Source organism: Vicia villosa, unplaced genomic scaffold, assembly GCF_029867415.1.
Source record: "Vicia villosa cultivar HV-30 ecotype Madison, WI unplaced genomic scaffold, Vvil1.0 ctg.001354F_1_1, whole genome shotgun sequence".
NCBI classification, from domain to species: Eukaryota; Viridiplantae; Streptophyta; class Magnoliopsida; order Fabales; family Fabaceae; genus Vicia; species Vicia villosa.
In genome coordinates, this window is record NW_026705588.1 from 381,214 (window position 1) to 453,302 (window position 72,089).

The following is a 72,089-nucleotide window of genomic DNA, read 5'->3' on the forward strand; positions in this document are numbered from 1 at the left end:
AGGGTATGACAATAGGTTTCACCCAATTGCAAGTCAGGGTGATATTAATGGAAATCATCTCCTCCTTTATTCTAGGGTTAAAAATCGTTTCTTGTACTATAGTATAGTTGAACACTGCTTTCTTCGATATAAATAAAAATATATAAGAGACACACCCTTTTTGTGACGAAAAAATGAAAAATTGTTGGTCCTTGAATTTGAAGTCTATCACTACAGGTGTTTCTCAACACAGTTATTAGGAAGTACAGTGACAAAAAAGTGTTTTAATAAATAACAAAAAAAGGCACATAAAAAAAGAATTATTACTACGGCGGAATAAATACCTGAAGAAATAAGATCTTATCTAACGTATTTTTTGTAGTGCCGATAAAATTAATACATGCCAGTTTTCTCATCACTAATTAAATAAAAAAATTGCTTGACACATTTTTCACCAACAACATTAAAAAATATTAAATAAATAGTTTTGACTCATACAATAAAAATACACAAATAATATTTATTTTTAGTAAAACAACATACGACACAAATATTTATAATTGAAGAATAAAGAAACAAGAAACAAACATTTTCCATGGATAAATATATTAAAAATTAAAAAAAAAATCTTTGTCACTAATTTATAAAAAAACAAGAGATAATTACAAAGGGTAATTTTGACTATAAAATATTTATTTTAACGGCCGCATTTGTATTTCAAACTTACTTAAAAAAATACCAATTATACTTTTAATCAAATATATTATTCATCTCCTTATGTTTACATTTAACTTAATAACAATAGTTTCAACAAATTCTTGCCTCAACCTAAATGATGATATCATAGAACAAGATCCACAATCCATTATGATAAACTTTTATTGATAGGATAACAAGGCATACATGAGAATGATGTTATATGAACAAAACATAAGCAATATTTAATAATTCAAGCACGTTTAAAGGAAGCGAGGTCCCATGGCGACCCAAATGCCGATTCCCATATAACAGCTTCATAATCGTGAGAAAATAACCTATTTTTGGCGGAAAGAGTGAGTCGGAAGGTGGTTCCATCGTTGAAAGATTGGTATTCACCTTTGATAAGTTTCTCAAACTCTAGTAATGCTCCTTCTTTATTGTCAAACTCAGTGACAGCAAAACGGGCCATTTTGAGATAATGTATATTAGTGATGTCCTTTATGGGGGCAAAACTTGGTATAGCTTGATTCATGGTGGCTGAAGCCAACAAAATAAGAAGGGGGAGAACAAGGGATTGAAATCTCATGATGTTTGTTTGATACCTTTTCAAGCACGAGAAGCCAAGATGATGTGAGTTAGACTTGGTGGAGTGACTAGTTAGTTATATATATTTTAAATAATTACAAGTTAGGTCAAGTTTGGTAATATACTTTTTCACTCATGGAAATTAATCAAAATTTTCATTACATTTTATTTTCTTGAAATATATTATATTTTTGTTTACAAATTAAGTAAAATTTATATAATTATCTATTCCCTCGGTCCTATTTACAGATTCATTTAATAATTAATGTATATGATCTAATAAGATACATTAAATATTAATGAATATAAAAAATAAATTATCTCTTATAAATAAAACCAGAGATAGAGAATAATATATAATATATAATTTGATGTTTCTAATATTTAATAAACTAGCAATTAATTTTATAGAAAAATGTGGTAAAAAATTACATTTCATTCTAGAAAAAATTTAGTCAAAAATATAATATATAATGTCATATAAAAAATTGTCATATTATTCTTTATATATATATATATATATATATATATATATATATATATATATATATATATATATATATATATATATATATATATATATATATATATATATATATATATATATATATATATATATATATATATATATATATATATATATATATATATATATATATATATATATATATATATATATATATATATTATTCTTTATATATATATATATATATATATATATATATATATATATATATATATATATAAGCTAATATAACAATTAGCATCAAATCTATTATAATATATTAAAACAGAAACGTGAATTCTCATTCTGACATTTCTTTTTCATTTGTGTGGCACATAAAACTCATACACTTTTCTCACTCCCTAAAACTCAACTTCCATTCACAAACTTAAAAACCCTAGAACTTTAATGGAATCCATAACTCAGAAATCCTTAAATTTGATTCAAACAAAAAATTGATTGAAACCCAAATTATAAAATCGATTGATTTGTTCCCAAAAATCAATTGAAACCCTAACCCATATTCTTTCACCAACAATACATTCGGTTTCCAAATTTCGTTACAATCTCTATATTGGTATCAGTGCTCAAAGGATCTTGGCATTTTGACAGGTAACATCACATTCATTTAGGGTTGATAGTATAGTAAATGATACATATCTTGAGAGTATTCCTTTTTTCAAATGTTGGACCTTAAGCCATTCTGATATAGGTATTCACGAATATTTTCTCATGGTGTGTGGGTGTGAGTTGCTGATTTTTATGTCGGCCTAGTCAGTATGGCTTTATTAGGGTTGGTGGCGATAGGGTTAAATTTGTCTATATTGTCCATGAAGTGAGAAAGTAAACAAAAAGGGATATGAAAGTTCCTTCTTTTGGGGTATGGATCCAAAAACAACAAATTGTGCCTTATGATGAACAAATAATGCATATTTGTTTAATGTTTGAATAGTTGTAAGTGTAGTATGTCATTAAGCAATGAAATGCTATAGTTTGGGAACTTCGTTTCATAATTTTTTTTAATGTCCCATCATCCACATGAGACGTTTAGACCAAGTTAATCACTTTCTTTATTTAGTTGTTTAAGAAAATAATTTGTCATTTATTTATCATGAATTTGTGCAAGGGCTCCAAGATTTGGGTTCCTAACAGGGACTTTTCCTGGCTACCTGCTGAAGTACTCGAATCTTCCGAAAAGCAAGTCCGCGTTGAAACGATTCCGGTAACAAGGTGATTATTATGTTTGTGCCTTTTCTACGATGCTTGCGTTTGCGACTGACTTATACTAATTCATTTGAATGATGGTTTTATAATGGTCGTTGTAGCAGGTTGCTGCTCTGGAGAAATTATTTCCTAGGGATGCAAATGAAGATGAACATGGTGGATTCGAAGATATGATGAGGTTGGCTTATTTGAATGAACCGGGGTTGTAGTATAATATTTGGAGAAGATGCATGCTTAATGATATATATGTAAGTGTTTAGTGTTGGAATTTTTAGTATCTAGATATTAAGGCTCTACTTGAGCTTATTCTTCCACTTTTACAATCTTAGTTTATTGGTGAAATGCACGTGAGTCTATAATTTTGTTCTTGCACTTTGTGAATATGGGAAATGCTAATTGGTGTTTGGTCATGATTTAGAGCAATGATGATTGAAGGTCATGGCCAATCTATTTTGGTCAGTGGTGAAAGTGGTGTTGGGAAAACTGAAACAACAAAACTGATTATACAGTATCTTACCTTTCTAATGATAGATCAGTTGAACAACAAGTTCTTGAGGTGAGCTATCATTGTTAGGCGTTTAATTCACTTTGAAATTTTATTTGTGCATCAATATGAGGTGCTAATTTCACTTTTTTTATTGACTTAGTCGGATCCACTTTTAGAGGCATTTGGCAATGCAAGGACTGTCAGAAATGATAATTCAAGGTTAACTCAGCTCTTTTTAGTTTACTTATTTTACCAATCTTTGTTTTTTTTTTCTTTCTCACTCACCTCTTAGATTATAAGAAAGATAATATCGAGTCCTTTGTATGACTTATGATCCATTCTTAGTGTTCTTAGTACCGTAGGATGGCTCGTACCTGGCGATGTTGTAAGGTAGGTTGGTTGCATGTAGAAATATGTTCCATTTTTATGCATACACTTATCAGCTGCTGTAGTAAGTGAAGTATGCCCTTGTATTGGTGAAGTCATAATTTTCTCTTAATTTTTGCTTTCTCAGTACCTAAGATGCAAGAGACACATGGTGATCATTATATTAAAACTCTTTGAGAAACTGGTAAGAAAAAAGAGACTGATACAATTAGATGGCTCTAAATAATTATGAAGAAAAAAAGGAAAAAAATGATTGGTAGTGTACTTAAGGTAGATAAGTTCTTTTTTTGTAGTTGATCTAACATTTCCATTCTTTGTTGATCAAATGATACGAAGAGTTTATTGAAAATAGTGGAGTTAACTCATCCATTGGCTCGGATTACCCTGTTTCATTGGAAGTAGGAAACTATGGTTGATATTAATTTTAGAATGATGCTAAACTGCTAGTATTTATTGAGTTTATGGATACATAAATGATCATCTTTATATGTTGAGAAGAGTTGGCATGTTGGAACTGTATTGATGTATGTTGAGAACTTAGTTTCATAGATAATTTTACACATTGCTTAGCCATGAAATACTTACAAAAAGTTTAGTCATTGTATGAATTAGCACAATAATTTATAGAAACTCAAATATAATCTTTGTCAAAGCTATGGCAGAAAACTAACACTACGATTCCATTGACAGTAATGCCATTGACTCTATTTATATTGATGGTATCAAATTCATCATAAATATAAACTTATAGTGTTGTTATACTTGTAGTGATGGTTGTGAGTCCTCTTGCGGTTTACTTATTTAGATTTATAGAAATCATGTCACAGCTTTTGAATACTTCAGCATATGTTTCACTAAGAGTACATGGTAGAGTTCCTTTTCTTATTTAGTTATATATCTACACATATCTATTAACCACTTCAATATTGGCAATGTAATGTGTTTAAACTTGATTGAAGCTCTTGAGGAAGTTGTTTTTAATTAGTCCTTCAATTAAGTAACTAATATATCATTTTCAACAGGATTGGCCAACTGTATCGATGTGTGTTTATATTGGTGACGGTATAACCGATGAAGATGCATTCAAGGTATCCAATAATCTTAATTGTTTTATTTAATCAATTTTTTATTTCTTAATCAAGTATATTTGTAACTGTTTGTTAACTATTTTGGATAATTAACAAACTAATTATTTTATATTAAACAAAAATTAAGAGATAGAGGACAAGGTTTTGGAATTCTGGTCTCTAAATTTCCAAAAGAAACTACTGCTTATTACACTCTACAAGAACCTAATGAGGCAAGCATGATTTAATTAATTAATTAATTTGTTTACCACTGTATTATTTGTACATTCCTTAAATATATAAATTTATTATTTAATTATTTAGATATCACGCAGGTTATGGATTTTCTGCAGCGTTTGGTGGAGTGGGAAAAATTATCTGCAAAATTCATTACTTTTTCTTAATTTTATTTTGTTTTGAATATGGCATAGAGCAAAATAGAATGAAAATCTAATTTCAGGGATTGAAATCTAATTGTTTTATATTGTAGATGAATGGGACAACTTTCTTGAAAGAATTGGTCGAGTTTCATCCGCTGAGGATGCAGAACTACAAGAAAGTTCTAGAGACACTTTGGAACTTTATTTTTGGGCATCTTATTGAGGGCAGACTTTGGAAAGACCAGACTATAAATTCTTGGCAAATCCTATTTGTCTGAGTTTGTTGATATGAGTTGATGCGTAGAAAATGTATTCCCCGTAATCTTGGTCTCTCCCCTCAGTACTCAATGTTATGTTTCCTCAATCCCTTCCTCTTTGGATTTTTTCAGTTTGTGGCATGATACATTACAGGAGATTTTTGGTGTTGTAGAGCTATCTAGAGGGAAGATCATTGGGAGGTAGTTAAATAAACATATTTCTTGTTCCACTACAATTTTCTGTTTTTTATTATTCTAATTAAGCATGACATGTATATTTACCGACATCTACTATATCCATAGTTTATAATTATTCTCAAAACAAATTTATTACAAGTCAAGGTTTTGAATCATCACAAGAATCACGAGCACAGGCAGCGAAAGGCACCTGAAGCTTCTGAGATTACTTTGTTATTGAAGAGATATCAAAATTGTGTGCTCGCATTTTACCAAGAACCCTTAGTATTAAGACTAGCAGTATGATTATGTATTTTATATGGGCATATGTGTGCTTTAGATTCCATTTCGTTGCTATTTTATATTATAAGGAATATGTTGAACGAAAATGTATATATTATTACCTTTTCATAATCTTTAAAACCCCTTTTATAATATTTAAAATTTTTAATGGTCTTAAGATAGCGCTTCTAAAAAAAGTGATATTAAAGAGGGGTATATAATTGTTAGTGTAATATAGGCTATGATAGCGCTTTTAGGGAAGTGCTATTAAAGATTAGGCTTTTAATAGCGCCTAAAAAATGCTATCATATGTGGACAATCTATAATAGCGGGGGCTTTAATAGCGCTTAAAAGCGCTATTAAATGCCAAAAAAAGCGCTTTTAAAAGTCTCTTTTGGCGTAGTGCATGAAATAGGGAAACCTGCAATCAGAAATACTTGTCCCATGATGCTTCTTCTATCTACCAAATTACCACACCAATCAGAGTCAGAGTAACATGGTGTAGGACATGAATAAGACGATGTTGGTCTCATGTCTTCCAACTCATCCCAAATGACTTTGAGGTCAGTAAAATAGATGGATAGAGATTTATCACCTTGTTGTATGAGGTGCAGTTCACGGAGGAGATCAGAAAAACGAAAGTGATTACCTTTGGTAAAGCGTTCCCGCAGATCTTCCCATAGATCGAAGGATGAATCGAAACAAATGGTGCTTTGTGCGATGTGAGGTGAAAGCATGCGATTGATCCAAGATAGAACCATGTTGTTCGCACGATCCCAAGGCTTAAATTTAGGGTTAGAGAGGCAAGGTTTCGGAAGACCACCATTGATGAAAGAGAGCTTTTTCTTGGATGTTAAGGCGCGGTGCATGAATTTGCTCCAGTGGTGATAGTTGATGTCATCAAGAGGAGGTGCAACAACGGTGGCACCAGAATTATCTCTAGGATAGAGGTAATAGGGGTTTCTTAGGTTCAAGATTGGATCGGTGGAAGATTCATTGAGAATGGTGGTGTTCTTAGGGCTTCCATCGTTAGTGGATTTAGCCTCTGATTCCTCGTCGGATGTCATGAAAAGAAGATGATGAAGGTTATGAAGGTGAAGCTGATGAAATTGAGTGGGTGGATATAGTCACTGATACCATATTACAACGGATATGCACATGTAGAAGAAGCCCATTGGCGGTAAATTGAAAATATGAAATTGAAATTATTCTCTTAAGTGTACATGATTGACTTGGATCCAATTATATATGTAACTATAATGGGCCAAGTAACATACACACAGACTGGCCCAATATAAGCTAGGGAAAGCCCGTAACTAAGTAAAGTAATACTATCTAATACTTTGTGTGGGTCATCAGTTGAGATAATGTCTAATCTTTTTGTCCTTGTGTGGATCTTTGGTTGAGACAATGTCTAATCTTATTGTTACTTGTGAGATAACTTTGTTACTGTGGTATAGAGTATTTAAGTAGTTAGGGTGGCAAATAGTTATCCCTCACGATCCTAGAGTCATTTTTGAGTTTTATTTATTTATTTAAGGGGTAGAACTAAGTATAGGGGTGCCTATTTGTAATCTTGTCCATATGAAAAGCTCAACATGATGTCATCTTTAAGTGAGACACAATTTTAGACCACCTCAGTAGAGAAGAAGATTTTTTTGGCCTGTACATAGTTTTTGGGTATACAGGGAATGAATTCTTGCACCTTCCACTACTACAAAAAAGGATTTTTACCTCTGTTGAAACAACGCTTTTAACTAAGTCTGGTGAACGAAGTAAAGAAGGGTGTAATGGAAAGTTTGTCACTTTACTGCTCAGTTGGTTTTTGCACCGAGGTGAAATCCTCAACTTTTCACCCTAGTTGGTTTTTCATTCAAGGTGAAGTAAACCACAACAAAACCATTATCCAAGATGAATTGCAAGAGCACATAAAAGTTTTAATAATGGTTGGTTCCTTAATGTAATCTATTCTCTTGTAATTGTTAAAACTATTTTCTTCAATATATGATTGTTAAAAATGTTTAATGTTGTTAGAAAAACATTGATGTAGTTGTTATTGTCGTTGTTGTTTTGTTGTTGTTGTTGTTGAGTTTTAATATTTCAAACAACAACAATAAATTATAAATTAAAAAATAAATAAAATAGGGTTATTTGAATGGGGAGTTGATAAAAAATTTTCTTCTCTATTGCCAGCTCAACTGATGTAATGAGTCATAAATAAATAAAATTAATAGGGGGTTTATCAAAATTTTTCCTCTCGGTTGGATGCAAAACCGAGATAATCGGTAGTATTTAAAAAAAAATTGAAGTGTGGTGCAACTATGGTTTACATCTTGATTGTTCATTTGTTGAGGTAAAGGCTTTATCATTTATTTGTTGTAGTGTTCACAGATTGACTTAAGAATTGTGTCCTCTAGTTGCAGCTATAGTTGATCAATTGTTTATCTTAATTTTGAGATTTCTGGTGGATCTTTTGGTTCTCTTTTGATGGTAAATTTAGTTGATTTGGTTGATTTGAGATCTAACATGTGAATTGCGAGATAAAGTAGTTGTAGTCTATTTTGGGTGGTCCTCTGCATAATAAGGTTGTTTGGTTGTTTGTACTAATTGCTATGTGGTTTATCTTTAGTTATCCCCATTCTTGTGCTATGTGGATATGGAGTTTTTCTCCTTGCGATAGGTTTTTGTCAAGTTAAGATAATTTTAAGCCATGTGGACCAATCCTTTATCAATCAGGATATTTTCAAAGAGGTGACTATTGTAGTTCTACATGAATAACATATATTCCTCATGGACAAAATAATTTTCACCCGACATGTTGGTTGTTGTTGTTTTATCTGCAAACATTTTTTACCGTCTCACTAATTATATCATTAATTAAATTTACAGATATATATATAATAAACTTTTTATCTACAAATTTTTTACCATCTCATGAAGTTTTCTCAATGTAACACTAAACATAGTAGCAACAAAATCGGTGGCTTTAAATATCTGAATGATTGAAACACTACATACCCTATAGCTTCCATACATGGTTACCATATTTCCAACGCTTGAGTCCATGAAGTTTCTAACCGTTTGGTTGTTTTTCTCAATGTACTTTTGTGTACTCATAAATGACTCTCCTTCACTTGTTGTTACATCCATGACACTTTCATCTGCTTCATCCACTTTACAAAGCAGAGAAGCAAGTGCTTTGTTGAAGTGGAAATCAAATCTTGACAACCAAAGCCAAGTTTTGTTGTCTTCATGGAGGGGTAATAACTCATGCTATTGGCTTGGAGTTCGGTGCAATGAAAGTTCCATGTCTGTCTCTCATATAAATCTCACAAATATGAGATTAAAAGGTACACTTGAAAGTCTTAACTTCTCGTCACTTCTAAGTGCCAAAATGTACTTATTTTGTGTATGTAAATAGTGGCACTTATCGATACTTTTGTTAATACCGTTTGAATAATTCCCTGTTTTGTGTATAAATATGTATACTTTGTGAATAGTTGTATTTTCATATACTTTTATACCATTTGATAGTTTTTCCTTTTTTTATAGGTATTCATGCTTATTGGAGCCTTGAGGAATAAAGTGTCAAAGGCACGGCTTCGATTTCGCAGTTTTGGTGCAAGGCAGACTTCCATAGGCTCAAAATAAGGATGACCAAAATCATCATTTTGGTTTCCCTTTATTAATTATTGGATAGATAATTGAATAAGCTTTCCAACGCTTTGAACCGGGCGCAAATCGGAGTTACGGTTCTCAACTTATGGCGAAAACAAGATTTCACTTTTGCTGTCATCCGCTAAGCGGAGCAGAGCTCGCTGAGCGACCATGACAGATAGCAGCTCGTTAAATAGGGTTAAAAATCACATTTTTAGGTTATGTTTTGGGGTAATTGTTCCCAAATCATCAAACCTTCATTCTTAGGGTAGATTAGCTTAGAAAACAACTTCGGAGGTTGCATTTGGATGATTGGGGGTGGATTGAGCGTCGAACGGAGCTGACAAACCGGGAGATTTTCGGTTCATTTCTCTTCTTCTTTGTGTATTTCTCTTTTGTTGGGTTTTGTTTGTATATTTACCGATTATAATGTTATGTTTAACTTGCTTTACAAATCTGTGTTGATGTTGTTATGGATTTTTGCTCTATGTTGGGGATTTGGGTTACTTTAGAGATAAACTTCTTGAATCCTTATCTAGGATGATTATCTGTTAGTTTCTGAACTCTAGAGATAGATTTAGAGCTAGCATTCACTGGGGGTATCTGTACTTAATGCTTTCGTGTTTGAGCGGCGCACGAGAGATTGCCGACGCGGGAATACGGATGTTCTCGCGACTTCGAGTTAGAGATAACCTTAGTTGTGAGATGATCTCGTTTGTGCTCCAGAGATGGACGCTTATGTGAGAGATACATGATGACATAGATGAGTATCGTAGGTTGAGTATAACGGATTCGTAAGTGTATGTTTGTGAAGAGTGAATATATTTACATTCCTGATAAGTTATTTCTCTTCTAAGAATGTGTTTATTCTTTTCCTGTCTATATCTTTGTTTACTTTTTTCTCATTCAATCCAAAGTTCGAAACCGTAGAAACTGTTGAATGTCATCTCTCCATCTCTGAGGACGATAATTCCCGGATCAATATTTCCAAATCTTTTTTTGTTGCTTGCCCTATACTGCATTCAACAACTTCCAAATATTGTCACTCTTGATCTTAGGGTCAACTTGTTGAATGGAAGTATTCCTCCTGGTATTAAGATGTTGTATAAACTTTCTTATCTTGATCTTAGTGACAATCAACTTTCAGGAACAATTCCATATGAAATAACACACTTGACTAGTCTTCATATTTTATATATGGGTAATAATATTTTCAATAGTTCCATTCCTGAAAATATAGGTGCATTGAGGAATCTCAGAGAATTTAGCATCAGTGATGCGAATCTCGTAGGTACTATCCCAATCTCAATAGGGAAATTGTCCTTCTTGTCAGATTTGTTTCTAGAAAAAAATCAACTTTGTGGTAAAATCCCTCCTACAATTGGAAAATTAGTAAAGATAAACAATTTGTTTCTTTATAGCAATAATCTTTCTGGGTCTATTCCTCCAGAAATCGGGGACTTAATGAACCTAGAATATCTAAATCTTCATGAAAACAATCTTTTCGGATCTATTCCTCAAGAAATTGGGAAGTTATTCAACCTACAAACTCTATATCTTCATGTCAATAATTTTTCTGACTCTATACCTCGAGAACTTGGAAAGTTGTCGAACCTACAAGATCTATATCTTAAAGATAATATTCTTTCTGGATCAATTCCTAGCAAAATTGGAATGATGAGATCTATGATACAAATTGATCTGTCAAATAATTCTCTCTCTAGTAAAATCCCACCTACAATTGGAAACTTGAGTCATTTACAAAATATTGTCTTTCAAAATAACCATCTAAATGATTCAATTCCGACCGAATTGAATATGCTTTCAAATTTGGAAACATTCTTTGTATATGACAACAATTTCATTGGTCAGTTTCCTCCTAACATTTGCTTTGGTGGAAACCTGATTTCGATTTATGCTACTAATAACCATTTTAATGGACAAGTTCTGAAGAGTTTGAAGAATTGTTCAAGCCTTATGAGACTTTGGCTTCAACATAACCATTTTGATGGAAACATAACTAATGATTTTGGTGTATACCCAAATTTGAAGCTCTTGGGATTGGATGATAATAATTTTTATGGCCACCTTTCATCCAACTGGGGTAAGTTTCATAATTTGACACATCTTAACATCTCCAAAAATAATATATCAGGTTCTATACCACCTGAGCTCAGTGAGGCTTCCAACTTATATTCAATTGACTTATCTTCAAACCATCTCACAGGAGAAATTCCTAAAGAGTTAGGAAACTTGACCATGTTGGGCAAACTCGTTTTAAACAACAATCATCTTTCTGGTATTGTTCATGTAAAAGTATCATCGCTACAGAAACTTGAAATCTTTGATGTTGCAGCAAATAATCTAAGCGGTTTCATCCCAAAACAACTTGTAACTTCGTCCAGATTATGTAAATTAAATTTGAGCCATAACCAATTTAGAGGAAATATTCCTGGTGAGTTTGGTAAATTTCATGCCCTTGAAAGTTTTGATCTGAGTGCAAATATTTTGGATGGAACCATACCAGAAATGCTTGGAAAGCTAACACACTTAGTAACATTGAATATTTCACATAACAACCTTTCTGGGTTTATCCCGTATTCCTTTGATCAGATGATTAGTTTGTCATTTGTTGATATATCATACAACTAATTGAAAGGTCCACTTCCAGATATGCGAGTATTCAATAATGCAACAATTGAAGTGTTGAGAAATAATACAGACTTGTGCGGTAAAGCTTTTGGCTTGAAGCCTTGCAGCGGATCTCATAATCATAAAACTAAGAATCTGATGTTATTGATAGTTTTACCTCTTGCACTTGGAGCTCTAATGCTAGCATTATTTTGTTTCAAGTTCTCAAAGTATTTATGCCGAAAGCGAACCACAAGAGACAACCAGGATGGCGGAATTATCGTTGCTCCAGATAATGTATTCACAATATGGAGTTTTGATGGGAAAATGGTGTATGAGAACATTGTTGAAGCCACTGAAGAGTTTGATGACAAATATCTCATTGGAGTAGGAACACATGGAAGTGTCTACAAAGCTGAGTTGCACACAGGCCAAATAGTTGCTGTTAAAAAATTCCACTTAGCAACAAATGGAGAAAATTCTGAAATAAGATGTTTCACAAATGAGATTCAAGCTCTGACTGAAATTCGACATCGTAACATTGTGAAGCTATACGGATTTTGTTCACATTCACACGTGTCATTTTTGGTTTACGAGTTTGTGGAGAAAGGCAGACTAGATAAGATTTTGAAAGACGTCGAACAAGCAATTGAATTTGATTGGAGTAGGAGGGTGAATGTAATTAAAGATGTAGCTAACGCTTTATGCTATATGCACCATGATTGTTTCCCTCCTATTGTTCATAGAGATATATCAAGCAAGAATATACTTCTTGATTTGGAATATGTGGGTCGTGTTTCAGACTCCGGAACAACTAAGCTTCTTAATCCAGATTCAGCCAATTGGACCTCATTTGCAGGCACATTTGGATATTCAGCTCCAGGTTAATTTTGTTTCTGTTATTGATAAACCTTGTAATTTGTGTTTTTTAATCACAAATCTCTTATTATTTTGATTTTTGTACAGAACTTGCATACACAATGGAAGTGAATGAGAAATGTGATGTGTATAGTTTTGGAGTATTAGCATTGGAAATACTTTATGGGAAACACCCTGGAGACATCATATCTAATAGCATAGCAGGATCAAAACTTATACTACTAGTACTTAGACCCGTGCGAGGCACGGGTGAAATATTTTCTAAGTAAATAAAATATTTGAAAAACACTTATAATTTAAATTTATTATTTATTAATATATTAAATTGATATAAAATTTATAGTAAGCAAATATTTAAAAAATCATAATAATAATTATATTATATTAGAAATATTAATAAATTATATTTTGAACAGAAATTCTAGTTTTGGAACATAAAAAACGATAGTAAATTAGTAATACAAGATTTTAATAATTCACACAGTAGGATTTTACACGTGTTAAATTAAATATTTTATTCTCTTTAAAATTTTATTGTTATAAAAGGATTAAAATCTCATATAATTTCGAAAATTAAATGAAGGTACTATCATCATATATTAAATAAATATCACATATTAAATAAATGATATGTTTTAAAAATATCCATAATAAATTTGAGAATATATTTAATTAATTTTTTTAATTAAATGATATTTCAAAAGTAGTCATAATAAATAATACATTTAAATAATAATATCATTACCAAATATCTAAGATAGTCTCATGCTATTCGCTATTCATCATGAAAAACGTGGGAAAGCAAAAATTATAAGCTATATTTTCTATTAGCATGGCAAATCAGTCTAGTCAATAGATACTTGGTGTAATCTTTAAATGTAATAACTATTATGTTAAAAATAATTAGTTATAAAAAATTACTTTTAGGAATATGCAAAATCCTTGTCAAACTGGTTTAGTGATTAAGATAATTTTAGTAGTATATTAATTTATTATATTAAAAGTATAAATACATAATTTCATTATATATATATATATATATATATATATATATATATATATATATATATATATATATATATATATATATATATATATATATATATATATATATATATATATATATATATATATATATATGGAGCGTATCCAGTGAGAACTGATATTTTTGTGAAAATGAGAACTATTATTATTAACCGTTAGATTTAATAAACGTTTGAGATTTACAAGTTTTATATAAAGAATACCTTACTCAATCATTATATGATGCACTTATTATTTAAAAATTCTATAAAAAGAGATTCTTACCAAAAATATATTTCAGATGTATTTTTTTATTTAAACTATAAGTATTTTTAAAATTAAAAGCAAAAATTCAAAATAAAAATTCTGAAAAATAATATTAGTTTCAAAATGATCAAAAACACAAACTCTTTACTCATCTTCCTAGTATTAAAATGCTTTTTATATAAAATTGTGTCATATAGTTTTAAAAAAACCCAATCTTAGAAAAATAATTTAATTAAAAAATTATTTTAACATTGTATATGTCGTATTTTATAGAATCATATTATTTTTAAAATTTATTTTCATAAATAAATTATTAAAGACTTAATTTTAAAATCAAATAATTTTTTTAATATCTAATAAAAATTTATTGCAATAATTAAATTGTATTTAATATATTGTGAGTTTTGTGAGTTTTAATAATTAAATTGTTATTAATATATATTAATAACAATTTAATTATTGCAATAAATTTTTATTAGATATTAAAAAAATTATTTGATTTTAATAACTAAGTCTTTAATAATTTATTTATGAAAATAAATTTTAAAAATAATATGATTCTATAAAATACGACATATACAATGTTAAAATAATTTTTTAATTAAATTATTTTTCTAAGATTGGGTTTTTTTCAAACTATATGACACAATTTTATATAAAAAGCATTTTAATACTAGGAAGATGAGTAAAGAGTTTGTGTTTTTGATCATTTTGAAACTAATATTATTTTTCAGAATTTTTATTTTGAATTTTTGCTTTTAGTTTTAAAAATACTTATAGTTTAAATAAAAAAATACATCTGAAATATATTTTTGGTAAGAATCTCTTTTTATAGAATTTTTAAATAATAAGTGCATCATATAATGATTGAGTAAGGTATTCTTTATATAAAACTTGTAAATCTCAAACGTTTATTAAATCTAACGGTTAATAATAATAGTTCTCATTTCTCACAAAAATATCAGTTCTCACAGGATACGCTCCCTATATATATATATATATATATATATATATATATATATATATATATATATATATATATATATAAAAGATAAGTTCTGAAAACTTATAAAAAAAGGTTTATAAATAAAATTAAGTCTATAAAAGAACTTTTAGCACATTTATTTGTTTGTTGTATGACATTTCTTTTATCTCAATTATAGGCACATCTTAAAAGGAAATTAATTAATATTTTCTTTGTTAATACGATTCTGTTAAGTAAAATATCACAATGAAATTAGAAAACTATTAAATTTATAATGGTAATAAAAAGTATTATCGATAACACGAATGATACAAAATTCTAATGTCAACATTGATAGATAAATTTATCACTGTTTTTACAAAATACCCTAGACAACTGCTAATTATAACTGCAAATATGAGAATAACATGTAATTTTTTCATAGACCAAAAAAATTCAGCTATAGCAATGCCATGTTGTTAATGACCAACTTCTTATTATCCATTTTAAATGGATTCTACGAAATACATAAATACAATGTTAGAGATGCCAAGTGAATAACGTTGCCCCTAATATTAAAATAGTATATCAATATTGATCAATATTCATATAGGAGTTGATATAGTTGTATTAAGTGGGAAAATCTTACTTCAAAGCCTTCACTAATTATATCTAGTTGATAGAAACAACAACTTTTTCCTTCAAACTTTGATTGAAAATTAGAAACTTCATGCACATCACTAATTATATCTGAAATATAAGAAGATCTAAATTCATATAGAGAACGCACTTATTAATATGTTTGAAAGGAATATATGAAAGTAATAACCTTCAATTGTGTATGATTTGCAATTTCCTTGAAGAATCTCAGCAAAATCTTTAAAGAGATATTGTTTCGTAGAAAAGTTGTTATAAAAACTATTAAAAAAAAAATTTATATTCAAATATACATGTTGCTTTAAATAATATTTTCTTTTTCGTTATCAATAGAAATTCAAGATTCTTTATTAATACTCAATCATTAAGTTATAATCTACATCTCAATTGAACTGTTATTATAATGTTTCAGCAACTCAAATATTTTATTTTCATACGGGAAACAACTACAATTACGAATATGAATCAAGTTGAGGCGGCAAATAGGCATGAACAACAAAATAAAAGTATGTGTAACTTACTAAAAACTTCTTGAGCAGTGAGTCTTTGAGAAGATTCTACACAAAGCATTCACCTTATTAAATCCTTAGCAGATTTCGAGCTCCAGTTCCAAGGGATGGGAACCTTATTAAATCCTTAGCAGATTCCGAGCTCCAATTCCAAGGTTTAGATGGGAATCTTATTACATCCTTAGCAGATTAGTCATCTTTAACACTAAAAACTTTCATAAACACTTTCTCAAATCCTCCAACTTGAATAATTCTTGCTCCTAGTCTTAATTTCCCTTTTGCCACATCTATTATCTTTGATCCAAGTTTCATTGCAATTGACAAAAACTGTTTCAAGCAATCATTCAAAAAAGTTTTATTATCTTTGCCAATGCTAAAAAATTTAAAAATGTAACAAAAAAATATAGAAAAACTTGTCATAAAACCGTCTAAAAAAAGTCTAAAAAATCATAATAGAAAAGGCTAAAAAATATAACAAAAAAAACTTGTCATAAAACCTTAATAATTCAAACCAATATCATAATAGAAAAACCTAATAAAATGCATCAGGCAATACAAATTTAACCTCCCAAATTCATGATAAAATTTAGCTTAAACTGAATCAACTTATATAGAGAATACACAAAAATGACTAAACCCCCTAATTCTAAAACAAAGGAGAACAAGTAAAATAGTTTCGAATAGGCAGATTCACAAATCAATTAACAGTGTGATTAAACTATGGCGATTTATAAATTACAGTCTAGTAAGATCTGAATCCATGTATCATAGAAAAGTAGGGTTTGTGAAAAAAAATAGAGAATGCGAAAAGAGAAACTCACAAACTGCTTCCTTCAATGGGTTCTTCCAACTCTTTTGTAGGGATATGAATGGGTTCTTCCAACTCTTCTGCATTACTCTGGCTCCCTTCAATCTGAAAGCCTTTAGATTTCTGATTTTTTTTTAGTGTTACGCTTCTTCATTTCAGGGTTACGCTTATGCGCTTTGTCTATGGCTTCATTTGTGATGTGTTTGTGTAGCATGCGATCGTAGATATGGTGAAGAAAGTGGGATGGCGATTTTGTTAGGGTTTGTGTAGAAAGAGAGAAGAGAGAAATTGGGACTCAGAGAGAGAGAGAGAGAAAAAAGTGTGGGAAGGGGAATGGAAAAGTGTCTAAAAGAGAAGAAAGAAAGATATAGAAAAAGAGTAAGGGAGATGAAAGGTGAAGAGATAGAGAAAGAACAAAGAGATAGAGGTGTAACTTGAAAAAGCAAGTGATATATTGAGAAATGAAAAGGTGTACATTGAAAACAAACGAAATAATTATTAAAGCTTAGAGAATATGACATTAATATTATATTATAAATTATAAATAATAATTAAATATTAAAAATAAAATTTTGATTAATTATAGGAACCTTTCCACTAATAGTAAAGTTAAAAATAGCATGGAGTCCTAAAAACTTGACACTTGGCAAACTTGTCCAAATTCTCATCTAGCTTTATTATATTGTATGATGTCATTGATGGATATGTTGGACCAACGTCTCCCTTGTCCAATGAATCCTAAAGCTAAGCAGTTATTATCCATTACAAAGACAATAATTTCTTGCTTGGATGAAACTCCACGATCTCGTCCAACCATAGAGCAGGTTTTCATGGAGATTTCAATATCATAATAGTCTTCCTAAATGCTTGAATATTGCTTTTTCTTCTTAATTTTTGTAATCATGAAAAACATTTTGGCAAGTTGATCATTTGCAATCAATTCACAATAAATGCTTTTAGATGTGTGGCGTGAATAAAGATGTATCTATCCTTGTATAAAAAAAATGTATCTATCCTTTCTCACACATTTCATTTTGACATTATTTGACTTTGAAAACTAAATGTCTTTTTTAGTGTGTATCTCCCTAAGTTTAGTTTTATTAATGGGTCATGCTAACATGTGCCCTAAGGGCACATGTTAAAGATACTATAATTAAAAAAAGTTAAATGTAATTAAATACAATAAATTAATATTTAAAGTTTCGATACATTGAATGCACGCGTTCCAATAAAATATTTCTATAAATATCTCATTATCTTGTGCCCTTGGAGCACATGTTAGCTTTTCCCTTTATTAATTGGTGACAACTTTGTTACCCATCTAAAAAAATTGGATAAGTTTATCCAACTGAATTGTCTTAAATTTATTGGATTAAAATGGAACACTTTGGCATGTTATTAAATGAACAATAATTTTACATTCTAGCAATATTATTTTTAATAATTAGAAATTCATCCTGTCATTAATATGTCATAGTTTCCAATGCAAAAATTAATTGATACTTTATCTTTAAAGGAAGATAATATTACGTTTTTTTTTTAAAAAAAAAATCATATCTAACAAAAAATCATTATTTTATACTTACTGACATAATTACGTTTAAAAAAAACATGTGTGAATAAAAAAAAACAGCATATGTACTGATTTCTTTTTGATGTCTTTTTTAAAATAATATATATATTCTTAAAAAAGAAATTAGTAGGTTAGACATAGCTAATTCACAAATAATAATTTTTTGTTTTTCTTTAGAGTGCTCTTAAAGAATATATATTTTTTAATCAACTACCTAACTAAGAATAAAATATACCACCAAACACCCTAATTTACCCTTAATGAAAAAAATATTTACTCTTACAAAAGCCCTTGATTGTAATTTGCTAAATCAAAGTTTTATTCCCACCAATCAAATTTCTCCATTCCTCCAAGTGGCACTCCCTTTCCAATATTTCTATTGAGTGTTTCCTAATATCTATTGGTTCACAGTTTGGTCTTTTAACCGGGTAAACAATTTCCTCTATTCATTTTGAATTTTGAAAACTCTGTACGTGTGTCTCTCTTCCTATCTTCTCATCTCTCTTTTCCATCCCTAAACCCTAACAAAACCAATATTTTCTCTCATTTTCTGCCGTCGCCCCCTTTCTCTCCTCAAACCCTAAATCTTCCATCGCCCCCTTTTCCCTGGTCTCAGTTTCTCATTCCTTTGTTACTCTAAAAAAGTATGTTTTCCCCTCTTTTATTGTTCTCTCTTTCACATCTTCTTCTTGTCATAACAAATTCTGCTCATAACAAATTTTTTGTTGTGTTCTTTGGTTGTGGATTGGGAAAGAAGCAGTTTAAGAGTGTGGTTGGTGTTCGTTTGGATGGAGAAGGAGGAATGTAGGCGAGTTGCAGTAAATGGTTTGGTGTTTTGAGATGCAGCTCAATTTTGGTGACTGAAACATGGCTTGTTGTTATAGATCTGATATTTGACAAATATGATTGTCTCATGAAGAAGAATATTCATAATCGAGAGTGCTGCTCAATTTCTAGGGTTTTAAAATTGTTGAAAAATTATGATTCTTATTTTCGTTTGAGAAGTATGAAGTTTTTATTGATGTTTATTATGTTTATATATTATTATTTTGGCTATTTTCTTGATCATATATTGGTTTTAGAATTCTTATTGATATCTTTTTGTGATGGAGCTTACAATTTTAAATATTTGGTATGATTGCTGATACGCACATAATATTTTGCAGGGTAATCTTTCCTGAAAATTGGAGAAAGACAATGGTTTTCTTTCTGTCAAGGGGATAGGAAATACCCTAACGGTGCAACGTCTAATCGAGCAACAAGGCATGACTACTGGAAAGCTACAAGAAATGATCTTAATGTGATATTCAGTTCTTGGTCAGTTGGAGTTAAAAGGACACTGGTATTATCTTTAACTAACTATTTTTGTTAAAATTATTGTTTCTGTTAACCATCACCTTCATTATGTAATTAGGAAGAATAGTTTGTTAGTGAATAATATGCTATTTAACTTCCATCTTCATATGCATCTTTATATTGGTTTAATCTTTGAGTAATTATAAAGATGTTTCTTCGGCATGTGATCTACTCAAGCTTTTAGAAGTTTCTTCAGCTGAAATTTTTTTTCTAGCTACTTATGGTAAGTTAAACCCCCCTCTTGGAAAAATAATGTGTTTTAAAGGAAAGTTTATTATGCTGCAGGTTGCGGCAGCTGCCGTCGTGGTAGGCTATGTCCATCATGGGAATGGGTGGTGGGACGCATGTACAAGCATTTATAATACTTCTTTGGTCAAATTTGTTCACTGTGAATGAATTGTAACCTTTTTTTTCATGACATGTTTGGAAGAACAGATACAATGTATCAATATCAAGGCGACCTCAAATGGATTTCCCTTTTCAGGTATTTCCTCTATGAGGTTTTTGACGTAAAATTCTGTAAGTAATGCTTTTGATTTCACTTTGGCAATGTGTTATATGTTCTCTTGAAAACACGGCCACAATAACACCGTGAAAGGTCAGTTTACGCGTTAATGTTTGATCGATTAGAAATGAACTAAAATCATGATTCTAACATGATTCTTGCACTTCAGGTGAGTAATAATGGATATGCAACATCAGGTGATGGTCGAGGCATTGAGAGAGTGGAAGTGTCTCTTGATGGAGGGAAAACTTGGATGACAGCTTCAAGGTTTTAAAAAAGTGACATTCCTTACACGGGAGAGGATGATGGCCACTGTGATAAATGAGGTTGGGTGCTATTTGAAGTCACAGCTGAAATTCAACAAGCACTGAGATTATCGCAAAAGCGGTATGTGATATTTCTTATGCTAAGTTTCATATAAGAGTAATAAACAATCTCCTATAATGTCTATTGAATTCCTTGGACTGATTTTGCAAAGAAACGTATTACAGTGTTATGTTATTTCTATTATTGTTTGGAAAGAAATGTATTATGTTTCTGATAGCAAATGTATTTGGATTCTTTTGGATGTAGTTTGGGGCTAGGTTGGCATTTTAGCTGAAGATGTCTCTACGGATAAAGGCTGTGGTGGATAAATTCGTTGAGGATTTGAAAGAATCATTGGATACTGATATTCAGGATATGGCCATGAAGGACAGAGAGATGCAAAGTTACATTCAAAAGATAGGTACCTAATGGGTTCATTCAAATTCTGAATTTCCTTTTGAAAAAATTAATTAATCTCCTCTTCTATATAGATGGAAAAAGAAAGATAATAATGAAGTGCAAATTCCCTAATTTCATTTGTATAACAACAAGTATTTGGTACATTTTGATCTGTTGTTGTTTCTACGCCTTCCGTGTGTTTATCTCAGGGATATCTTTAAAATGGTTAAGGTGAAAGGATAAAGCAACATGTCAATGCCAATTTCACTTCTCTTTTGATTGGAATACAATGATATGTTATGTAGTGATAACTGATATATCATGTTGAAGACGTTTCTGAGTGACCGATACTCGTATGTCAGACAATGATATGTTATGTAGTGATAACTGATATATCATGTTGAAGACGTTTCTGAGTGTTCCAATTTCAATCAAGTAAGCTTTGATATCTCTTTTTCTGTAGGTTTATATACATATGTCTACAATTACATGGAGCTCTATCAATCAAGTAAGATTGAGTACTTTCAACATTTGTGACTTTAGTAACTAACTATTGTTGTTGTCTTGGGAGAAGAATGTTGATTCTTTCACGACCCTTTATCGGAGCTAAGAGTGAGGTACAATCAAAATTGACAGCAAGGAGGTATACTGGTGTTCTTTTCTTCTCCAAGCTCTTTCATCCTTTGTTGAAAGAATTGGATTTGTTTAGATCCATGTTAAAGCCATTGAAACAAACACTGGACTCATCGTCATCAACTACTCCTCTTTCCATGCTTAAGTCGCTGAGGACACACGGTAAACAATTGGATTGGTTAAGTCGCTGAGTCCGCTTTCCATATATCTCATTGTAGTTTGAATTTTTTGCCGGATAAAATCTGTGACATACTTTCACTTGAGCATATAATCCATATCCAATAGATTATGATTATGTTTATGTGTTTACCCTTTAATTGTTGAGGCTTATACAATTACACTTAACAAGTGAGTTTTTCTTATATATTAGTTTTATTTGAGAATAAAAGAGAAATAGTTTAGAATATTATTGTTCTATCTGTCATAATCTTATGCAATGACTCCCCGGTGTATTTTTAACATGCATGAATGAGAACATATATTTGTTTATGCACGTTTGAGTTTCTGCCGCGATATTGCAGCCGTGTTTCTGGTTGTTTTGTGTAATTTTCTGCATTATTTGAAATATGTTTTTAAAGTTCTGGTTAGATCACGAATCTAATTTAGTATGCGAGTCGATGTTGTTTCGTGTAGCTTTGGAACTAAATAATTACAATGTTGATCATAATTGTCCAAAGAGACATGTGTGTAAAAAATCACACATTGAGAGCCAACTACTCTACATTTGTATGGAAGCCCATTGTACTGGAAGCATCAACTATCTAATAGAGAATATTCAACATAATTAATATGTCAAACATTATTAAATATTAATATCAACGTATCATTATTAACCAGAAAAGAAAAATCATTATTAAATATTAGGAGGACTGTATCATTAATCTAAGAGTGTCTTGATGATATTTCTAAAGAAATAGAATTTAAGTTGATATATCACAAAATGATTTTAAGATATCTTGCATCTGCCTATTATACCACTCTTAATATATATCGAACATATATCAATGTCGAGTTTTATAAATTCAAGTTTTTCAATTCCTCCTATCATTTGAATAAACTATGAGATGTTTGAAACAATTTATAGCCTAAATTGTATTATACAATAAAAATTCTTACTTCATATTTTATTATTACATTTAAATAAATTATATACCAATTAAAATTAAAAACTATCCAGCTAAGAAGTTTTCACGGGACTCTACCACCACAATATCTATTTTATTTTAATCAACAAAATATTATAAATATTTATAATTAGCATAAACTCACTATTTTTACGGGGCACTATTACCACAATACACTTTTTATCTTAATCAACAAAATATTATAAATATTTATAATTAGCACAAATTCACTATTTTCACGGGACACTATCACCACAATACCTTTTTTTATTTAAACAACAAAATATTATAAATATTTATAATTATCAGTGATATTTGTAAATATTTATAGTTATTAGTCATATTTATAAATATTTAAAGTTATTAAACATATTAAAAATATCATGTTGGTGATTGGATAAATATTTCTTTAAGGTTATTTTTAGTTATTAGGAATTTTATAATAACAATGGTATATCACCAACAACCTAACCTTATCGAATTACCAAAGATATGAATGACTATTGTATTTTTCATGTTCTTTTTTTTACATAACTACTATATATAGATTCATTTTATCTATATTATATTTTGTAAATCTCAAATTAACATTTCTCATTCGAATTTTTAAACTTTTTTTTATGCGTTTGTAATATATTATTCATCTTAAGATTTGAATTACCCGTGCGGACGCACGGGTCTTCTACTAGTTATAAATACAATCTTCTTAAAATTTTAATTACACACCAATTGTAATAAGAATATTGATAAAATGTATTTATAAAAAATATTTTTAAGGTTGGAAGTTAAAATATATGTTTGGAAGACTTAAGTGATATTTGACGTTTGATCGCGATCTGCAAATGGGATGGTGGACCTACGGGAGTCCGATTGATGAAATTTTTAAATTTGTTTATTTCTAATTCCATTTAACACGATTTGAACGGATCGATATTGAAAATTTTAGTCAATGTTTTTCCAATGAAGGAAATGGTTGGTTGAAAAGGATCCTTTCTAAAGGATGACATGCGAATTTTGATCTGGGAATGTGATCGTGGACCTCAAAGAGTCTGATAGATGAAAATTTTGAATTTGTTTGTCTTTTAGTCCATTTTATACGATTGACAGTCTGATATTAAACATTCTAGTCGCTGTTCTTCTAGTGAAAGAAATGGTCAATTGAGATGGACTCTTTCAAGTGGAAGATGTGTGAATTGTGATCTAGGATGGTGATGGTGGACATTCGGGAGTCCAGTTGATGAAATTTTTTATTTTGTTTGTTACTTATTCAATTTTACACGATATGGATGGTCCGATATTGAAAATTTTAGTCGGTGTTTTTTCAATGAAGGAAATGGTCAATTAAGAAGAACCCTTACTAGAGGATGACCTGTGAATTGTGATATGAGATTCTTACACAACTTCCTGAGAACAACATCCACAGCCCACTACACCAATCTATTGCTCAAGTGGTTCACTTGGAAAATGAACATGGTCAAAAGAAGAGAAGAAGGGAGGTGGTCAATGATAATGATAAGGATACAATTACTATTGAAGCAAAACAACATTTTTTATCGGTAAGTCCTGGCAGCCAAGACTGCGGGGACTCATGAAAATCTTAAGTTGGAATTGTCGGGGTCTGAGCAACCCGCATTCAGTTTCGAATTTGAAAAAGCTGACTCAGCAGCACCATCCGGACATTATATTCTTATCTTAAACTTTGGCTAACAGCCGCAGGTTGGAAACTATTCGGGTTACCCTGAAGTTTGAAGCATGTTTTTCTATTGATGCGGAGGGAAGGAGTGGTGGCTTAGCGGTTCTGTGGAGGAATACGTATTGCTGAAGTGTTAGTAATTTCTCCAGAAACTTTATTAACCTGGTTATCAAGGATGAGAATCAGGGTGATTGGCGCTTGTCGTGTTATTATGGCTTTCTAGAAAGAAATAGAAGAAAACTTGCGTGGGATATGCTAAGGGATATTCGAAATATGTCGAACTTACCGTGGTGTATTATTGGCAATTTTAATGATCTTCTGTCGCAAGACATGAGCATGGGATGCACACTCATCCTAATTGGATCTGTTCGGGGTTCCGGCAAGCGATGAGTGATTGTGACTTGATTGATATCGTTCTTGAAGGATACCGGTACACGTGGGTAAAGAGTCGAGGCTCTGCGCATATGGTTGAGGAAATATTAGACCGAGCTATAGCGACGCTAGGATAGATAGAGTTATTCTTGAATGTTTCCCTGACAAACCTCATGGCATCTCATTCTTATCATAGCCCTATTATGTTATCGTGCGACTTACCGCAACGTAGTAATTATATGAGGAAATTCCGCTTTGAAAATAGTTGGCTTCAGGAACTGGATGTTAACGAAGTTGTTCATGCGGGTTGGTTGCAAGGTGAGATCATTGAAATGGAGGGTAGGCTCTCTAACTGTGCAAAGAATCTGGAGGATTGGAGTAGAAACGGGAGAAGGAATATGAAGGACGAGATCGATCGTCATCGAGTAACAATGGAGATGTTTAGAGGTGGGAATGATCAACAAGCGGCGGAGAAATTCCTAGAGGCCCAATCCGAGTATAATAAAGCTCTTTTAAAAGAAGATGTATATTGGAGACAACGCGCTAAAATGCATTGGTTGCGTGATGGCGACATGAATACTAAATTTTTCCACCAGTTTGCTACTGCTACGAAAAACTTTAAGAGGATTGACATGTTAAAGTGTGAAGATGGTAGTGAAGATACGGATCAAAAGACTCTTTGTGACATAGCCAAAGCTTATTTTGAAGAACTGTTCAGTGCTGGCATAGGGAGCTATGACCCAGTTCTTTGTTTGATTCACCAAAAGATTACCGATGTCGACAATATTCAGTTGCTTCAACTGCTGACTATGCTTGAAGTTTGGGCAACCCTTTTTGATATGCATCCTAATAAGTCCCCGGAACTGGATGGATTCAATTCGACGTTCTTTCAAGCATACTGGGATGTTTGTGGCGAGGATATCTACCATGCAACCTCGATTTGGCTTGACAGAGGTTATTTTCCAGCTTCGCTTAATGACACTAATATTTTCCTAATTCCTAAAAGTGCTAAACCAAGTACATTGAAAGAATTTAGGCCCATTTTACTTTGTAACGTGATTTATAAGATTGTGTCGAAAGTGTTGGCAAATAGGCTCAAGAAAGTGTTGGATAAGTGTGTGTTTGAAGAGCAATCGGCTTTTGTGGAAGGTAGATCTATTTTACATAATGCGATGATTGCAACTGAAATTATCCATCATCTTAAAAGAAAGAAGGTTGGAAGGAAAGCGTCGTTGGCACTTAAGATTGATATTAGTAAGGCTTATGATAGGGTGGACTGGGGATTCCTGAAGGGGATGTTGATGAGACTGGGGTTTGCTGATAAATGGATCCATTTGATGATGATGTGCGTGACTTCGGTGAACTATTATGTGCTGGTAAACTCTGACAGTGTTGGACCTATTGAACTAGGAAGAGGCTTAAGGCAAGGAGACCCACTGTCTCCTTATCTCTTTATTTTTATATTGGAAGGACTTACTACTCTTATAAAGAGCTTCGTGCCCAAGGGCGATATCCATGGTATCCAAGTCTGTAGAGGGGCACCCAGTGTGTCCCATCTGATTTTCGCCGACGATTGTTTTCTTTTTTGCAGGGCCAACCTTTCAAAAGTACGTCATATCATGGAGTTACTTGATTTATATTCCAAGGCGGCTGGACAGGAGATTAATATGTCAAAATGGAGGTTTTCTTTAGCCACAACTTGAGCACCCCAATGCAAGAGGATCTAGCTAAAGTCATGGGGGTCCGGCACGTTTTGGGTACCGGTAATTATTTGGGGCTGCCATTTTTGATAGGTAGGAGAAAGAAGGCAACCTTTTCCTTTATCAAGGATTGTATCTGGAAGCGTATTAATTCATGGAGAGGAAGGTCCTTATCCAAAGTAGTTAAGAAACCATGATTAAGTTTGTTCTCCAAGCTATCCCGACTTATATTATGAGTGTCTTTCTTCTTCCAGATGGTGTGATCGATGACATTGAGAAAATGATTAATTCCTTTTGGTGGGGAGGTGGTGCTAATAGTAAGGGGATTAGATGGATGTCGTGGGATAAGCTGACTTGTTTGAAGGAGGAAGGTGGCTTAGGGTTTCGGGACTTTAAAGCTTTTATTATGTCAATGGTTGCTAAACAAGGTTGGTTTATCATGTCTAATCCTGAAGCTCTCGTGTCCAGAATATTCAAAGCAAGGTATTTTCCGAGAACTTCTTTCTTTGATGCAACTCTTGGTTATAATCCCAGCTTTGTTTAGAGAGGTGTTTGGAAGGCTCGAGAGGTTCTAACATTGGGATGCATGTGGAGTATTGGCGATGGGAGCAATATAAAAGTCATGAATGAACCTTGGCTCCGTGGCACCCGTGAGGGTTGTTTGAGTGGTCCGCAAGTTCAAGGTGCGTACAATATTAGAGTTAAAGATTTGTTGCTGCCTAATGCTAAACTGTGGAATATGAGGACTCTTCGTGATTTGTTTGATGTTACAGTTACAAAAGACATCTTGCAAGTCCCTTTAGTGGAGGATGTTGTGGTTGACCGGTTGGTTTTGAAGGAAGAACATCATGGTTCTTATAGTGTCAGGTCGGGGTATCACATTTAGAGGAAGGAGAGGAAAAGAAATGGAGGGGTGGACGTGGATGGTAATTGGAATAGCTTATGGCAGATATCATCACCAGCTAGAGTTAAACATCTCCTTTGGAGAATTTGTAGGGAATGTCTCCCGACAAGAGTGCGACTCCGTCGACATTATGTTTCATGTGATCCAAATTGTGCGTCTTGCGATAACAGTTATGAAGATGATTGGCATGTTTTCTTCGGGTGTGTGGAAGCAATTTCTTCTTGGCGGGCAGCAGGTTTGTTTAATGTCATATCTCCCCATCTCTTATCTTTTCAGGATGCTAAATCTGTTATTATTGATATATGTAGGAAGGAAGATAGAAATATTGCTGGTAGATTAGCGGTTATGATAGAGGGCTTGTGGAAGAATAGAAATGATTGGGTCTGGAATGAAGAGAAGGAAGAAGCTACTAAACTCGGTTGGCTAGCCTTACACAAGTAGCAAGAATGGTTTACCGCTCAACAAGTTCGTCATTCTGAAGGCAATAATGGGAATTTTCTACATTGGAGTCTGCCGCCGAGTGGTCTTTTTAAGTGTAACGTGGATGTGGGCTTTAACCGTCATTTAGGTACAACAAACTGTGGGTGGTGTCTTCGCGATGATCATGGGGATTTTGTTGTTGCTGGTACTACTTGGGATGGTGGTACTTTATCCATTTTAGAAGCGGAAGCCTTAGCCCTCAAGGAAGCTATACAAGGTGTTAGCACCCTGAACCTTGTTCATGTTATCTTTGAAAGTGACTCTCAGTTGGTAGTTCATTGACTTCGGTCAAACTCTTGTGGTAACTCAGAGTTTAATTTTACTACTTCTTCTATTAAGATGTTGTTACTAGAATTTCCCCACTTTAAGGTAAAGTTTGTAAAGCGTCAAGCGAACTTGGTTGCCCATACATTAGCTAAGGCGGCCAACTCATGGACTCGACGCATGTTGCTTGACGAGATTCCTCCTTGTATTTCCTCTTATTTGAATAATGAAAGAAGTTAAGTTTGCTTTCGTCAAAAAAAAAGATTTTACAAAAGTTTTTAAATGATGATTTGTCATATTTTATAATTAACATGTTATTTAAAAAGGGATACATTGTCAATTTAAAAATATAAAAAATGTAAGAAGATGTCAAAACTGTTAGAATTTGAAATAGAAGAACTAATATGTTGATTCAACTAAAATATGAACATGTAGACCTTCTTACGGATGGAGCTTCAAGAGAAAATCTTAAAATATCAATTGTGTTGAGAAACTTAGAGATACTTTAGAATCATTCTAAAGATTTTTCTCAACTAATATTGAAATTTATACCTTCTTTCAAGCTGGATTGTATAGAAATATATGTTTTCTATCGAATATGCTAATATTAGGAATTGGAGTAATCTTTGGCTTTAAGCTAACTGAATACTGATCATTTGTGCATTTTCTAGTTTGAATATTGTTCTTTGACATCTTTCATTTAAATGGTAGAATACTGTACATAATATACATTTCTTTAGATTCAATATATCTCATATTTTTTAGAGGAAAATATATGTAAAGATAGATTAGTCGATGCAATTTTTTTGTTGATTAATATACTTTGTGAGTCCTTTTGAAGTTTTTTAACAACTTCCATAGATACTTAATTTGTTTGGAAATAAACCCGTTGGTATACCGACAGATTTTGCTGCAGCATTATTAAATAAAATATAATTCTCCATTGATCGCATATTAGTAGCAAATTCCGCAGGTATACCTACACACTACTAGAAATATTCTAGTTTCCTGCGGATTTACCTTTTGTTAACTGATAATTTTGATAGTAGCTGGGTCAAAAGAAAACAGAGTATTTTTGTACTTTAGGCTTTCGATTGGATAAGATTAGACAAAAGCCCAATTTATCAAGATCGAATAGAGTTGTATTCGTTGACAGATTTAAATTTGAAGTCTTTTGAATACAACACGTTGAAGACATGGCGCTTACAAGAGGAAAGAGTTTGAATTCAAATCAAAACGTTTTATTCATCAAAGACGCATAAAAGCTTCTTATTCAAAATAACCATGTAGACGTCGAACGTGGCATATTTTTAGAGAAAGACCTTTAGGGTCGAATTAGCATAAATAGGAGTCTTAATGTTAGGACTCAGTGTGTTTATTTTGTACAAATCACTCAATATACTGAAAGTGAAGGATAGAAAAACACTTAGAAAGGGGGGTTTGAATAAGTGTGACTTTAAAAACTCTTAAGATAAAAACAATTGCACAATGATTTTTATCCTGGTTCGTTGTTAACGAAACTACTCCAGTCCACCCCCTTAGAGTGATTTACCTCACCTGAGGATTTAATCCACTAATCAACCTTGATTACAATGGTTTTCCACTTAGATACCTTCTAAGTCTTCTAGAGTATTATGATCACACCTTGATCACTATAGGAACCTTTTACAAATTAATGTAAACAAATTCTTACAAGAGTATTGCAATGCTTCTTAATAAGCTATAATCACAACTGTGATATTTCTCTTAAGTTTAAGCTTAATCTCACTAAGATATTACAACAGTAATGAAGTGAGGTTGAAGATGAAGTTTTGAGAGCTTTTCACTTTGACAGCGTTTCTGTATGTTTGCGTAAAGTGTTGTATTCAGCTTCTCATCAGAACTTCTATTTATAGGCATTTTGAGAAGATGACCGTTGGGAGCATTTAATGCGTTGCGTGATCCGTACAACATTGCATATAATGTTTCACTCTTTTGTCAACTACCTCGAGCCTTGCTTTTCCTGCTTTAACTGACTTTGCCTTTAATAGCTTCTAACGCTCCTTTTGTCAGTCAGCGTAGCCTGCCATCTTGTACTTGCTTCTGATCTGATCTTTGTAGATACAACGTTTGAATATATCAGAGTCAAACAGCTTGGTGCAGAGCATCTTCTTGTCTTCTGACTTTGAAGTGCTTCAAGCGTGATACCATGAGAACTTCAGTGCTTCTGCTTCTGATCTCAAGCTCTTCTGATGCTTCAATAGATCATGTTCTGATTCTGCTTGACCATCTTCTGATGTCTTGCAAGAGCATGTTCTGATGTTGCATGCTGAACCTTCTGAGTCAGTGCTTCTTGCGCTGATTTTGTGCATACTCTTCATATATTTCCTGAAATGGAAATTGCATAGGATTAGAGTACCACATTGTCTTAAGCAAAATTCATATACATTGTTATCATCAAAACTAAGAATATTGATCAGAACAATTCTTGTTCTAACAATCTCCCCCTTTTTGATGATGACAAAAACATATATAATTGATATGAATTTGCAATCAGAATCACAGATGACCAAAGACAATTACACAGTTATAGCATAAGCATATAAACATAGTGTGTGAATATGTCTCCCCCTGAGATCAACAATCTCCCCCTGAGATTAACAATCCCCCTTGAAATAAATTCTGGAAGAATTTAAAAAATAAAAGACTTCCCTGAGTATTTTCCATTTCAGTTGAGACGTTCACATTTGCTTAAACTTTAGAACATTCAGAGCTTCTGCTTTTTGCTTCCATAGGACAGCTTCAGAGCTTTGAATTTCTTCTTGAATCATTGCATGCTTTGATTGCATCAGAACATTCTTGAATGTACCAGAGCATCATCAGAGCATCTTTACATCCTGAAATGTTTCAGAACAAACTATACGACAAAATTCAGAGCATGAATGAGTCAGAATCATTCTTTTAAGAAGGAACATGTATCAGAGCAACAACTCTGGTAAGTTCTTAAAAGAAATATATATCAAAACATATAAGGGATAAGAATGTGTTAGATCATATTCTGCCACGAGAATATCAGAACATTCTTCCTTCTTGCTTCTGATCTTGAAGCTTCACAGCACTAAGCTTGCTTCAATTTCCATGAGCATGTTTCTTTACATAATTGCTTTTCCCCATGTATTTGCTTCTCATGTTGAGCTTTTTCAGAATCACTTCAATCCTGCAAAAATATCAAAAACATAGAACTTGCAAATATTGTTAGGAATTTTGAGACTTACTCCCAACAACTGATATAATAAATCAAATCAATTATCACGTTTTCTCCCCCTTTTTGTCATAACATCAAAAAGCATTAAAGATTCAGACGAAAAAACAAACAATATGAGAGAAGAAGATAATATTTCATTGATTCAACAAAAGATATATCAGAAGATACAAAACATATGCAGGAAACAGATGCAAGAAACAAGAGACAGCTAAGACCAAAGGACTACGACTAACCTAGCTTAGAAACTATCTTGGCCAGAAGGTCTTGAATCTCAGAGGTGCTTTCAGTCTGCTTCTTCATGAAGGTTCTGAATTCCTCATGTGTTTCCTCATGCTTATCCAACTGAGAAGCTAGAGCATCCTGGTTCTGTTGGAGAGCCTTGACAGCGTTCACCAGAATAGAAGATCCAGCAGAAGAAGCTTCACAACTATTGTTCAGTGGAATAGCATGCCCAACAGAAGCATCTATCATGAGAATCTCATCTTGATTTTCCTCAGCAGGAAGTTTCTCAACAGGATGATTCTCATCAGCACTTTGTTTCTCAGCATCAGCTTATGACATAGAAGCATCTTCAGAATATTCTGGAGTAGGGATCTTAGAATCTTCATTCTCCAGAGCCTTAAAAATATCAGCCAGATTCTTTGGAGGAATGGGAGCAGCAACTTTTGAAGAATATTCAACTTCTGGATATACCATATCTGGTGCTTTCTCAGAGGGATTCTCCCTTAGCCAATTGAATATAGACTGAAAGTCTCCAGTCAGAACAGAATATGGGGGCTCCCATACGACCATGGTAAGACAGAGCGCTTGGTCAGACACATCTTCTGCAAGCTCATCAAGAAACTCTTTTTCTACAAGACAATGCCTGCCCTTGAGATGACTGACCTAGAATTCTTCATAGGATCTTAGGAATCCAAGATGACCTGGAGCTTCTGCTACGCACGCCTTCTGAAGCTTCAGAAACTCAGAGTCCATCTTTCTTCTGAAGATCCTCCAGAGATTTCTCAATTCAACATCATCCATCCAGGCATGATGCGCTGCCTTCAATGTCTCTAAACCTGCCTCCATTTTCAGATTTAATAATTCAAAATGTACACCAACAGAGAATTCCCGACGGGATTTGAGTCTGGTGACGGCAGAATCTGGGTTCAGAAAGAAGTAGGGTTGAGGTTCTCTATCAAGAGAGAGATGAGATTCTACTTCTTCTGACTCAGCGTCTAACACCACAAGCTCAGGTTCAGGACCGGGTTTGGGAGTGAAATTGCATTCATGAAACAATTGAGCCATAGAACCAGTACTTTTAGAGTCTGATTCTGGTGAATTGTTGGTGACAGGGTTAGAATGGGGGAATAGTTTGCATGAGGTGGAGGTTGAGAAGTGGAAATATTTGAGTGAGGAGGATAGAGAGTTTGAAGGGATTGAATGTCTAGAACGAGTGTATCAATGGGATGGTCAGAAGCAGGGTTAGTTATGGGTGAAGGAGGAGGAGTAAGAACTTTGGTAATTGGTGAAGAAGGAGGGGTGGGAACTTTGGTAGGTTGAGGGGATTCAACAAGGGCTGTTTGTGGTTGATTTTCTGGTTGAGAAGGTTGGGGAACTTCTGTTGGTATAGATTCTGAATTTAAAACAGAAACAGAGTCAGGCTCAGAAATATGTATACCTTTGGACTTCTTCTGAGACCCTTCAGAATCAGCTTCAAAACCTTTTCTCTTATTCTTCTCATAAACAGACCTTACCTTGCCCAGAGTTATTTCTCTCTTTCTGGCAGTTTCCTTCTGTTGTTCTTCCTTATTCACTTCTTCTTCTTGCTGATTCACCGCTTCTTGAATCACTTCTTCTTGAGCAACAACTTCCTTTTTCTTTTTATTTTTCTTCCTCTTCTTCTTTTCTACTTCCTTCTCATCCTCTGCTTTCTTTTCTTTCTCCGACTTCCTCTTCTTATTCTTTTTCTCAACAACTTCTTGTTCTACATTCTCATTTTCAACTAAAGCTTCTTGATTTTCTTCAACTACAGCTTCTTCCACAACAACATTCTCATCAACAACTGCAGCAGCTTCTTCTTGATTATTTTTCTCCTTAATGACAGAGGGACGATCAAACTTACGCTTTGTCCTTCTTTCTTTCTTAGCAGCAACTTCTGGAGCAGCTTCTAAAACATCTTCTAAAGCAGCAGGCTTAGAAGTTGAGGCTTTCTGACTGCCTTTCTTGACAGCGTTCAGATACTTAATTTTAATATCTGGTTGTTCATTTAAGAAAAACGCTTCAAACTCAGCTAGCACAGGTCCTCTTCTGATTCTGATTCCAAGAATAGGTTGAGGAGCATGTGCAACAACTTGAATAAGATTCATATTTCTCAAGGTGTTAGCATTCAATACACTTCCAGTGACGGTGAGAAGATCCTTGATGACACCAGCAGATTCTAGTTTTTCAACCATCTTGGTTTGAACCAGAATGTTGGTAATGATTCTTCCAAAAGGAATAATATTTCCTTTCTTCGTTCTATTTGAATCCCTAGAATCTCTTACATCATTCCACATATGATTAAAAATGATGTAAGGAGCATCAACCTTCTTCTGAGTACCAATGCAATACAGGATGTATTGTTGATCTTTGTTGACGAAGTTTGGAGAATGAGTTGCTTTCCTGTGATAGAAACAACCAAGAAGAATCTTTGTCCAGACTTTGTAGATGTTCTTCAAATCCTTAACATCCTTGGTCTTCGTCACATCTGGGTATAGTTCAGCAAGAACATCTGCCCAGTTTTCTCTTTGAGAAAGTTCAAAGGCGCCAACAGGCTCTTCCAAATCAAACAGTATTCTCAGAGTATCTTCAGTGATTGCAAAGAACCTTCCATGAACAAAAGATACAATCGCCTTAGGAATGACGAAAGCATTAACCCAAAATTCCTTGACCAAATCAGGATAGACTGATCCACATAATTCATGAAATAAAGGAGACCATCTTTGAAAGGCTATATTCTCCCTGAGATCAAACTGATGTTCTGCCAGATTATCAACATCAACCATCAACTCGCAGATAACCTCTAAATCTTCTCGAGGAATAGTGCATGTGAGTGGAGGATAGAACAGTTCTTCTTCTTCTTGAAGGTGTTGTTGAGAAGGAGATGGGGAGCCAGCAACGTTTGATGAAGAAGCAGCCATAGTTGCACAACTGAGTTTTCTAGGGTTCTTTCTTTTAGGGTAGTCAAAAAGGGCAAAAAGGTTACAGAAGTGCATAAACAAGAGAGAGAAGATGAATGCGTAAAAGAATAAACGTTATGATGTGAGATGAATATATAGAGGCGGATTTGAAAAAGAATGCAATGAAATTATGAGAATGAACAGTTACAGAATCAAATGAAATCAAACGCATTTAATGATGAATGACGTTAGGTGGGATAATGTGAAATTTGAAATGATTTGCACAGTTACCTAGGGCGGCGTCTCATCAGTTGCACGCATGTCTGTCCAAAGAAGAGTGAACACGTGTTCAACTTCTGGAGCAGTTGGTGAAAGCTGTTTTACTATAACTTTTGATTTTGACAGAGTTAGCACTTCTCATCTTCTCATTCTGATCAAGAATCCATGTTGCTATTCTTCAGAAAAGCTCTTGTTCTGATAGGATCATCCTTCTTTCCAAGAATGTCATCTTCTGAGTGAGTAGGTGTGAGTCTAGAAGATCTTCTGACTGTTGGCTTTTCAAAAATTCTGAGATTCTCTAAAGATGCAGCAAGTTGATCTTCTGATCCTTTGCTTCTGAGATTTTCAGCTTCTGATACTTTGCTTCTTGGTTCTTCAGCTTCTGAAATTGAGATATCTATATCTGCAAAATTCTCAAACTGCTTTGGCTTTTCAAGACCAAGCTTATCATCAAATCTGATATTGATTGATTCTTCTACAACCAATGTTTCAGTATTGTATACTCTGTAGCCTTTAGAGCGTTCAGAATATCCAAGAAGGAAACACTTCTGTGCCTTAGAATCAAACTTACCAAGATGATCTTTAGTATTCAGAATGAAATAAACACATCCAAAAGGATGAAAATATGAAATGTTGGGCTTTCTGTTCTTCCACAATTCATAAGGAGTCTTATTGAGAATAGGTCTTATAGAGATTCTATTCTGAATATAACATGCAGTGTTTATTGCTTTTGTCCAGAAATGCTTAGCCATATTGGTTTCATTGATCATGGTTCTAGCCATTTCTTGTAGAGTCCTATTCTTTCGCTCTACAAATCCATTTTGCTGTGGAGTTCTAGGGCAAGAGAAATCATGGGCAATACCATTTTCTTTGAAAAACTCCTCAAAGAATCTGTTCTCAAATTCTCCACCATGATCACTTCTGACCTTTATGATTTTGCACTCCTTCTCTGATTGAATCTGAGTGCAGAATTCAAAGAACACTGAATGAGACTCATCCTTGTGTTTTAAGAACTTTACCCATGTCCAGCGACTATAATCATCTACATTGACTAATCCATATTTCTTCCCTCTGACAGATGCTGTTTTGACTGGGCCAAACAGATCAATGTGCAGAAGTTCTAGCGGCCTAGAGGAAGAAACAACATTCTTAGACGTGAATGAAGGTTTGGAAAACTTTCCCTTCTGACATGCTTCGCAAAGAACATCTGATTTATATTTCAGATTAGGGAGACCTCTGACCAGATTTAGTTTGTTAATCTGAGAAATATTTCTCAAACTAGCATGGCCTAATCTTCTGTGCCAGACCCATTGCTCATCGCTAACAGACATAAGACAAGTTACCTGCTGATTCTTAAGATCTTGAAGATCAATCTTGTAAATGTTGTTATTTCTCTTGCCTGTAAATAGGATTGAGCCATCCTTCTGACTTACAGCCTTGCAACACTTTTGATTGAAGATAATGTCATAACCATTGTCACTTAATTGACTTATGGACAACAAGTTATGAGCTAATCCATCTACCAGAAGAACATTAGTTATAGAAGGAGAGTTACCAGTACTTATGGTTCCTAAGCCAATTATCTTGCCCTTCTGATCTCCTCCAAACTTAACTTCTCCAGCAGATTTAAGCACCAGATCTTGGAACATAGACCTTCTTCCCGTCATGTGTCGTGAGCACCCAAAGTCCAGGTACCATGACATGCTTTGCTTTTTCTTCTTTGCTGCCAAGGATATCTGCAATAGAAATTATCTTCTCCTTAGGTACCCACAACTTCTTGGGTCCTTTCTTGTTAGTTTTCCTCAAGTTATGATTGAACTTGGGTTTAGCATGATAAACAACAGGAGGTACAACATGATATTCCTTAGGTTTAGCAGCATGATATTTTCTAGGTTGTGTCACATGCTTCTTAGTGTGTGTAATGTGAAAGCTTTTGGAATGTGATGTGAGCCTAATATCATGGGAGTGGCTATACTTGAACTGATCATACAATGGCTTGTATGTGATTTTCATATCATCTACAGGTTCAAGTTTGTATGGGGTATCACCCTCATAACCAATGCCAACTCTCTTGTTTCCAGAAACAGCATATATCATAGAAGCAAGATGACTTCTGCCAATAGTTCTAGATAAGAACTTTCTAAAGCTCAAGTCATATTCTTTCAGAATATGGTTCAGACTAGGAATGGACTTTTCTGAGTCAGAAGGAGATCCAATATCTTTGGATAATTTTAAAACTTTTTCCTTCAGTTCAGAATTTTCCACTTCCAGCTTCTTAGTTTCAGAATCAAATAGCTTTTTCAGCTTTTTGTATTTGATAGTAAGATGAGCCTTGAGTTCCAGAAGTTCTGTTAAACTGGAAACTAACTCTTCTCTAGATAGTTCAGAAAATACCTCTTCAGAATCTGATTCTGATGTAGATTCTGATCCATCATCAACTGTGGCCATCAGTGCAATGGTTGCCTGCTCGCCTTCAGAGTCTGATTCTGATGAATCTGAATCATCCCACGTCGCCATAAGACCTTTCTTCTTATGAAACTTCTTCTTGGGCTTCTCCTTCTGAAGTTTTGGACACTCACTCTTGTAGCGACCTGGCTCATTGCACTCAAAGCAAGTGACCTTCTTCTTGTCATATCTTCTTCTTCCAGAAGATTCTCCTTTTTTAAGCTTCTTAGAACTTTTGAAGTTCTTGAACTTCCTATGCTTGCTCTTCCAGAGTTGGTTTACCCTTCTGGAGATCATGGACAGTTCATCTTCTTATTCTAATTCTGATTCTTCAAAATCTTCTTCTTCAGCCTGAAAAGCGTTAGTGCATTTTTTATAATTAGATTTTAATGCAATAAACTTACCTTTCTTCTGAGGTTCATTTGCATCCTGCTCATTTTCATGACTTCTCAGGGCGCTGATCAGCTCTTCCAAAGAGACTTCATTCAGATCCTTTGCTATCTTGAATGCAGTCACCATTGGGCCCCATCTTCTGGGCAAGCTTCTGATGATCTTCTTGACATGATCAGCTTTAGTATATCCCTTGTCAAGAACTCTCAATCCAGCAGTTAGCATTTGAAATCTTGAGAACATTTTCTCAATGTTTTCATCATCCTCCATCTTGAAGGCTTCATATTTCTAGATCAAGGCAAGAGCTTTAGTCTCCTTGACTTGGGCATTTCCCTCATGAGTCATTTTCAATGATTCATATATATCATGGGCAGTTTCCCTGTTAGATATCTTCTCATATTCAGCGTGAGAGATAGCATTCAGCAAAACTGTCCTTGCCTTGTGATGATTTTTGAATTGCTTCTTTTGATCATCACTCATTTCTTGTCTTGTCAGCTTTACACCGCTAGCTTTCACTGGATGTTTGTAACCATCCACCAGAAGATCCCATAAGTCACCATCTAAACCAAAAAAGTAAGTTTCAAGTTTATCTTTCCAATATTCAAAGTTTTCACCATCGAATACTGGTGGTCTAGTGTAACCATTGTTACCATTTCCATTGTATTGCTCAACAGAGCCAGATGTAGATGTAGTTGTTGGAATTTCACCAGCCATCTAAACTTTGTGTTTTTTTCTTCCTGAATCTTTTCTAACACGATTAAGTGCTTGCACCTTAGAACCGGCGCTCTGATGCCAATTGAAGGATAGAAAAACACTTAGAAAGGGGGAGTTTGAATAAGTGTGACTTTAAAAACTCTTAAGATAAAAACAATTGCACAATGATTTTTATCCTGGTTCGTTGTTAACGAAACTACTCCAGTCCACCCCCTTAGAGTGATTTACCTCACTTGAGGATTTAATCCATTAATCAACCTTGATTACAATGGTTTTCCACTTAGATACCTTCTAAGTCTTCTAGAGTATTTTGATCACACCTTGATCACTCTAGGAACCTTTTACAAATTAATGTAAACAAATTCTTACAAGAGTATTACAATGCTTCTTAATAAGCTATAATCACAACTGTGATATTTCTCTTAAGTTTAAGCTTAATCTCACTAAGATATTACAACAATAATGAAGTGAGGTTGAAGATGAAGTTTTGAGAGCTTTTCACTTTGACAGCGTTTCTGTATGTTTGCGTAAAGTGTTGTATTCAGCTTCTCATCAGAACTTCTATTTATAGGCATTTTGAGAAGATGACCGTTGGGAGCATTTAATGCGTTGCGTGATCCGTACAACATTGCATATAATGTTTCACTCTTTTGTTAACTACCTCGAGCCTTGCTTTTCCTGCTTTAACTGACTTTGCCTTTAATAGCTTCTAACGTTCCTTTTGTCAGTCAGCGTAGCCTGCCATCTTGTACTTGCTTCTGATCTGATCTTTGTAGATACAACGTTTGAATATATCAGAGTCAAACAGCTTGGTGCAGAGCATCTTCTTGTCTTCTGACTTTGAAGTGCTTCAAGCGTGATAGCATGAGAACTTCAGTGCTTCTGCTTCTGATCTCAAGTTCTTATGATGCTTCAATAGACCATGTTCTGATTCTGCTTGACCATCTTCTGATGTCTTGCGAGAGCATGTTCTGATGTTGCATCCTGAACCTTCTGAGTCAGTGCTTCTTGCGCTGATTTTGTGCATACTCTTCATATATTTCCTGAAATGGAAATTGCATAGGATTAGAGTACCACATTGTCTTAAGCAAAATTCATATACATTGTTATCATCAAAACTAATAATATTGATCAGAACAATTCTTGTTCTAACAGAAAGTACCAGCGTAGAGAAAAGAGTTGTAGAGAATATAGGTATAATAAACCCCATTGTTTTCTTTTCAAAGTCATTTACTTTACAAATAAAAAGTTTTTTACATACCTTTAAAATTCATTTACTTTATAGTCGAAGTCCTTACAATTCAAATCATTTACATATTTTTTACGTCTCTTTAGTTTTCATCAGCCCCCTACCTACCTGTTAAGGCTTTTACGGACTTGGTAGATTCCTTCATATGATCATTCTTAGTGACCTCTTTGTTCGCGGAGTTAGGGGGTCTCTCTATTTGTTTCTTAGTATACTTAGGACATTCTCTTTTATTGTGTCCAAACCCCTCGCACATGAGGCACTATGGCTCCTTCCCTCGAGAGTACCCCATAACCTTCCTGACTTGTTTACTAAGCTGAGCTATTGCATTGGCTAAGTTTATTCCTGTCCTTGAATTATATTCCTTTGCTTCATCATCCGAGATGATTTCGAAGGCTATGCTATTGTTCTCCAATTCTGATCTTTCTTTGATACTTAGCTCAAAAGTCTGTAGAGATCCAACGAGTTCGTCTAGCTTTAAATGGTTGATGTCTTGGATTTCTTCTATGGCTATGACTTTTATGTCAAATCTCCTGGGAAGAGATCTCAGCATTTTTCTCACCAACTTAGATTCAGGAATCTTTTCTCCCAGTGCACTCGATGCATTAGCTATCTCCAGAACAATTATGTGAAACTCATGAATGCTTTCATCTTCTTTCATCCTTAGATTCTCAAATTGAGTTTTTAACAGCTGAAGTCTTGACATCTTCACTTTAGAGGTGCCTTCATGGGTTGTTCTAAGGATCTCCCATACATATTTGGCCACTTCACATGTGTTCACCAGCCTAAAGATGTTCTTGTCAATTCCAGTGAATATGGCATTTAAAGCCTTAGAATTGGCAAGTGCGAGTTCGTCTTCTTCTTGGTTCCAGTCTACCTCTAGCTTTAACACGTTTGTGGGTTGATTGTCTTCTCCCACAATAACAGGATGTGTACACCCTCTCAGAACTGCTTTCCAAACCTTGATATCTATAGATTTCAAGAAGGCCACCATGTGAGGTTTCCAATAATCATAATTGCTTCCATCCAGAACAGGTGGTCTATTCAGAAATCCAACTTCCTTGTCCATCGTACCATAAAGTAACCTCCCTAGATCTCACTCAGATGCAGAGCAGAGTGTCGGCTCTGATACCAATTGAAATTTTGGTATCAGATATGAGATGTCAAATGAGATGTCACGTTACTATATTTGAATTATAAACAAATATGATAACAACAATAATAATCTTGCAGAAAGTAAATAACACAACAATATGTTTACCCAATTCGGTGACAAACACACCTACTCTGGGGGCTACTAAGCCAGGATGAAATCAATATCCGATAGTATCAATTCTAAGTTAAATAATCCCAGTTTACCCTTCTCACTTAATCACTACCATTCCTATGATTTCTACCTTAGTCTCACCTAGGCATGAGGCCCTCCTCAAATCCCTTCTATTCACGATCCCTGTGACAAAATAAAAACCAAATACAAGTAACCAGAAGACACTCTTCCAGAAAAAACTACTCCTTGATGCTTCAAAGCTTACGAGGATGCAAATGTTTTCCTTGCTTAAAAGCTTCGGAGATCAAAACAACATTCAACACCTAAAGGTTTGTGAATGTACACATATGAAACCCTTATGACAGAATCCCTTGGACATGAAGTCGTACCTACAAATAAGGATTCACTGAGCCTTTATAGAGCAATCCTGGTCACGGGATTGGGCCAATAAAATAAGGTTTTGGCGCAGCTAAACCACTAAGTCAGTTTAAGTAACTAACAACCCAAAACCTAAAAATAGAAACTGACTAAGACGCTTCAAAAAACCTGTAATGTCAAGACATTTGTTATGACATCATGGCAAAGATCTGCTAACACAATGGTTTAGCCAAAATTGATGCCTACACAGAACCAACATCTCTTCTGTTGGTCACGAATCTATAATCTTCTGTGTTTTTTTAAAAAAATCCTTTTGCTCTGCCCAAGGAGAAAGAGTGTTGTGTCGGGCTGTTTAAATAAATCCTTTTGTTCTTCCCAAGACAAAAGTGAACTTGTGCAGGGCTTTGTTTAAAATCATTAATAAACTAGCAATTTTGCTTCCATTTTGTTTATCGTTTATCTTTTTTCAGAAAATGGTAACACATAAAAAACCCTATAAAAACAATCAAAAATAGTTTTTCAAAATTTTCACATACATTCTTGCATTCTTTTATCTGTTTCTAAAAAAAAAAAACATAAATATTGTGAAGATTATCTCTTGATAAACCCATTGAAAACAATGATCCTAGGACCTCTCCCAACTTTGAATACCCTGTGTACGAAGTTGACGAAGAAAGTGATGAAGGAATCCCTGAGCAGATCACCTGTCTAATTGAGCATGCGAAAAAGATCATTGAGACGCATAGAGAGCCTTTGGAAGTAGTCAACTTGGGTACCGAAGAAGAGAAAAGAGAAGTGCAAATTGGGGCATTGTTACAAGCAAGCGTCAAAGAAAGAATGGTTGAACTGTTGAAGGAATATGTGGATGTCTTTGCTTTGAGCTATCACGATATGCCTGGGTTGGATACCAATATTGTAAAGCACATATTACCATTAAAACCATAATGTACGTCTATCAAACAAAAGTTGAGAAAAACTCAACCAGATATGGCAGACAAAATTAAAGAAGAGGTTCATAAGCAAATCAATGTCGGCTTCCTCGTCACATCAAAGTATCCTCAATGGCTAGCCAACATAGTGTCTGTTCCCAAGAAGGATGGAAAAGTTAGAATGTGTGTTGATTACAGATATTTGAACAGAGTTAGTCCAAAGGATGATTTCCCATTACCACATATCGATATGTTGGTTGATAGTACTGCTAAGTTCAACGTCTTCTCATTCATGGATGGGTTTTTTGGCTACAATCAAATCATAGTGGCTCCCCAAGATATGGAGAAAACAACTTTTATCACACTTTGGGGCATATTTTGTTACCGTGTGATGCCATTTGGTTTGAAAAATGTTGAGGAAACTTATCAAAGAGCCATAAGAACCCTTTTTTATAATATGATTCACAAAGAAATTGAAATGTATGTGGAAGACATGATTGCAAAGTCTGCATCTGAATAAGAGCATGTGAGGCACCTACTGAGGTTGTTCCAACATTTGAGAAAAATACAAGCTTCGTCTTATTCCTAGCAAGTGCACTTTTGGTGTCCGCTCCGGAAAGCTTTTGGGTATCATCGTTAGCCAAAGAGGTATTGAAGTTGATCCCGACAAAGTCTAGGCTATTCAAGAAACGTCTCCGCCAAGAACAGAAAAAGTCTGAGGATTTCTTGGACGATTGAACTATATCTCCAGATTTATCTCTCACATGACTGCAACTTGTGGGGAAATCTTCAAGCTTCTCCGCAAGGACCAAGAATATAAATGGCAGAATAATGTCAAAAAGATTTTGATGCTATTAAGGAATACCTACTGGAACCTCCAACCTTAATCCCTCCAGTAGAAGGAAGACCACTGATTATGTATTTGATTGTGCTTGAAGATTCTATGGGATGTGTCTTGGGTCAACAAGATGAGTCTGGTCAAAAAGAGTGTGCCATTTATTACTTGAGCCAAAAGTATACCGACTGTGAAATAAGATATTCACTGCTCGAGAAAACTTGTTGCACTCTTGTATGGGCTACTCGCCGGCTAAGGCAGTACATGTTGACCCATATGACATATCTTATATCCAAAATGGATCCAATCAAATACCTCTTTGAGAAACCTGCTTTGACTGGAAGGATTACCCGCTGGCAGATGTTATTATCAGAGTATTACATCCAATATCATGCCCAAAAAGCTATCAAAGGAAGCATTCTGGATAATCATTTGGCTTATCAACCTATTGACGACAATCAATTATTACAAGATGATTTCCCAGATGAAGAGATCATGCAACACCCTTCTAAACCCCGCGGAAATTAAATAAATAATTAGAGTAAAAACATAAACACAAGGGTGCCACAATTATTAAAAACAAATAAACCAACTTTGGTCAAAAGTCATGCTTCATTAGGAAACGATTTACCAAAACATAATCATGTTTATCACAACGGAATACGAAACATCATCAATACAACCAATGAGAATGTAATTCAACACCAAATGAAATAGAGTAATCTCTTAAAACTCTAAAACCATCATTCCCCCAGTGTTACAAGATCAGAGCATGACCGACCCGACCCAATATAAACGGATAAACTCTATGAGTCATCCTCACCGAGCACTAATGCCGCTACTCCTCAATCTGAAAAATGTCAACAAGTAAGGGTGAGTCTCATTCACAATTAATCAATGTTATGAATTCATAAGCAACAAAACATCATAATATATTATTCACCCAATTTGTCATATATTCAGATTTTCATACAATCATCAAGCAACCATACCAACAATTACATCACCAAAATATAACACTGAAACTCATTCAATCATGTTATATAAATATGCATATGGACCAACTTACACTATGCAAGTGGTACCAATAAACCGTGGACTTAATCCACCCGACCGATCTACATATCACTGAGATACGGACCAAGTGACACAATTTCCGCACAATGGGAAATATGTCCCCCATTTGATCCAAACATCACCGGGATCCATCATCGAATGCACATGAATGAATGCACACATATAACATACTTAAAACATCACCGATCCGATGAACAACATTGTCTCACATAACTCAATATAGTTATCACCAAAAAGTATGTACATGTATCATGCATCATTCAAAACAAATCAATCACCTGATCACGTTATACACGCATTATCAATATTTCAATCATGTTGTCACAACATCACCACTAGATCAAATGAACGATGCCGTCACCAATAATTCACCAAAAGTAACACCGAATAATATATTCGGTTTCAACACGACTTACAATTATATCATATATAATTCACACCACATATAACGTCAAAATCATAGTTATATCATTACAACCTCACCACATTGCCAAATTAACCAAATCATGCACAATCATTCAATTATTTACACAATCATCCCAATAATAATAATTACAATTCGTCCATCATCACACCGAAACATTGTCATATTCACACAATTACACATATGCACAATATTTCGTTTGACAAAGAAATTAAATCAATTTTAAATTTAGGTCGGGCCACCGCCCTTCTCACCAATTCTTCATATAAAATCATTAATTTTCTTTACAACGCCCAAAATTGCACTAAGAAAGGATACACAGATCACAAGATACGCTCTCTCAAAGTTTAGAAAAATTCCTGCACAGCAGGGTCCGCTCAGCGGACCACTGACGACGTGAGGCAGAAGCGAACTACATCGGGACCTCCGCTTAGCTGACCTACCTCTGCTTAGCGGATGTGCGATTTTGCAGAATTTTCATCTCTGCAACAGACCTGCGATCTCACCCATTTTCCACCCAAAATGGATTCCAAACATCACGTAAAGGTATAAAAACATCGCAGACATTATCACACATCATCAAACATCATTAAAACACATTATTCCAATCATAATTTCATGCAATCTCATTCGATCTCCCTAAACCTAACAATCTCAATCCCAATATACTCAATCGAATCGAATCATATATCAATCCATTCTATTACCTACAATCGCATAATAGAAATTATTCAGAAGAGTTCTCCCTTACCTTAGCCAAGAATCTGGACTTTTCCCCTTCTTCTCCCTCAAACTCGTAAGCCCTTTTCCTTCAAATTCAGAAAGAATCTCCAATCTTCAAACTCGCTTATCTCCCTCATCAAGAACTTCCCTGACACGAATTAATATATCAAATCGAAGGAAATTTCGTGTAGAATCCGAATCTTTTAGAATTACCTGATTTGGAGCTATGAGCAGAAAGTTATGACTTTTTTTGTGAGGGCTGCACCATGAATACGAAAATGGTTCTTGTCCATGAGTTCTTCTTATCTCCCTCTTAGGTTTTCCCCTTCTATGTCACAATTTCTTCTTATTTTCTGGTTTTATGAAAACATAACATATTTTAGTAATGGGCCCAACAATTTAACACCCCATCATTACTAAATACCACACTTGGCCCAAAGACCAATATTCCATAATTCCTCTAAATAGTTCAACGAAAATACTAAATGATTTTAAATAATAATTTAATTTTCGATTTAATTAAAATTAGAAAATATGGGGTGTTACAATTCTCCCCCACTAAAAGAGTTTTCGTCCTCGAAAACATACCTCAATCAAAGAGTTCCGGATAGGAGTCCTTCATCTAACTTTCCTATTCTCAGGTAACATTTCCATAGTCGATCCTCAAAAGTCATCTGACATAACCAACAGAAAGCATGCCTCATGCATTCAAATCTCAACTCTTACGTCGCATTCGACCACTCCAAAGGTGTACCACTTGCTATATCTCTAAAAAGGTTAACGACAATGAAGCGTCGAGGTGCGACCCATTCAATACGCCCAATAACTCAATAATATAATTACACAACCCATGGTATGGTCACACCTGATCAACACTGCAGTAATGCATTCCATCTACCGAACGTACCAACCTCAGACACACTTTTCCATCTGAGCGATAAAATAATACTTACACTTTTCACCAACTGCTTCCTTCAAGAAACTCCTTAGTCATATTCATATACCATTGAATTCCAATTATCTGACTCCTCTTAAGTCACACCATCAATTATCCATCACTTTACATTCTGCTTTCGCCGCACTACTCTGGTTACTCGTTACAACCATCATTACCAATTAGATTTCTTAGTTTTACCCAATTCCGACTCTGTTTACTCATTCGTTTAAAATCCTCCCTTACCATTTATGGTACTAATTTACCACTTAGCAATACTTACTCGCATTCAAAAATAAATTCCTGATTTACTTCCTCTGTTTAAACATTCTAACCATCAGAACAAGTACACACAAGCAATTATAATTACACTCATCAGCCCCCAATATACCATTTCTTACAAAATAGCTCAACCTGAGTCCCACTCTTCTCTAAGAATTAAATCAACTTTGTCCTTCATAGAGTATAATTCCTCCTTATATCTGGAAATCTACAATAACACCTTACAACAACACAAAATTATTATAGCCTCATATAGTATCGACTAATCGTCTTAACTTCACCGAATACATACTCGTCAACCACGTACAACCACAATAACATGCTCATCATCTCGGCAATTATTCAAAAGAGTTCTAGTTCTCCAGAACGGCATCCTTACATCCACTAGATTCTAAATCCAACATATAGATTGTAATACGGTGAACTGACTTTTTTATCGAAATGTTGCGGATAGCAAGAGTCGCCACCGACTTTTATTTTATCCAAATTAATCAGAAAGGCTAAAAGAACAGGAAAAACCTTTTAAATAAAAACTGAGTTCGGGGGGTAATTATGCAAAGGGAAGGTGTAAGGCACCCTTTGCATCCATGGTTTTCCATGGGCTCTTAATTGCTTTGCTCTTTAGTTTTGAAGCCAAAAGTTTCAGAAAATGTAGAAAAAGAGAAATAAGGACTTTAGCTCGTAAATGAGCGTAGCCTTATTGAAGGTTTATGAGAAAGAATATATAAAAAAAAAATTTAGAGCAAGGCAAAGCAATTAGGGGCAATTACCTTATAGTTTGAAAAAGAAGTTCTTTTAGCCTTTCAGGGTGAAAGGGTCTTTCCATGCCATGAGAGGGCAGGAAGCCTTTCATTTGGAGGTTTACAGGTCATCGAATCATCATTCGCCATAAGACTGCCCCATGCCATAGAGGGGCCAGTAGTCTAAGGGAAGAACCAGAATAGCCTTTCGTAGGCAGCCAGAGGATACCTCAGCCTTTTTCGTAGGCAACTTCCGAGGGTCGAGGTCATATTGGTGTATCTAAGGCAGCATCATTTAGGGACTTTATGACCTTTGTATTTACCGAGGCAACATGGCTGAGGTATCCTCGTATTCGAGGGACACGGCTATTCTGCAAGAAACACAAGGCAACAGGCAACAAGGCAACAAAGAGGTTACCCCAAAAGTGTGCGTGGGTGCAACAATCACGTGATTTGATTCAAATATTTATCTTATAATTAGTTATTCTAGGTTTATTACAAGCTTGCACTCCCTAGAATTACTAACCACAGCAATTAATATTAACAATTAAAATAATAATGGGGAAAGGGAAAATGAAACCAGCGGGGGAAAGGGAAATTGAAACCAGCGGGATAAACAGAGCAATAAGTTTGAAACAAGTAATAATTAAGATCAGGGTTTAGGGTTACCGACTATTCGAAGCTTTGGCAATTGGCAAACCCTGAAAAGGTGGGAAAAATAGAAAACAGGATATATGTGAGTGCATTATCAGTTCAGCCATAAATATGGTTAACCCTAATCAATAAAAGTAAAAATACAAGAAAAGGGTAAAGACACTTAGCTTCGATTGACGAAGGTTGATGGGCAAAGATTTGCCTTGAGCCTTAAGCATTGACCCTGACCATTAGAGAATTGGCAAAAGAATAAAAGGAAAAAGTAAGTGTAGGAGGAGTTCCATTGACAAGGGAATTAAACCCTAATAAAATAAAATAAAACGTAAATAAATATTTAAATAAGAGAGGTTAGAACTTAGCTTTGCATTTGACGTGGTGCGTAGTCGGAATGTATCTGAAGGTAACCCTGAAAAGTTGCAAAAAGAAAGAAATTTTCAGTGTAGGCGCGATCTTCGTAAACCTTGATTAGGGCACAAGTTAACCATGGTTAATAAAATAATAATAATAAACTAATTGAAATAATACCCAAGTTACGGAGAAAAATCGAGAGTTCGAATTAACACATCAACTAAATAATTATTGGATGTGATCCTAATTATTTAATTAATAGAAACCTATTCGAAAATAAAATCGTGTTTTAAACGAGAAACAACAATTATGAATAATTGAACTTTCGATAAAATGAGAGAAATAAATAAAATAAATGATAATTTATTAAGAAAATATAAGTTTAGTAAATAGTTAAAATAATAAAAGAGTAAAAGGAAATAGATAAAAGAATGTTTATATAATTAAGTAAATAAATAAAATAAAGTAAAAATAAAAATAAATTAGAAAGGAAGACTCAGCTGATCATGTGTGGTGTGGCTGAAAGTCTTTGAGATGCACCCTCAATTCTGGGCGTTGGATCTGGCGTTGATGAAGATTTAATGGTGATGATGGAGGGCGTATAGTAACGACATACGCATGGCACGCACTGGATCCGTGAATGGTAATTGTTGAAAAATAAATGGCAGTGGCAAGAGTCGAACTGGGGACACTCTGCTTACTGGCCACGCTTTTAACCATCTGTGCCACTCATCTATGCTGCTAACAAAAGCATCCCATTGGTATACATAAAATAAAATGACGTGAATAAAAATTCAAAGAAAGCAATAGCGCGCCCCTGACTGCTTCGTCTTCCTCGCTGTTTTCAGAAAGCTTAAGACCTTTAGACCACGGTTTCCAAACGTGGCCATAGAATCTCCATCCTAAAACCTGCAATTAATCATTAATAAACACACAATAATAACCCAGATTAACTATATGCTACATCACGAGTTCAATGGAACCACTGTTTTCGGCCAATTTTTGGTGGATCCGGAATTCCCAATTCAAAGCTCGGAAGCCCTAGGCATGGCATAATCTGTAATCTGCACTTAAACACAAATTAAATGATACAGGCAGCTTCTAAACATCATCATGATTCCCCATATATACTCATATGTTATTTATGATGAACATGTAAGCATAATCGAATTTGGAAAAAAAATGATATAAACCGTGACTGTGAGAGTGTGATTCAGAGTGCCTCCAGTGCTGGTAACGATCCAATTCGCTTCAGAGAGACTCCAGGAGTGTGTTAGGATCAATAGGACCTCTTGAATCAGCCTCCAAACCCCAAACCGAATTGCCCTTTTCTTATAGAATTTTAGAACTCGTGTGAGTTCCTTTTGGGCTGCCCTTATGAAAACCAAAATCCTCTCCCTTGTGATTTTTGTTATGTATATATAATGCACTGAATTAGGTTAGAGATATGGGATTCAATCTTGGTAATCTTTGAAATTGTTATTTGATTTTCAACCTTATGCCAATCTTTCCAATTTTGTTTTAATTCTCCTCCCAATCACGTTCAAAGATTTCCTTGTGTTTCAAGGTGATTTGAAGGCCTTCTAGAATGAGGTAAATCAAAACATATGCCTAAAGGGATTCACTTCCTATTTTTATGTGATTTATTTTAATTAAATGGAATTTTTGAATCAATAAAAAATAAAATGAATATCACAAAATGTGGGATTGGGCTTGGCAACCTTAGAACCAATTTTGGACTACAAAATGATAGGCCCATCCAAGTTTGGTCCTTATTTGATTCATTATTTACTTGATTCAAATCATCCTTTAAATGAATAAAAATCAAATAAAAATCAAACATCCATGATAAATTTGTAGCACTTAGATTTGAGATCTTTGATAACTTGAGGATGAAGATTGGGCCAAATAAGATTTGGTCCCTTTGCAAAACGATTCATTTTGGAGCCTTTTATTTCACATTTTTCTTCTCAAAATTGTCCAACTTTGACAAGGCATATCTCCTTCAATTTTTGCGGTATGAATGAGTTCTAGGACTTTTTGGAAACCTCAAGATATCCTCTACAAGCCACTTTGGAAGCTTTTTTCCATTTGAAGAATTTATCTTGATGATATTGCTCCTGACAAAAACAGCTTTTTGCGAGCTTCTAGAAGGACCTGTAATGTTTTGGCTCGTATCTCTTATGCGGAAGCATTTCTTGACCTTGGGCCCAACATAAAAGTTTTAGAGAATGAAATTTCCTTGCGAATAGGCCTTAGTTGGGAAATCTCTGATAAAGTATGAGAGAGATATGATCAGTCAAAGTTGGGTTGACTTTCTTCTATAAATCCTAATTTAGAGGCTGTTGTTTGGGAGAGATGTCTTTGAACATTTGTGCCTTGATTTGAATTTGAACAAGAGAAATAGTATGGGCAAATTTTGGGGTATGACATAGATCAATACATGTTCTCTACGTAGGTTCCCGACATATTAATTCCTCACTGTCCATGAGTAGTACTCATAACACCACTCCACATCACACTGTCGCTGTGTGACTTCAATTACCCGTCTTAAGTCACTGTCCAATATGTTGCACTCTTTCATATTCACTTCTTCATAAGTTCACACAACATGGTGAGTGATTTCTCACGGCTTAGTATTCATCACATCTTATACCATTAAGGTAACGAACAATCTCATCCCATCTATATGATTTCGTCTACTATCAACAAGAGGTTAAGGGTGATCAAGTCCTCAATTTGTCAATAGATAACCGATAACCATATTTAAGCATAGACTGTCGTTGCTACATAATAGTGTCCTTCCTGAGTTTGCACCCAAACTCATTAACATCGTCATAGCTCAATAATTCACTTCGAGTCTTTACAACTCGCACACTTCCCTCTCCTTTGATCTTGTTTGTGAGACACCGACATCCAAACATACTACACAATCTTCTTCCTAGACACTTAGCATCTCACACTTGTTAAGTACTTCTCAACTTCGGAATCACTACTATACTCGTACATTACTATTCATCTTGTTCCAAAATCAAAATCCTCATCGTAGCAAAAGATCATGACAACATTCATAACTCGTGGTTTTACTCCAAATTCCATGACATCTTTCGCGTCCAAATATCATTCCACTTGGAATTTCAACAAAGTCTTCCTCACATCAATAGGTGTTAGAAATTCTCTACAATTCTTCTTTTATACCTGTCGTTACTTTGGCATCACAAATACGACTCCAACCGTTCTAAAGTTTATTTCACCTTTACTACTAATTCACTTCTCACTAAAATACATCGGCACTCAAATCATCTTTATTACCGAACATCTCATCAACTTATTCATCAACAACATGTTCTACTCAACTTCGTTTCAAACAATCACGGTAGTAGGCATTCCTATTCAACAAGTTTCACGCTTCCTTAACCAACTTCATAATTTCTCCTCATAGGATCACTCTACTGTATTTATAACTCTCCCATAAGGTAGAATATAATCTCTCCTCTTCGTAGGTTCAAACAGCACATTAATCCGACACTCGGAACTCAAGATATGAATTTTCCAACATCCTCCGAATTGCAACATCGACATCATGCAGCGACACTCTATACGATATCTCCAAAACTCCTCAAATGGTACATTTAATTCCTAAAATTGCTTCTCAACAAACCTTTTAATTATTCCTTCAATCCGTTCAACTCTGACACTGACATCGCGTGCAGTACCAACAAACAAGTCTAGTTCTAAGAACAAGCGTAATTGTAACTTCACCTCTTTCCAACATCATGCTGTCACAATTAAATATGTTACAGCTTCTGCAACCATTTTTATAACAAATTTCATCTTGTTAGCTTTCCGATGCTTCAAAGAGAACTCAAATCGGATGTCCAGAACTCCAGTTATGAATTTCCAAAGTTTCATACGATTCAGCAATTTTCCTGCGTTTTGCTTACGGAAATTTCGCTCCAAAACTCATCCTCTTAAGATAAATCACATTCCAAACAGACCTTTATCATATCTCTTTGATCCCAAACTCCTTATAACTTGAGAAACACATTCCATCGCCAAAGTTCAATTTCTGAAACATCACGGTAACAATCCTCTTTGCAAACTTGCAACTGTACCTCTCCCGAGAAGCAAAGCTTCTCCCCCACTTCGCTCAAACCAACTCCTGCAACAAAACAAACAAGTATCGACAGTGATTCACTCACATGTCGCGTACCAAGGAAATAAACGCCAACAGTATTAAGTTGTCGCATAACTCAACTGACTCGACAATTGGCCGGACGGACCGACCTGCTCTGATACCACTATTGCAACACCCTTCTAAACCCTGCGGAAATTAAATAAATAATTAGAGTAAAAACATAAACACAAGGGTGCCACAATTATTAAAAACAAATAAACCAACTTTGGTCAAAAGTCATGCTTCATTAGGAAACGATTTACCAAAACATAATCATGTTTATCACAATGGAATACGAAACATCATCAATACAACCAATGAGAATGTAATTCAACACCAAATGAAATAGAGTAATCTCTTAAAACTCTAAAACCATCGTTCCCCCAGTGTTACAAGATCAGAGCATGACCGACCCGACCCAATATAAACGGATAAACTCTATGAGTCATCCTCACCGAGCACTAATGCCGCTACTCCTCAATCTGAAAAATGTCAACAAGTAAGGGTGAGTCTCATTCACAATTAATCAATGTTATGAATTCATAAGCAACAAAACATCATAATATATTATTCACCCAATTTGTCATATATTCAGATTTTCATACAATCATCAAGTAACCATACCAACAATTACATCACCAAAATATAACACTGAAACTCATTCAATCATGTTATATCAATATGCATATTGACCAACTGAAACTATGCAAGTGGTACCAATAAACCGTGGACTTAATTCACCCGACCGATCTACACATCACCGAGATAAGGCCCAATTGACACAATTTCCGCACAATGGGAAATATGTCAACCATTTGATCCAAACGTCACCGGGATCCATCACCAAATGCACATGAATGAATGCACACATATAACATACTTAAAACATCACCGATCCGATGAACAACATCGTCTCACATAACTCAACATCATTATCACCAACAAGTATTTACATGTATCATGCATCATTCAAAACAAATCAATCACCTGATCACGTTATACACGCATTATCAATATTACACTCATGTTGTCACAACATCACCACTAGATCAAATGAACAATGCCATCACCAATAATTCACCAAAAGTAACACCGAATAATATATTCGATTTCAACACGACTTACAATTATATCATATATAATTCACACCACATATAACGTCAAAATCATAGTTATATCATTACAACCTCACCACATTGCGACATTAACCAAATCATGCACAATCATTCAATTATTTACACAATCATCCCAATAATAATAATTACAATTCGTCCATCATCACACCGAAACATTGTCATATTCACACAATTACACATATGCACAATATTTCGTTTGACAAAGAAATTAAATCAATTTTAAATTTAAGTCGGGCCACCGCCCTTCTCACCAATTCTTCATATAAAATCATTAATTTTCTTTACAACGCCCAAAACGGCACTACGAAAGGATACACGAATCACAAGATACGCTCTCTCAAAGTTTAGAAAAATTTCTGCACAGCAGGGTCCGCTCAGCGGACCACCGACGACGTGAGGCAGAAGCGAACTACATCGGGACCTCCGCTTAGCGGACCTACCTCTGCTTAGCGGATGTGCGATTTTGCAGAATTTTCATCTCTGTAACAGACCTGCGATCTCACCCATTTTCCACCCAAAATGCATTCCAAACATCACATAAAGGTATAAAAACATCGCAGACATTATCACACATCATCAAACATCATTAAAACACATTATTCCAATCATAATTTCATGCAATCTCATTCGATCTCCCTAAACCTAACAATCTCAATCCCAATATACTCAATCGAATCGAATCATATATCAATCCATTCTATTACCTACAATCGCAAAATAGAAATTAATCAGAAGAGTTCTCCCTTACCTTAGCCAAGAATCTGGACTTTTCCCCTTCTTCTCCCTCAAACTCGTAAGCCCTTTTCCTTCATATTCAGAAAGAATCTCCAATCTTCAAACTCGCTTATCTCCCTCATCAAGAACTTCCCTGACACGAATTAATATATCAAATCGATGGAAATTTCGTGTAGAATCCGAATCTTTAAGAATTACCTGATTTGGAGCTATGAGCAGAAAGTTATGACTTTTTTTGTGAGGGCTGCACCATGAATACGAAAATGGTTCTTGTCCATGAGTTCTTCTTCTCTCCCTCTTAGGTTTTCCCCTTCTATTTCTCAATTTCTTCTTATTTTCTGGTTTTATGAAAACATAACATAATTTAGTAATGGGCTCAACAATTTAATACCCCCTCATTACTAAATACCACACTTGGCCCAAAGACCAATATTCCATAATTCCTCTAAATAGTTCAACGAAAATACTAAATGATTCTAAATAATAATTTAATTTCCGATTTAATTAAAATTAGAAAATATGGGGTGTTACAACTCTCCCCCACTAAAAGAGTTTTCATCCTCGAAAACATACCTCAATCAAAGAGTTCCGGATAGGAGTCCTTCATCTAACTTTCCTATTCCCAGGTAACATTTCCATAGTCGATCCTCAAAAGTCATCTGACATAACCAACAGAAAGCATGCCTCATGCATTCAAATCTCAACTCTTACGTCACATTCGACCACTCCAAAGGTGTACCACTTGCTATATCTCTAAAAAGGTTAACGACAATGAAGCGTCGAGGTGCGACCCATTCAATACGCCCAATAACTCAATAATATAATTACATAACCCATGGTATGGTCACACCTGATCAACACTGCAGTAATGCATTCCATCTACCGAACGTACCAACCTCAGACACACTTTTCCATTTGAGCGATAAAATAATACTTACGCTTTTCACCAACTGCTTCCTTCAAGAAACTCCTTAATCATATTCATATACCATTGAATTCCAATTATCTGACTCCTCTTAAGTCACACCATCAATTATCCATCACTTTACATTCTGCTTTCGCCGCACTACTCTGGTTACTCGTTACAACCATCATTACCAATTAGATTTCTTAGTTTTACCCAATTCCGACTCTGTTTACTCATTCGTTTAAAATCCTCCCTTACCATTTATGGTACTAATTTACCACTTAGCAATATTTACTCGCATTCAAAAATAAATTCCTGATTTACTTCCTCTGTTTAAACATTCTAACCATGAGAACAAGTCCACACAAGCAATTATAATTACACTCATCAGCCCCCAATATACCATTGCTTACAAAATAGCTCAACCTGAGTCCCACTCTTCTCTAAGAATTAAATCAACTTTGTCCTTCATAGAGTATAATTCCTCCTTATATCTGGAAATCTACAATAACACCTTACAACAACACAAAATTATTATAGCATCATATAGTATCAACTAATCGTCTTAACTTCACCGAATACATACTCGTCAACCACGTACAACCACAATAACATGCTCATCATCTCGGCAATTATTCAAAAGAGTTATAATTCTCCAGCATGGCATCCTTACATCCACAAGATTCTAAATCCAACATATAGATCAATACATGTTCTCTACGTAGGTTCCCGACATATTAATTCCTCACTGTCCATGAGTAGTACTCATAACACCACTCCACATCACACTTTCACTGTGCGACTTTAATTACCCGTCATAAGTCACTGTCCAATATGTTGCACTCTTTCATATTCACTTCTTCATAAGTTCACACAACATGGTGAGTGATTATTCTCATGGCTTAGTATTCATCACATCTTATACCATTAAGGTAACGAACAATCTCATCCCATCTATATGATTTCGTCTACTATCAACAAGAGGTTAAGGGTGATCAAGTCCTCAATTTGTCAATAGATAACCGACAACCATATTTAAGCATAGACTGTCGTTGCTACATAATAGTGTCCTTCCTGAGTTTGCACCCAAACTCATTAACATCGTCATAGCTCAATAATTCACTTCGAGTCTTTACAACTCGCACACTTCCCTCTCCTTTGATCTTGTTAGTGAGACACCGACATCCAAACATACTACACAATCTTCTTCATAGACACTTGTTAAGTACTTCTCAACTTCGGAATCACTACTATACTCATACATTACTATTCATCTTGTTCCAAATAGAAATCCTCATCGTAGCAAAAGACCATGACGACATTCATAACTCGTGGTTTTACTCCAAATTCCATGACATCTTTCGCGTCCAAATATCATTCCACTTGGAATTTCAACAAAGTCTTCCTCACATCAATAGGTGTTAGAAATTCTCTACAATTCTTCTTTTATACCTGTCGTTACTTTGGCATCACAAATACGACTCCAACCGTTCTAAAGTTTATATCACCTTTACTACTAATTCACTTCTCACTATAATACATCGGCACTCAAATCATCTTTATTACCGAACATCTCATCAACTTATTCATCAACAACATGTTCTACTCAACTTTGTTTCAAACAATCGCGGTAGTAGGCATTCCTATTCAACAAGTTTCACGCTTCCTTAACCAACTTCATAATTTCTCCTCATAGGATCACTCTACTGTATTTATAACTCTCCCATAAGGTATAATATAATCTCTCCTCTTCGTAGGTTCAAACGGCACATTAATCCGACACTCGGAACTCAAGATATGAATTTTCCAACGTCCTCCGAATTGCAACATCGACATCATGCAGCGACACTCTAAACGATATCTCCAAAACTCCTCAAATGGTACATTTAATTCCTAAAATTGCTTCTCAACAAACCTTTTAATTATTCCTTCAATCCGTTCAACTCTGACACTGACATCCCGTGCAGTACCAACAAACAAGTCTAGTTCTAAGAACAAGCGTAATTGTAACTTCACCTCTTTCTAACATCATCTTGTCACAATTAAATATGTTACAGCTTCTGCAACCATTTTTATAACAAATTTCATCTTGTTAGCTTTCCGACGCTTCAAAGAGAACTCAAATCGGATGTCCAGAACTCCAGTTATGAATTTCCAAAGTTTCATACGATTCAGCAATTTTCCTGCGTTTTGCTTACGGAAATTTCGCTCCAAAACTCATCCTCTTAAGATAAATCACATTCCAAACAGACCTTTATCATATCTCTTTGATCCCAAACTCCTTATAACTTGAGAAACACATTCCATCGCCAAAGTTCGATTTCCGAAACATCACGGCAACAATCCTCTTTGCAAACTTGCAACTGTACCTCTCCCTAGAAGCAAAGGTTCTCCCCCACTTCGCTCAAACCAACTCCTGCAACAAAACAAACAAGTATCGACAGTGATTCACTCACATGTCGCGTACCAAGGAAATAAACGCCAATAGTATTAAGCTGTCGCACAACTCAACTGACTCGACAATTGGCCGGACGGACCGACCTGCTCTGATACCACTATTGCAACACCCTTCTAAACCCCGCGGAAATTAAATAAATAATTAGATTAAAAACATAAACACAAGGGTGCCACAATTATTAAAAACAAATAAACCAACTTTGGTCAAAAGTCATGCTTCATTAGGAAACGATTTACCAAAACATAATCATGTTTATCACAATGGAATACGAAACATCATCAATACAACCAATGAGAATGTAATTCAACACCAAATGAAATAGAGTAATCTCTTAAAACTCTAAAACCATCGTTCCCCCAGTGTTACAAGATCAGAGCATGACCGACACGACCCAATATAAACGGATAAACTCTATGATTCATCCTCACCGAGCACTAATGCCGCTACTCCTCAATCTGAAAAATGTCAACAAGTAAGGGTGAGTCTCATTCACAATTAATCAATGTTATGCATTCATAAGCAACAAAACATCTTAATATATTATTCACCCAATTTGTCATATATTCAGATTTTCATACAATCATCAAGTAACCATACCAACAATTACATCACCAAAATATAACACTGAAACTCATTCAATCATGTTATATCAATATGCATATTGACCAACTGACACTATGCAAGTGGTACCAATAAACCGTGGACTTAATTCACCCGACCGATCTACACATCACCGAGATAAGGCCCAACTGACACAATTTCCGCACAATGGGAAATATGTCAACCATTTGATCCAAACGTCACCGGGATCCATCACCAAATGCACATGAATGAATGCACACATATAACATACTTAAAACATCACCGATCCGATGAACAACATCGTCTCACATAACTCAACATCATTATCACCAACAAGTATGTACATGTATCATGCATCATTCAAAACAAATCAATCACCTGATCACGTTATACACGCATTATCAATATTACAATCATGTTGTCACAACATCACCACTAGATCAAATGAACAATGCCATCACCAATAATTCACCAAAAGTAACACCGAATAATATATTCGATTTCAACACGACTTACAATTATATCATATATAATTCACACCACATATAACGTCAAAATCATAGTTATATCATTACAACCTCACCACATTGCCACATTAACCAAATCATGCACAATCATTCAATTATTTACACAATCATCCCAATAATAATAATCACAATTCGTCCATCATCACACCGAAACATTGTCATATTCACACAATTACACATATGCACAATATTTCGTTTGACAAAGAAATTAAATCAATTTTAAATTTAAGTCGGGCCACCGCCCTTCTCACCAATTCTTCATATAAAATCATTAATTTTCTTTACAACGCCCAAAACGACACTAAGAAAGGATACACGAATCACAAGATACGCTCTCTCAAAGTTTAGAAAAATTTCTGCACAGCAGGGTCCGCTCAGCGGACCACCGACGACGTGAGGCAGAAGCGAACTACATCGGGACCTCCGCTTAGCGGACCTACCTCTGCTTAGCGGATGTGCGATTTTGCAGAATTTTCATCTCTGTAACAGACCTGCGATCTCACCCATTTTCCACCCAAAATGCATTCCAAACATCACATAAAGGTATAAAAACATCGCAGACATTATCACACATCATCAAACATCATTAAAACACATTATTCCAATCATAATTTCATGCAATCTCATTCGATCTCCCTAAACCTAACAATCTCAATCCCAATATACTCAATCGAATTGAATCATATATCAATCCATTCTATTACCTACAATCGCAAAATAGAAATTAATCAGAAGAGTTCTCCCTTACCTTAGCCAAGAATCTGGACTTTTCCCCTTCTCCTCCCTCAAACTCGTAAGCCCTTTTCCTTCATATTCAGAAAGAATCTCCAATCTTCAAACTCGCTTATCTCCCTCATCAAGAACTTCCCTGACACGAATTAATATATCAAATCGAAGGAAATTTCGTGTAGAATCCGAATCTTTAAGAATTACCTGATTTGGAGCTATGAGCAGAAAGTTATGATTTTTTTTGTGAGGGCTGCACCATGAATACGAAAATGGTTCTTGTCCATGAGTTCTTCTTCTCTCCCTCTTAGGTTTTCCCCTTCTATTTCTCAATTTCTTCTTATTTTCTGGTTTTATGAAAACATAACATAATTTAGTAATGGGCTCAACAATTTAATACCCCCTCATTACTAAATACCACACTTGGCCCAAAGACCAATATTCCATAATTCCTCTAAATAGTTCAACGAAAATACTAAATGATTCTAAATAATAATTTAATTTCCGATTTAATTAAAATTAGAAAATATGGGGTGTTACAACTCTCCCCCACTAAAAGAGTTTTCATCCTCGAAAACATACCTCAATCAAAGAGTTCCGGATAGGAGTCCTTCATCTAACTTTCCTATTCCCAGGTAACATTTCCATAGTCGATCCTCAAAAGTCATCTGACATAACCAACAGAAAGCATGCCTCATGCATTCAAATCTCAACTCTTACGTCACATTCGACCACTCCAAAGGTGTACCACTTGCTATATCTCTAAAAAGGTTAACGACAATGAAGCGTCGAGGTGCGACCCATTCAATACGCCCAATAACTCAATAATATAATTACATAACCCATGGTATGGTCACACCTGATCAACACTGCAGTAATGCATTCCATCTACCGAACGTACCAACCTCAGACACACTTTTCCATCTGAGCGATAAAATAATACTTACACTTTTCACCAACTGCTTCCTTCAAGAAACTCCTTAATCATATTCATATACCATTGAATTCCAATTATCTGACTCCTCTTAAGTCACACCATCAATTATCCATCACTTTACATTCTGCTTTGCCCCACTACTCTGGTTACTCGTTACAACCATCATTACCAATTAGATTTCTTAGTTTTACCCAATTCCGACTCTGTTTACTCATTCGTTTAAAATCCTCCCTTACCATTTATGGTACTAATTTACCACTTAGCAATATTTACTCGCATTCAAAAATAAATTCCTGATTTACTTCCTCTGTTTAAACATTCTAACCATGAGAACAAGTCCACACAAGCAATTATAATTACACTCATCAGCCCCCAATATACCATTGCTTACAAAATACCTCAATCTGAGTCCCACTCTTCTCTAAGAATTAAATCAACTTTGTCCTTCATAGAGTATAATTCCTCCTTATATCTGGAAATCTACAATAACACCTTACAACAACACAAAATTATTATAGCATCATATAGTATCAACTAATCGTCTTAACTTCACCGAATACATACTCGTCAACCACGTACAACCACAATAACATGCTCATCATCTCGGCAATTATTCAAAAGAGTTCTAATTCTCCAGCACGGCATCCTTACATCCACTAGATTCTAAATCCAACATATAGATCAATACATGTTCTCTACGTAGGTTCCCGACATATTAATTCCTCACTGCCCATGAGTAGTACTCATAACACCACTCCACATCACACTTTCACTGTGCGACTTCAATTACCCGTCTTAAGTCACTGTCCAATATGTTGCACTCTTTCATATTCACTTCTTCATAAGTTCACACAACATGGTGAGTGATTATTCTCATGGCTTAGTATTCATCACATCTTATACCATTAAGGTAACGAACAATCTCATCCCATCTATATGATTTCGTCTACTATCAACAAGAGGTTAAGGGTGATCAAGTCCTCAATTTGTCAATAGATAACCGACAACCATATTTAAGCATAGACTGTCGTTGCTACATAATAGTGTCCTTCCTGAGTTTGCACCCAAACTCATTAACATCGTCATAGCTCAATAATTCACTTCGAGTCTTTACAACTCACACACTTCCCTCTCCTTTGATCTTGTTTGTGAGACACCGACATCCAAACATACTACACAATCTTCTTCATAGACACTTAGCATCTCACACTTGTTAAGTACTTCTCAACTTCGGAATCACTACTATACTCATACATTACTATTCATCTTGTTCCAAATAGAAATCCTCATCGTAGCAAAAGACCATGACAACATTCATAACTCGTGGTTTTACTCCAAATTCCATGACATCTTTCGCGTCCAAATATCATTCCACTTGGAATTTCAACAAAGTCTTCCTCACATCAATAGGTGTTAGAAATTCTCTACAATTCTTCTTTTATACCTGTCGTTACTTTGGCATCACAAATACGACTCCAACCGTTCTAAAGTTTATATCACCTTTACTACTAATTCACTTCTCACTAAAATACATCGGCACTCAAATCATCTTTATTACCGAACATCTCATCAACTTATTCATCAACAACATGTTCTACTCAACTTCGTTTCAAACAATCGCGGTAGTAGGCATTCCTATTCAACAAGTTTCACGCTTCCTTAACCAACTTCATAATTTCTCCTCATAGGATCACTCTACTGTATTTATAACTCTCCCATAAGGTAGAATATAATCTCTCCTCTTCGTAGGTTCAAACGGCACATTAATCCGACACTCGGAACTCAAGATATGAATTTTCCAACGTCCTCCGAATTGCAACATCGACATCATGCAGCGACACTCTAAATGATATCTCCAAAACTCCTCAAATGGTACATTTAATTCCTAAAATTGCTTCTCAACAAACCTTTTAATTATTCCTTCAATCCGTTCAACTCTGACACTGACATCCCGTGCAGTACCAACAAATAAGTCTAGTTCTAAGAACAAGCGTAATTGTAACTTCACCTCTTTCTAACATCATCTTGTCACAATTAAATATGTTACAGCTTCTGCAACCATTTTTATAACAAATTTCATCTTGTTAGCTTTCCGACGCTTCAAAGAGAACTCAAATCGGATGTCCAGAACTCCAGTTATGAATTTCCAAAGTTTCATACGATTCAGCAATTTTCCTGCGTGTTGCTTACGGAAATTTCGCTCCAAAACTCATCCTCTTAAGATAAATCACATTCCAAACAGACCTTTATCATATCTCTTTGATCCCAAACTCCTTATAACTTGAGAAACACATTCCATCGCCAAAGTTCGATTTCCGAAACATCACGGCAACAATCCTCTTTGCAAACTTGCAACTGTACCTCTCCCTAGAAGCAAAGGTTCTCCCCCACTTCGCTCAAACCAACTCCTGCAACAAAACAAACAAGTATCGACAGTGATTCACTCACATGTCGCGTACCAAGGAAATAAACGCCAATAGTATTAAGCTGTCGCACAACTTAACTGACTCGACAATTGGCCGGACGGACCGACCTGCTCTGATACCACTATTGCAACACCCTTCTAAACCCCGCGGAAATTAAATAAATAATTAGATTAAAAACATAAACACAAGGGTGCCACAATTATTAAAAACAAATAAACCAACTTTGGTCAAAATTCATGCTTCATTAGGAAACGATTTACCAAAACATAATCATGTTTATCACAATGGAATACGAAACATCATCAATACAACCAATGAGAATGTAATTCAACACCAAATGAAATAGAGTAATCTCTTAAAACTCTAAAACCATCGTTCCCCCAGTGTTACAAGATCAGAGCATGACCGACACGACCCAATATAAACGGATAAACTTTATGATTCATCCTCACCGAGCACTAATGCCGCTACTCCTCAATCTGAAAAATGTCAACAAGTAAGGGTGAGTCTCATTCACAATTAATCAATGTTATGCATTCATAAGCAACAAAACATCTTAATATATTATTCACCCAATTTGTCATATATTCAGATTTTCATACAATCATCAAGTAACCATACCAACAATTACATCACCAAAATATAACACTGAAACTCATTCAATCATGTTATATCAATATGCATATTGACCAACTGACACTATGCAAGTGGTACCAATAAACCGTGGACTTAATTCACCCGACCGATCTACACATCACCGAGATAAGGCCCAACTGACACAATTTCCGCACAATGGGAAATATGCCAACCATTTGATCCAAACGTCACCGGGATCCATCACCAAATGCACATGAATGAATGCACACATATAACATACTTAAAACATCACCGATCCGATGAACAACATCGTCTCACATAACTCAACATCATTATCACCAACAAGTATGTACATGTATCATGCATCATTCAAAACAAATCAATCACCTGATCACGTTATACACGCATTATCAATATTACAATCATGTTGTCACAACATCACCACTAGATCAAATGAACAATGCCATCACCAATAATTCACCAAAAGTAACACCGAATAATATATTCGATTTCAACACGACTTACAATTATATCATATATAATTCACACCACATATAACGTCAAAATCATAGTTATATCATTACAACCTCACCACATTGCCACATTAACCAAATCATGCACAATCGTTCAATTATTTACACAATCATCCCAATAATAATAATCACAATTCGTCCATCATCACACCGAAACATTGTCATATTCACACAATTACACATATGCACAATATTTCGTTTGACAAAGAAATTAAATCAATTTTAAATTTAAGTCGGGCCACCGCCCTTCTCACCAATTCTTCATATAAAATCATTAATTTTCTTTACAACGCCCAAAACGACACTAAGAAAGGATACACGAATCACAAGATACGCTCTCTCAAAGTTTAGAAAAATTTCTGCACAGCAGGGTCCGCTCAGCGGACCACCGACGACGTGAGGCAGAAGCGAACTACATCGGGACCTCCGCTTAGCGGACCTACCTCTGCTTAGCGGATGTGCGATTTTGCAGAATTTTCATCTCTGTAACAGACCTGCGATCTCACCCATTTTCCACCCAAAATGCATTCCAAACATCACATAAAGGTATAAAAACATCGCAGACATTATCACACATCATCAAACATCATTAAAACACATTATTCCAATCATAATTTCATGCAATCTCATTCGATCTCCCTAAACCTAACAATCTCAATCCCAATATACTCAATCGAATCGAATCATATATCAATCCATTCTATTACCTACAATCGCAAAATAGAAATTAATCAGAAGAGTTCTCCCTTACCTTAGCCAAGAATCTGGACTTTTCCCCTTCACCTCCCTCAAACTCGTAAGCCCTTTTCCTTCATATTCAGAAAGAATCTCCAATCTTCAAACTCGCTTATCTCCCTCATCAAGAACTTCCCTGACACGAATTAATATATCAAATCGAAGGAAATTTCGTGTAGAATCCGAATCTTTAAGAATTACCTGATTTGGAGCTATGAGCAGAAAGTTATGATTTTTTTGTGAGGGCTGCACCATGAATACGAAAATGGTTCTTGTCCATGAGTTCTTCTTCTCTCCCTCTTAGGTTTTCCCCTTCTATTTCTCAATTTCTTCTTATTTTCTGGTTTTATGAAAACATAACATAATTTAGTAATGGGCTCAACAATTTAATACCCCCTCATTACTAAATACCACACTTGGCCCAAAGACCAATATTCCATAATTCCTCTAAATAGTTCAACGAAAATACTAAATGATTCTAAATAATAATTTAATTTCCGATTTAATTAAAATTAGAAAATATGGGGTGTTACAACTCTCCCCCACTAAAAGAGTTTTCATCCTCGAAAACATACCTCAATTAAAGAGTTCCGGATAGGAGTCCTTCATCTAACTTTCCTATTCCCAGGTAACATTTCCATAGTCGATCCTCAAAAGTCATCTGACATAACCAACAGAAAGCATGCCTCATGCATTCAAATCTCAACTCTTACGTCACATTCGACCACTCCAAAGGTGTACCACTTGCTATATCTCTAAAAAGGTTAACGACAATGAAGCGTCGAGGTGCGACCCATTCAATACGCCCAATAACTCAATAATATAATTACATAACCCATGGTATGGTCACACCTGATCAACACTGCAGTAATGCATTCCATCTACCGAACGTACCAACCTCAGACACACTTTTCCATCTGAGCGATAAAATAATACTTACACTTTTCACCAACTGCTTCCTTCAAGAAACTCCTTAATCATATTCATATACCATTGAATTCCAATTATCTGACTCCTCTTAAGTCACACCATCAATTATCCATCACTTCACATTCTGCTTTCGCCGCACTACTCTGGTTACTCGTTACAATCATCATTACCAATTAGATTTCTTAGTTTTACCCAATTCCGACTCTGTTTACTCATTCGTTTAAAATCCTCCCTTACCATTTATGGTACTAATTTACCACTTAGCAATACTTACTCGCATTCAAAAATAAATTCCTGATTTACTTCCTCTGTTTAAACATTCTAACCATCAGAACAAGTCCACACAAGCAATTATAATTACACTCATCAGCCCCTAATATACCATTGCTTACAAAATAGCTCAACCTGAGTCCCACTCTTCTCTAAGAATTAAATCAACTTTGTCCTTCATAGAGTATAATTTCTCCTTATATCTGGAAATCTACAATAACACCTTACAACAACACAAAATTATTATAGCATCATATAGTATCAACTAATCGTCTTAACTTCACCGAATACATACTCGTCAACCACGTACAACCACAGTAACATGCTCATCATCTCGGCAATTATTCAAAAGAGTTCTAATTCTCCAGCACGGCATCCTTACATCCACTAGATTCTAAATCCAACATATAGATCAATACATGTTCTCTACGTAGGTTCCCGACATATTAATTCCTCACTGTCCATGAGTAGTACTCATAACACCACTCCACATCACACTTTCGCTGTGCGACTTCAATTACCCATCTTAAGTCACTGTCCAATATGTTGCACTCTTTCATATTCACTTCTTCATAAGTTCACACAACATGGTGAGTGATTATTCTCACGGCTTAGTATTCATCACATCTTATACCATTAAGGTAACGAACAATCTCATCCCATCTATATGATTTCGTCTACTATCAACAAGAGGTTAAGGGTGATCAAGTCCTCAATTTGTCAATAGATAACCGACAACCATATTTAAGCATAGACTGTCGTTGCTACATAATAGTGTCCTTCCTGAGTTTGCACCCAAACTCATTAACATCGTCATAGCTCAATAATTCACTTCGAGTCTTTACAACTCGCACACTTCCCTCTCCTTTGATCTTGTTTGTGAGACACCGACATCCAAACATACTACACAATCTTCTTCATAGACACTTAGCATCTCACACTTGTTAAGTACTTCTCAACTTCGGAATCACTACTATACTCGTACATTACTATTCATCTTGTTCCAAATCAAAATCCTCATCGTAGCAAAAGACCATGACAACATTCATAACTCGTGGTTTTACTCCAAATTCCATGACATCTTTCGCGTCCAAATATCATTCCACTTGGAATTTCAACAAAGTCTTCCTCACATCAATAGGTGTTAGAAAATCTCTACAATTCTTCTTTTATACCTGCCGTTACTTTGGCATCACAAATACGACTAAAACCGTTCTACAGTTTATATCACCTTTACTACTAATTCACTTCTCACTAAAATACATCGGCACTCAAATCATCTTTATTACCGAACATCTCATCAACTTATTCATCAACAACATGTTCTACTCAACTTCGTTTCAAACAATCGCGGTAGTAGGCATTCCTATTCAACACGTTTCACGCTTCCTTAACCAACTTCATAATTTCTCCTCATAGGATCACTCTACTGTATTTATAACTCTCCCATAAGGTAGAATATAATCTCTCCTCTTCGTAGGTTCAAACGGCACATTAATTCGACACTCGGAACTCAAGATATGAATTTTCCAACGTCCTCCGAATTGCAACATCGACATCATGCAGCGACACTCTATACGATATCTCCAAAACTCCTCAAATGGTACATTTAATTCCTAAAATTGCTTCTCAACAAACCTTTTAATTATTCCTTCAATCCGTTCAACTCTGACACTGACATCCCGTGCAGTACCAACAAACAAGTCTAGTTCTAAGAACAAGCGTAATTGTAACTTCACCTCTTTCTAACATCATCCTGTCACAATTAAATATGTTACAGCTTCTGCAACCATTTTTATAACAAATTTCATCTTGTTAGCTTTCCGATGCTTCAAAGAGAACTCAAATCGGATGTCCAGAACTCCAGTTATGAATTTCCAAAGTTTCATACGATTCAGCAATTTTCCTGCGTTTTGCTTACGGAAATTTCGCTCCAAAACTCATCCTCTTAAGATATATCACATTCCAAACAGACCTTTATCATATCTCTTTAATCCCAAACTCCTTATAACTTGAGAAACACATTCCATCGCCAAAGTTCGATTTCTAAAACATCACGGCAACAATCCTCTTTGCAAACTTGCAACTGTACCTCTCCCTAGAAGCAAAGGTTCTCCCCCACTTCGCTCAAACCAACTCTTGCAACAAAACAAACAAGTATCGATAGTGATTCACTCACATGTCGCGTACCAAGGAAATAAACGCCAATAGTATTAAGCTGTCGCACAACTCAACTGACTCGACAATTGGCCGGACGGACCTGTGGTGTCGTTTTCTTTACCTCCCCGTTTCACTTGGGAGGACGGCACGCTAAACCCTTCACGCGAAATTTGGAAGGAGAATGCGCCCGTGGTGGGATGAATTTTGTTTCAGTTCTTCCTACGATATCACACGAACTTTCTTATTGGTCCTACGAGTAGGAAAGGGAAAAAAAGATCTCAAGTAAACCCTAGGAGTTTGCTAAGTGTGGGGATTTCACCTAGACTAGAAATTCTGGAGTCCGGGAGGTCGGTTATACATAGGGAAGTGTTTAAACACCCTACATATCTGTAGTACTCTACAGGAACCTTCTCTGTGTCATTTGTGATTGTGTTTGCTGCTAATGATTGGGAAAGTTTCTCCTTTGTGTTAGGAGAAGGAATTGATTTGATTTGAAAAGACAGACAGATAGACAGACTGACTATTTTTGGTATTTTATTAGCTCGCTGAGATTCCTTGTGAACCTCATGCCTACATATCCCTAGTGGAAGTCAGAGCTTAATGTAGTTCGGGGAACTAACTAGGGAAATTAATTGTTTTTGGTGCCTTGCTTGAAGCTCAAGGTTGAAGCTTGGAATTAAATCTCTGTTTACAGTAAAGAGACATGAAATCATCTTTACAGAGAGGTATTTGTACTATTCTACCACAAACATTTAAAGGAGTGACAGAATAACTGGATTCATTTCATTCAAGAGGGGAGTCTACTTGGTTGATCAAGTATGACAGGCATCGTGCCTCTAAAATGAAAGAAAGATGCTCATCCAAATTAGGGAAAGTGTACAAGTCTGGGGATGTGCCAGAGCATGTCTTTCAGAGTCCTAAATGGGAGACTTTGATTGAAATTGAAATTGAAATGTTTGTTTGTTTGAATGTGGTAGAGTAGTAAAAATATCTCTCTATAGAGATAAGCTATGTCTATCTACTGTATAAAAGATTTGACTTTAGCTGGCTTGTATGAGGCCCAAGCTTGAGGCTTTTTGATTGATTAATTAATATTATTGACTCTGGGAGATGACTCCACTGGGGATTAATTACAGGGTATTTTTGTGTTCTGTACAAAGCCCAGAATTGAGGCTGACTCTTATTTAGGGATACTCTATTTGTGTGCCTTGTACAAAGCCCAAGGTTGTGGCTAACTCTAGCTAGGGAAAACATTATTTTCTGCCTTGTACAAAGCCCAAGGTTGTGGCAGACTCTTAAATAAACTGAGTATGGATGACTCTAAGGGGAAAAGATCCTAGGTGTTAGGAATCTTTGACACATGAAAGTATGGTTTATCTGCCTTGTACAAAGCCCAAGGTTGTGGCTACTGAATGATGAAGGACTCACTGGGGAGACTCTATTATCTGCCTTGTACAATGCCCAAGGTTGAGGCTGACTCTTGACAGGGGAGTTTTATTGTTTGGGTGCCTTGTATGAAGCCCAAGGTTGAGGCTAACTGTTTTTGTTGGTTTTGACTCTACTGAGGAGATTTTATTTATTAAAAGACTGTTTTTCTTTGGAAGCTAACCCTTTCCAGGGATTTTGACTCAGCTGGAGAAATTATTTGGTAAAAGACTGACTTTATCATGTTTTTGGAGGCTGACCCTTTCCAGGGGTTTTGACTCTTTTGGGGAAATTATCTCCTTAAGAGAAATGAATCTTTATTTTTTTGACATTTTTTATTAATTGACTTTGGAGGCTAACCCTTTCCAGGGGTTTATATTAAAAATGAAAGAATGTGTGGAAGCTAACCCTTTCCAGGGATTTATTGAAATGGAGGTTGATTTTAATTGACTTTGGAGGCTAACCCTTTCCAGGGGTTTTGTTGAAAATGAATGGCAGAAAGATTATCTAATGGAGACTTCTTGTTTAAAGCCCAAGATGAAGGCTGACTCAATGCTGAGGATGACCTAAAGCATGGATCCTAGACTCTGCTAAGGAAGATTGATGAAGATAAGGGTGACAGAGACTGTCCATGTCTCTCATTCCAAAAGGTGTACTCAATGCAAAACTGAGACAAACTTAGCTTGTTTAAAGTCTGGTTTAAATTGGAAGAAACTCACCAGGGTAGGCTAAAAGGTGGCTAAAGACCTGTTCCTATGTTTATAAGAAACCTGATGGGTCCTTGTATACAAGCTCAAGAGGAAGCTGGAAATGCTTTTAAGAAGCCTGTGGGTCCTTGTACAAAGCCCAAGAGGAGGCTAATCGAGGGTCCTTGTTATAGCACAAGAGAAAGCTATGTGGTTTTGAACTTATTTTGGCTCTAAGCAAATGGGTAAGAGGTTTCACCGGGAATAATTCCTCTTTGGGTGGATGTGTCCTATTTATTTGGATTCTAAGGTTTTTACCAAGATGTTTCACCGGGAATAATTCATCTTGGGGGTTTGAACTACAGATCTCTAATTAGGAAAGAGCCTTCACCGGGAAGACATTCTCAATCCTAGGTCATATTCCTATAATATATATAGTTTAACTGTCCTAAGGTTTATACTCAAACGTAGTTCTAAACTAATATATATGCACAATTTATATTTGACAGTAATTTAAATAAAGACTGTAAATTGAAAGCTTGTAAAGCCTAACCTGGATGGAGTGGAGGCCATTGAAGAAGTATGTACAGAGCCTCAACAGTAATTTTTGTTGTTTTGTTGATAACAGTTGAATATATATATGATAAACAGTTAATGGTTTTTGAAAACAGAAGAAGTGAAGATGGACAAAGGTCACATAGGTATCTGAAGAGTTTCACCGGGAATAATGCCCTTCAAATACCAGAAGAATGTTTTGAAAACAGAAAGAAGATTTTGAAAATACAGTTTTGAAAACAAGCTAAGAAGAGAAGGTTTTTGGGACTTACACTCTATTAGAGGCCCAGTACTTTACAGTACTGGTGTAAAAGCAATTGAAAATGATTTTGAATGATACAAGGTTTTGTTGTTTGAAAACCCTAATCATTTGATTTATTCGGAGATTGAAAACAGTTTTGAGAATTGACAAAAGTCAACTTAATTAAAGTAAAAATAAAGATTTTTTACTTAATTAAGACCTAAACAATTAGGGTTTTATCATAAACTTTATTTACAAAATGATTTAGGTTAAAACAAAGTGAAAATATGTATTAAAGTATTTAAGAAAACACCTAAAACATACTATTTTAAACCTAATAAAAATACATGAAATAAATAATATTTTTATGATTTTTTTGATTATTCACAAAATAGATATGTTAAATAAAAAGTGTGTGAAAAATGAAGTGAAAATGATTTAATTTGATAAGTGAATTAATTATGTGAAGTTGTGAAGAAAATGAAAAGAAAAAGTGATAAAAAAATATTTTGGCCTCACCATGGTTTGAACCCACGCCCTTGAAGCCAACAATCAAAACACACA

The 72,089-nt window shown here is 34.8% G+C and overlaps 1 protein-coding gene and 1 pseudogene across 1 annotated transcript; both read left to right on the forward strand.

The window, feature by feature from the left end:
• Window positions 1-9,063: 9,063 nt before the first annotated feature.
• On the forward strand, window positions 9,064-18,275 carry LOC131634794 (MDIS1-interacting receptor like kinase 2-like; annotated as a pseudogene).
• A 9,003-nt stretch (window positions 18,276-27,278) lies between these two features.
• Window positions 27,279-27,629, forward strand: LOC131634798 (uncharacterized mitochondrial protein AtMg00310-like). Its single transcript, XM_058905419.1, has one exon. The coding sequence runs from the start codon at window positions 27,279-27,281 to the stop codon at window positions 27,627-27,629; it is 351 nt and encodes a 116-aa protein (XP_058761402.1).
• The last annotated feature ends 44,460 nt before the right edge of the window (window positions 27,630-72,089 follow it).

Bases quoted from the DNA above. Each gene is read 5' to 3' on its own strand.
- LOC131634798 (XM_058905419.1), top strand. From the start codon at position 27,279: ATGATTAAGTTTGTTCTCCAAGCTATCCCGACTTATATTATGAGTGTC.